Source organism: Alosa pseudoharengus, unplaced genomic scaffold, assembly GCF_046254945.1.
Source record: "Alosa pseudoharengus isolate Yale_2024_CS ecotype anadromous, Long Island Sound unplaced genomic scaffold, YU_APseudo_1.1 YU_APseudo_1.1_scf_8, whole genome shotgun sequence".
NCBI classification, from domain to species: Eukaryota; Metazoa; Chordata; class Actinopteri; order Clupeiformes; family Clupeidae; genus Alosa; species Alosa pseudoharengus.
This window is the reverse complement of record NW_027468870.1, coordinates 19,113,408-19,185,496: the sequence shown is the minus strand read 5'-3', so window position 1 is coordinate 19,185,496 and position 72,089 is coordinate 19,113,408. Positions and strand designations below refer to the sequence as shown.

General features: G+C 42.5%; 3 protein-coding genes across 5 annotated transcripts; 1 reads left to right on the top strand and 2 right to left on the bottom strand.

Annotated features, from left to right (window-relative positions):
- Window positions 1-15,769: 15,769 nt before the first annotated feature.
- Window positions 15,770-46,838, bottom strand: rps6ka3a (ribosomal protein S6 kinase a, polypeptide 3a). 2 transcript variants are annotated; one of them, XM_076273933.1, is made up of 22 exons: window positions 46,472-46,838; window positions 44,948-44,989; window positions 44,682-44,795; window positions 44,191-44,272; window positions 43,815-43,895; window positions 43,036-43,115; window positions 42,473-42,579; window positions 41,566-41,603; window positions 41,220-41,362; window positions 40,103-40,173; window positions 39,871-39,959; window positions 39,027-39,091; window positions 25,405-25,507; window positions 24,983-25,083; window positions 24,469-24,609; window positions 23,827-23,916; window positions 23,554-23,712; window positions 23,092-23,253; window positions 22,734-22,810; window positions 19,982-20,099; window positions 19,262-19,402; window positions 15,770-18,599 (listed from the first exon to the last, which is right to left on the bottom strand). In XM_076273933.1, the coding sequence occupies exons 1-22, from the start codon at window positions 46,529-46,531 to the stop codon at window positions 18,477-18,479; spliced, it is 2,187 nt and encodes a 728-aa protein (XP_076130048.1). In that variant the 5' UTR covers window positions 46,532-46,838; the 3' UTR covers window positions 15,770-18,476. The 2 variants fall into 2 exon arrangements, with proteins under 2 accessions (XP_076130048.1, XP_076130049.1); XM_076273934.1 differs by having other exon boundaries at window positions 39,027-39,085.
- Window positions 28,855-29,687, top strand: LOC143111909 (uncharacterized). The gene has a single exon (XM_076274159.1). It carries the CDS (start codon window positions 28,855-28,857, stop codon window positions 29,533-29,535), a length of 681 nt encoding a protein of 226 aa, XP_076130274.1. The 3' UTR covers window positions 29,536-29,687.
- A 345-nt stretch (window positions 46,839-47,183) lies between the features above and the next one.
- On the bottom strand, window positions 47,184-59,707 carry pdha1a (pyruvate dehydrogenase E1 subunit alpha 1a). 2 transcript variants are annotated; one of them, XM_076273935.1, is made up of 12 exons: window positions 59,602-59,707; window positions 57,486-57,506; window positions 53,683-53,751; window positions 53,182-53,355; window positions 52,838-52,964; window positions 52,393-52,484; window positions 51,340-51,432; window positions 50,864-51,019; window positions 50,471-50,542; window positions 50,029-50,096; window positions 49,546-49,654; window positions 47,184-49,279 (listed from the first exon to the last, which is right to left on the bottom strand). In XM_076273935.1, exons 1-12 carry the CDS (start codon window positions 59,656-59,658, stop codon window positions 49,115-49,117), a joined length of 1,203 nt encoding a protein of 400 aa, XP_076130050.1. In that variant the 5' UTR covers window positions 59,659-59,707; the 3' UTR covers window positions 47,184-49,114. The 2 variants fall into 2 exon arrangements, with proteins under 2 accessions (XP_076130050.1, XP_076130051.1); XM_076273936.1 differs by lacking the exon at window positions 57,486-57,506.
- Between the last annotated feature and the right edge of the window lie 12,382 nt (window positions 59,708-72,089).

The following is a 72,089-nucleotide window of genomic DNA, read 5'->3' as shown; positions in this document are numbered from 1 at the left end:
TCAGGTACTGCACTGAAATGGTTTGCCTCCTTCTTAGAGGGAAGAACCTTTTCAGTTTCTTTCAATGATACTTCATCTTCATCTGCCCCCTTATCTTATGGTGTTCCACAGGGATCAGTGCTTAGTTGTATTTTATTCTCACTGTACATGTTGCCACTCAGCCAAATTATGAAAAAGCATGGTATCCTATAATTGCTATGCGGATGATACAAAACTGTATCTCCCATTTAAATGTGGTTCCTCTGGTGCTCTAAACCCATTGCTTGATTGCCTAAATTAAACAATGGATGTCGACCAATTTTTTAAAACTGAATGAATCCAAAACAGAAATTCTATTTTTTTGGTTCACATGAAGCTGCAAATAATGCAATTAGTGAACTAGGGTCTTTTACCAGATATGTAAAACCTTATGCAAGAAATCTTGGCTTTCTACTTGACCCTGATTTTAAATTTGAGAAACAGATTAATGCTGTTGTCAAGTCATCTTTTTACCACCTTAGAATCTTAAGTAAAGCCAAAACTATGTTTTCTTTCAAATACTTTAAGATATTGATTCATGCCTTTATTTCATCCCGCCTGGACTACTGTAACTCCCTTTATTTTGGTGTCACTCGGTCCACTCTATCCCGACTTCAGATGGTGCAAAATGCAGCTGCAAGGCTGCTCACCAAGTCTAAAAAGAGACAACATATTTCTCCAGTTTCGAAATATCTGCAATGGTAACCAGTGAAATTTAGAGTAGATTACAAAATTATTCTTTTTGTCTTTAAAGCTTTAAATGGACAAGCTCCCCAATACCTAAGTGAGCTTGTACACTTTCACTGCCCTCCCAGAACTCTTAGGTCCTCAGATAAACTACTGCTCTCAGTACCTCAGAGTCGTCTAAAAAATAAAGGTTACCGTGCTTTCTCAGTATCTGGGCCCAAGTTGTGGAACAACCTGCCTTTTCACATTAGATCTACACCAACTATTGGTGCTTTTAAAGCCAAGTTAAAAGAACATATGCTATTAATGGCTTTTAAATGAATTGTGGAATGTAATTATATAGGCTATATATGTATATATATTTTTTTGTTTTATTTTCCTGTTGTGCTCTTTTTGTGTCTTTATTCATTTAGTCTTCTATTATCTTTTTTTTTGTTTTGTTTGAGCACTTTGGTCAACCACAGGTTGTTTTAAATTGTGCTATATAAATAAACTTGACTATGACTATATCCTGCCTTTTAGGATAGCATCAGTGGCAGAGAGGCATTACAGAATCAAACATTTCTATAAAATACTGCCTTCTAAGATACCTTCGTTTTGCTGAATTTGAAGGTAGCATGCATGTATACTTCGACGACACAGCTTCAACTCCACTGATTTAAGTCAGTTGTCGGTATCCTGGCAACAGTGTTTTGTGTTTCTATCTGGCTAAGCTGTCCGAAATAAAGTTCATAGCTACTACCTTGATGCCTGCTATGGCAAGTGACTCGCTAGACAGTTGAAGGCAGTGAGTTCTGAGCTAGTCTATGAGTAGCAGTACTTGTTTCTAAATCCAGAGCAGATGAACACAGGAGCCACTTACAGCTCTGTCCCTCCTGGTCTGGAGATCATGGAGGTTTCAAATCCACTCAGTGTCAAATCATCCCAGTAGCCCTGTTCCATCACAAAACCCTACACACACACACACACACACACACACACACACACACATACATACATACACACACACATACACACACACACACACACACCACTCTCTCATACACACACACACACGCACGCACGCACACACACACACACACACACACACACCACTCTCTCATAGACACACACGCACGCACACACACCACTCTCTCTATCTCACACATACACACACACACACACACACACACACACACACACACATACATACACACACACACACACACACACACACACACACACACACACACACACCACTCTCTCATACACACACACACACATGCACGCACACACACACCACTCTCTCTATCTCACACATACACACACACACACACACACACACACACACACACACACACACACACACACACACACACACCAAATGCAGCCATACACACAGTGTGTGCTGGCAGTGACCGAAATGAGAGAGAAGTTGTGTCACCGAACCAGACCCTGAGGGAAAATCACTGTTCTTTTCCAGAGAACGTCTGAGACAGAGAGAAAGAGTGAGAGGGAAGAAGGACATGGTGGAGGGGGCCTAAGGAGAGAGGGCAGGACAGATACGGGAGGAGTGGAAGATGAAGGAGACAGAGATGGAGAGAGAGAGAGAACAGTGATAGAAAGAGAGAACAGAGATAGAGAGATACAGAGAACAGAGACGGAGAAAGAGAGAACAGTGATAAAGAAAGCAAAGATAGAGAGATTCAGAGAACAGAGATGGCAAGAGAGAGAGACCAGTGATAGAGAGAGCAGAGATAGAGGTGGAGAGAGAGAGAGAACAGTGATAGAGAGAGCAGAGATAGAGGTGGAGAGAGAGAGAGAACAGTGATAGAGAGAGCAGAGGTAGAGATACAGAGATAGGGAGAACAGAGCTAGACAAAGAGAGAGAGAGAGAGCAGAGATAGAGCGATAGAGAAAACAGATAGAGATGGAGAGAGAGAGCAGTGATAGAGAGAACAGAGGTAGAGAGATAAAGAGATAGAGAAAGAGGGGTGCAGATAGAGATGACAGGGAGACTGAGAGCATGAGAGAGAGATGGAGAGAGGGAAAGATAGAAAGATAGAGAAAGAGGAAGAGAGAGAGAGTGAGGGAGGGAGACGAGAGCAAAAGAGAAACAGTCAGAGGGTGTTCTAGAGTGCAGCAGAAATTGAGGGCATTTGTAAGACGACGCCTCAAGGTGAGCGGTATCTGTCCTTTGCCAAAGTGACTCTCAAATAGTATCCTTACTCAGGCGGGTGCACATACACACACACACACACACACACACACACACACACACACACACACACACAGACTTCCTCTCACTATCCCTGATGGACAGAAATACACACAAACTCACAAACTCTTTTTCTCTCTGTCCCTGCATGGTGCAAAGATGTTCTCTTCCTGTTTAATTATCTCCCTTGCTACTAACACATGTTGTTTTTTCTACCACACCCCACCTCCACACACACACACACACACACACACACAGACAGAGCGAGAGAGAGTTTATCTCTACTTTAATTATCTCTCTTCCACACTATAAACTGCTGATTACTGTGCTGCTAAGCTTTTACAAATACACACACACACACATACACACACACATTCTCTCTTTCTCTCTCACCACACACACACAGACACACACACACACAAGAGTGAGGTTTAGGGGAGTGAGTGTAACCAGGGCTTTCAGCTCAATTGCTAACATGCTTGACTCCCATTCCGAGGTGCTGCAGTTTGCGGGTTCGAGTCTGGGCGAGTGCAGGGCTTAGCTGCACGGTCAACAACGCAGGTTATGCACACACACACACACACACACACACACACACACACACTAGTGTGGTAACCGGAGAGATATGATAGGTGGGATTGTTGTGGTATTTACATATTACCCCACCTGGCCCGGAGAACAGCATAGTGCTGAGTCCATGCAGGCGGCTACAGACATATCTATCCTTCATCTGTACCACCATAAAAAAATAATCTGAAGATGATTTCAGTTCTATTGCCTGCATTTATACATTAACATTTATTCATTGCGCAGATGTTTTTATCCAAAGCGACTTACATATGTCAATTATATACACAATGGTGGGAGCCGGGAATTGAACCCACAACTTTTCAGCCTACATAAACATGCTTAAAAAAGTGGCAAGTTGTGATCACGGTCTGTGCCAGTAATCACCCAGCAGAAGTTAATCATCTTAGCAGCCACACTGAACTTGATCTGTTGAAGCATTACATCATGCTTCACAGCTGCTGTTCCATGAGCTCGTTTGTTCTCGAGTTTCTGTGTTCCCAGGATTTATATATGCTACATAATGACAACATGTCTAAGGGTCCTGGTGTTCCCTAGATTTACATAATGAGAACATGGCTAAGGGTCATAGTGTTCCCTAGATGAGAACATGGCTAAGGGTCCTAGTGTTCCCTAGATGAGAACGTGGCTAAGGGTCCTAGTGTTCCCTAGATAAGAACATGGCTAAGGGTCCTAGTGTTCCCTAGATGAGAATATGGCTAAGGGTCCTAGTGTTGCCTAGATGAGAACATGGCTAAGGGCACTGTGTTCCCTAGATGAGAACATGGCTAAGGGCACTGTGTTCCCTAGATGAGAACATGGCTAAGGGTCCTAGTGTTCCCTAGATGAGAATATGGCTAAGGGCACTATGTTCCCTAGATGAGAACATGGCTAAGGGTCCTAGTATTCCCTAGATGAGAACATGGCTAAGGGTCCTAGTGTTCCCTAGATGAGAATATGGCTAAGGGCACTATGTTCCCTAGATGAGAACATAGCTAAGGGCACTATGTTCCCTAGATGAGAATATGGCTAAGGGCACTATGTTCCCTAGATGAGAACATGGCTAAGGGTCATAGTGTTCCCTAGATGAGAATATGGCTAAGGGCACTATGTTCCCTAGATGAGAACATGGCTAAGGGCACTATGTTCCCTAGATGAGAACATGGCTAAGGGTCATAGTGTTCCCTTAGATGAGAATATGGCTAAGGGCACTATGCTCCCTAGATTTACATACTGAGAATATGGCTAAGGGTCCTAGTGTAGGTTCCCAAGGTTCTCAGGCTCCTATGCCCAGTTCTGCATGCTGTATGTTTTCTCCCATGTTTCTATAGCACATTATGGGAACCTGAAGATGATGTTCCTCAGCAATGTATTCACTTAATATGACATGGTCTATTGTGTTTATTGATGTTTTCTAAACAAAGTTCAGGAGGAGTCTATATAATAGGGTTTATTGACAGCCATCACTCACCCCACTTCTGTTTGTAGGAGATTTAAACTCTCCTTACCTGCCCACTACATCACGCTTTGGAGTTGTAAAGCCTTCCATCTCCTCCCCTCTCTCATCCATTTCACTATTAGCTCTAAGCTCATATTACCCCTTATCCATAATGTCAGCGGGCATCACTCGTGTGTGATCTCCACTATTGGCATCTCAGGACCACGGCCAGCTACCAAGCCAAACATGCTTAAGCTATAAATCAATCCAGTGGGCGAACTAGTGGAACTGTGTAGAAGCCTTTTTCTTATAAAAACAAACCGGATAATACATTAAATCTTTTCATTTTAAATGGGTCGAATCAAACGTGATGTGTAATACCGCACTGAAGAACAGGAGGACAGAGGACCCTGGGGATGGATGGTCATTAGTTCTGCTGCCTGAGCATCAGGGTGCACTGTTGGCATGTCCGGCTTACATGGGCACACACACACACACACACAGGAGAGAACATCCCTGTACCAGAGAAGACCCTATACCAGTGTGACATGATAGCAGGGGACACTCAAAGAGCATGGCAGACTCTATGCTCAGAGCATGAGAGTGGGACAGCAACGCAGTCTACTTTTAGTTTTAGTGCAGTGCATTTCAAGGTGTTGTACAATAGATTGATTCTGTATTATGTGGTAATGTTAATAACTTTGGCTATCAATATTTAGTTTCATTATTTTGGGGAGAGAGAGACGATGAAGAAGAAGAAAAAAATCATTTGCGTGTGCGTGTGTGAGATCGACCGAGAGAAGAAATTAGTGTGCGTGAGAGAGTGACCCAAAGAGACACCGACCGAGAGAGAGAGAGAGAGAGAGAGAGAGAGAGAGAGAGAGAGAGATATCACCCGGTCAAAGATGACTCTGTAATTTTCCGAGGGCTGGATCAATAATGTCCGTAACCTGTGCCAAGCTGATGCGTAAGGGCAGCAAAGTGGAGCTAAAAATCGACGTAGCCTACCATTTTACTTAATCAACGATATGCTACCATCTAAGCTACAAACCTCTGATTAACAAAAAGTAGGGTAGTCTACAATACACTTGTTATTAATGCAGTTTAATAACTTGCTATCTAAGACAAACATGGGGGGTTGGGGGGCGACAGTATTAGGCTACAAACATTTCAGGTCAGTTTCATCCAGTATCATAACAGAGCCCTGATGACTCGGGGACACTGATGTTAGGCTGGGTTATCATTGATAATGACTACATGGGCTATGAACAATAACGGAGATGGCTAACCTTCAAGAGTAGGCTATGCTACTGCTAGACATAGCTTAGGTACATGTTTAATTTGATGAAACCAACAGAAACCTATATTGTGGATACATGCCATTAGTAGCACATAATGTAGGCTGTGATCTGCAGTGTCCTGGGCTGTAGGCTACATTGATAGCTTTAGCAGGGACATCCGAGCCATGCACATGTTTCTGCAGGATAATAGTTTTACCGGTAATACAGACAAATAATGAACAAGCTGCTATGAGCAATTCACATCATAGCCTACAACCTGAAGGGCATCAAACGATATCACGGTTAGGGTGGTACCCACGCGAAACAAATGCGTTTTCCAGCCATACCTGGGACTGCGCGGACTTCCGTGGTGTCAGTCATGCCTGCGTAGCCTATCTGGCAGATTCCCACGTCAAAAATCTCAGTTTCTGGATTAAACAAAATATATATTCTTCCTCTGTTGTTAGGACCCTAATGAAAGCAACGCATGCAAGACCCTGAAAACATATATATGATCAGCACATTAGCCGGTCGGTTTGTGTCTTGTAGCCTATTGTGGTCTCAGGCCGGTAGGACGAGCCACAGCATCATTGCAGTGATTCAGCGCTGGTCTGTTTGGATGAAAGTAAATCCCTCTGTGTGTGTGTGTGTGTATGTGTGTGTGTGTAGCGCGCCCACTAGCTGACCAATCTATTTTGCGAGGTCTTAGAAGTTTGAGGTGTAGAGACTCTGCAAAACTGAGATATAGACAGTCTATTGGATGGAGGCTAAATCTATTTTTGCGAGGTCTCAGAATCGTCGATAATAAATACAAATGTGTGGTAAGGGCAGAGACAGACGCATGCCCAATAGTCAGCTTCACCCTCTTGTGAAGAGTTAAAGCTGCATGGCCCGGGGAACAAACAAAGACCTAAATCTATTTTGCGAGGTCTCAGAATCGTCGATAATACATAAAAACGTCACCATACGCCTAGGTTACAGCCATGCAGTTGCTGTACATTGTCTGCTGTTTTCCTTTCAATTGTCATGTCGGTCAAAATGCATTAGGCCAATACAGTTGCTCTGTTGAATTGTCCCTCCCCCAAAACATTGAGGCATTAGATCATTACTTGAGTCGTCATAATATGCAAAATTGTTGAACCATTTCTGATGTGGAATCTGCCATATTTAGCCATTACACTTTATTGTAAGGAATGGTTGTAGGCCTACTGTAAAACAGTCTGATTTTGTTTTGTGACAATGAATTACATGGTCTGGCAACAAACTTCACAAACAGTAGCCTACTGTAAATATGAATCCTGTCTTATCTCCTACAATCTCTTTACTGTTGACATTGAAATAGGCCAAATAGAAAAACAGCAAACTGTTGATTATATGGCTAAGCATTTTGACCGTTTTGCTCAGTGACACAGTGAAATGATGCAGTGATATGGTAGTTTGCCATTGAGATTGTGCTAAAAGTGAACAGTGTGAAGATATAACAGCAATGGAAACCGATTAGCAATGTGTAATACTTTGTAAACAAATAGGCTACTAAAAAACAGAAATATAAAAAATGTTAGGGATAAAAAAAAAAAATTGTGTGTATAGACTAATATAGAAAGTAAAAGACAGTCTGAGTGTATGGTAAGGGCAGAGACAGATGCATGCCCAGTAGTCAGTTTCACCCCTCTACTTCTGTGAGGAGTTAAATTCATGGGTTTCCTCAGGTCCCTTTCCACAGGTGTATTAATCAAGCACCATGCAGCCTGCATTCATAAGAATGGTGCTTAATTTTATACACCTGTGGTAAGGGACCTGGTGAAACCCATGAATAGCTGCATGGCCTGGGGAATAAAGGACCTCCTCCACCTATTGAGCATGACAGTGACAGGAGTCTGCCATTGAACATACTCCTCTGTCTAGTGATAGAGCTGTGTAAAGGTGCTATATGGAACCACATACCAGTTCTAAGTCTTTAAGAGTGAGAGAAGACAGGCCATTGTAAAACAACAGGAGATATTTGGAATCCATATAGACTTTTCCAGTCCATACTCACCAAAAGCCATAAACACCAGCATATGGTATAAAAGCAAATTAATATCTTTGGAGCTATATCTATATCCTTGGGGATCAATAAAGTATCTATCTATCTATATCTATATAGTAAGTAAGTATATACTCTTTTGATCCTGTGACGGAAATTTGGTCTCTGCATTTATCCCAATTCTTGAATTAGTGAAACACAGCACACAGTGAACACACAGTGAGGTGACGCACACACTAATCCTGCAACAACAGCGGCGCTCGGGGAGCAGTGAGGGGTTAGGTGCCTTGCTCAAAGAAGGAGCTTCAGCCGTGCCTACTGGTCGGGGTTCGAACCGGCAACCCTCCGGTTACAAGTCCAAAGCGCTGACCTAGATCTAGATACATCAAGATACATCAAGTGCATGTTCAATAGGTGATTAGAGTGTTTAAAATAACGCTGCATATGTGTTGTATGATGCACAGCCTGCATAATGTTCAAGAGTTTGTGCGTAGAGACTAATATAGCCAGTATAATCCTGGTAAAACATCAACAGGAGTTTGCTGCAGATGTTAAATGACCCCAGCCTCCCCAGGAAATAGAGCCTGCTCTGCCCTTTCCTGTATAGTATATCAGTGTTTGCAGACTGGTAAAACATCAGCAGGGGTTTGCTGGAGATGTTAAAGGATCCCAGTGAGGCAGCAGAGCAGATGCCTTCCGTTTGGAATGCACCCAATGTGTATGTATTCTTATTATCTGTCTTATGTACCGTATTTTCTGGACTATAAGTCGCTCCGGAGTATAAGTCGAGTAAGTCGAGTATAAGTATTTAGAAATTTATTTCACAAAATCTAAGACCGAAAACAGACAGAGACTATGTAACTGAACACAGAGGCCAAAAAGATTGAGAATTCTACCGGGAATGCCGCGAAGGAGTGAAGGGCCCGACGGTAATTGTAAAGCAATTTACAAAAGATTCACTGAACAAAAATGCTGATGTGGTATGAAAATGTAGCTAGAAATGTGGAGAATGCTAAGCCGGCAGCAGAGCAAATTCTCAGGAGGCTACCTCCAAGAATGAGAATGTGACCAAATGTCCTGGTTTAACCGGGACAGTCCCGATTTTGAGTTGGGTGTCTCGAGTCCCGACAAAAACCTGTCGGGACGCTAAAATGTCCCGGTTTACACCAATCACTATTAAAGTGAGGTCTTATTATAGCCCGATCATTAACTAAACCCATGTAGAGAGACTATAGCCAAAGCGTCCGGTGTATTATTTCGATAATGTGTGTGCGCGTGTGTGTCAGTCAATCGTAACAGTCTGCATATTAATCTTTGCAGCCAACTTTACAGTGTATCTCTGTAAACATTATTGCAATGCCTCATTTTAACTGTTTTTAAATGTAGGCTACTGCTTTGGCCTCAGGCAAGCTCAAAAGGCGGCGGCAAGCGACTGGTAGCTTGAGACTAACGTGTTGGAGACCCATGGTGTAGGACAACGACCTTTCATTGGCAACAATATTAAACCAACCAAAAATATAAAATATTAAGAAGAGCTAAATCGAAACAATGTAGGCAATTATTACCGGCCTTTATTTGTCCGAATCTGAGGCCCGGCTATAAATAAAATCCTGGCCATAATTTGGGGATTTAGGTAGCCTATGCACGTGTGTTTCAGGCATAGTGCAAAAACTAATCTCTGAATGAAAGTGCGCAGAACTTGTGCATTTACATAACAATATTTAATACATTTTCCGGGGGGGACACCCCCAAACCCACAGAAAAAATGTCTGACTTGTCGCAAGCCAAGCTCACGATCTCATTCCACAAGCCTAGAGCACTCGTGGCTGTCGATGGTGTTTCATTTAGGGTTCATGTCAGTTAATATGAATTAACATTTAAAAACATGTTCAATTATATATATTTTCATATATAAGTCGCACCTGACTATAAGTCGTAGGGAAAAAAGCTAGACAAACTATGAAAAACAAAAAAAACTTAGAGTATAGTAGGTATTCTGAACATCACTTTGGTCAGTGTAAATGATGTTTCAAATGTCTTTTAAAAATACAATTTACCTACTTACACTTCAATTGTGTCCTGCAGTGATCTGGAATACACACTGTAAACTGTAGACAGAAATTATATAAGTAGAAAAAATATTTTTATTGACTTAATCATTGACACATATAGACACACAGCAGAAGAGACAGAAATACATTTTTTAAATGGATTTGACAATTGGTCTCGGATAAGCACTGAACTAAAATATCCCATTGTTCAAACAATCATCCCTTTATGTATGTATTTTTCTGATACAAGAAGCAAAACAGATAAGTAAGTACGATATTCTTTCTTGACAGTGTTCAGGGACAGTCAAAACACTTACACATACATACACAAACACACATGCAGAACACACAGAATCTAGCCCATAATCTGCATCTAGAGAGCCTAACCCAACTCCTGAGTCCATGCTGTAAGCTCTAAGATGGAATGGGGAGAACCTATAGGGCTCTGTGATGGAATGGGAAGAACCTATAGGGCCCTGTGATGGTATGGGGAGAACCTATAGAACTCTGTGATAGAATATAGGTTCTCCCCCTGCTATCTGCATGAAGGGTTGTGCTGCTTGCAATGATTCTGCTCTGGTTTATGTATGTAAAAAAACATTCACATTTTTTTAAATTGTTGATCATTAAAGCCATGTGACAAAGAATTATAATCATGTTAAATTGTTAAAATATAGATTATAGAAAGAAGATAAAAAAAAGTTACAGAATACATTTGGAATCCAAATATACTTTCCCATACAGTCCATACTCACCAAAAGCCATATCCCACATAAACACCAGCATATTTCCCAAAGGTATAAAAGCAAATCAATCTCTTTGAAGCTATATCTAGATATATCAAGTGCATGTTCAATAGGTGATTGGAGTGTGTAAAATAACGCTGCCTATGTGTTGTATGATGCACAGCCTCCATAATGTTCAAGAGGCCCCTGCCTTGTTGTGTCATTCACAGCGTTCCAGAAGAAAGGAGAGACGTATGAGATGGTTTGGAGCCGGAATAACCAACAAGAGCAAAGGCAACCAGTGAAGTTCACAACACATCCCACATCACTGACTTCTGCATACAGTACATGTGCTGGAGAGCGTGAAGCGAACACTCCTAAACTGTTAACATAAGTCCTGAGTAGGAGCATATGACTGCCCTTCTCCTCTCCTCACACACACATACATGCAACATCACAGGTACTGTAGAATACAAGGCTTTAGAAAGTAGCCATCTGAAATGCAGCAGAATATCCATTCCACAAGATCAGGAAACATCAGAATTGTGTCTTACAAATCCTTTTGAACACTTTATAGCATACTGAAACGTCATATTTATATTTATAAGCATGTATAATTATTTCAAGCATTTAATATCAGATAATCCCAGTCCCCAAAGCGAAGACAACTAGCCTACTGTATAGCCTGTTTGATTCGGTAAGGCTACATCCTTACATTGTCTGGTGAATAGTCCGACTTCAAATACTAGTAATTACATATGAAATCCTAAAATATTACTTAGGTTAACAGGGGTGTGTAGAATTAAATTACATATATGAAATCCTAAAATATTCCTTAAAGGGTTGTGTGTAGAAATATTCCTGAAAGGATTGTGTGTATAGAATCCTAAAATATTCCTCAAAGGAATGTGTGTATAGAATCCTAAAATATTCCTTAAAGGGGTGTGTATCTAGAATCCTAAAATATTCCTTAAAGGGGTGTGTGTAGAATTTGAGTTGCCTTGAACGCACCGTTACAGCTCCCGTGTATTGACTTTTATATATTTAATACAGTGCCTCTCAAGGTACACAGAGGTATTACAAGAGAATATAATCCTAGGCTAATTAATTAGCATGCTAACTTTAGTGGATATCTTGGCAACACAGAGCCAAAAAACATGTATACAAAAAATCCAACACATATCAATTTTCAACTTTCACTGGGTAGATTTTTGCTCCTTATGTTTGAGAAGACTGATTGTCAAGTGCAAAAAAGTTCATTGTAGACCTGGCATTGCATTAGCCCGATATAGTCCTATGGAATTCTGTCTTTACGACTTATAAATGCATTCATGGAAATGTGCAATGTGAGGAACTAACAACTTTTCAAACATTTGGAATCAATTCTACTCCTTCGCCAGTGCAGCTCTCAGACAAGGTTGCTGGAATGCATAAACAGCAGAGTCACTCTCAGGAGTGCTAGGGCTGGATGCAGACCAGGGTGTCAGGATTTGGAGGGTTAGCTTCAGCCCGTTAGCATCCCAGAGCAGGAGGTTAGCATTTACAGGGTTAGTTTCAGTAAAGTCCTTATAGGCAAGTCCCCCCACTCGGCGGCCATCTTGGTAACGCACTTTGGGCAGTTATCAGGCAGCTATTTTCCTATTCAAGTGAATGGGGAGGCATACAGGAAGGGGCGAGATATATGTATAGACTACTGCCATATTGACATTACAAACTACCCAATGCATTTCTATGGAGGATTCTTTGAGTGCTGTGTTTCCTCTCTGGTTTAGGCCAGTTAGCATCAAAGCTGGCCACCACCCTTACAAAAAATAACTGCACTAGTGCAAGTGCATGTCATGAACAAACTGTCCAAAACATGTGCTGCACTTTACTGCACAAAAGCAATATTCTGACTGTATTGTACCTGCAGAAAACCTGCAGTATAATGATCCCATCACTGCAGTTATTTTTTGTAAGAGCACCATCTTTAAAAATGGCATCCAACATGTGCTTGCTTCTGGCCCCATTTTCACTTACAAGCCAATTAGATAGATAGATAGATAGATAAATAGATACTTTATTGATCCCCAGGGGAAATTCAAGTTAGGTGACACATTTCTGATGGCCACAAAATATGTCATCCGTGTAGATTGGCTGATCCTCCCAGCAGGAAATTGCTAAACCACCAATCCATATCGATGGCAAATCGTTGTTCTCTATGTTTTCTCCATCTGTAAGGTGGCACCCAATTGACTCCAGATTGGTGCCGGAAAAACATGTGAAACGCCATTTTAGAAAAAGATGGTTGCGGTCAAGGTCAGACATGGCCTATCACGGACCATTGAAATGAATTAGGGCGGCACTTTCTTCCCCTCTCCAGTTCTATATAACACCTACTGTACATGGTGCAGACAGCAAGACCCTCCAGAGCATTGTTTTCAATTGGAATGTCAAATGTGATGCAATAGAGACATATTTAACAGATTCAGTGTAGACAGATAACATTGAATGCTACAATACAGTCAGATCCTGTTACGACACGCTGTAAGGAGACCAAAGCGGTTTTGACGTACAGACACAATTGCCGGCTTCAGACCGTTGAGCCAGGCCAGGCTAGGGTAATTTGAGGGGCTACCTGGTGATAGTAGCCCAGGCTACAAGCCTCATGACCCTGAGACATTTGTGTTCAGACTGTCAGGCCATTAGCCTCTCCGCATTACACCTCGACACACCCTCGCTTGTGAAAACGTCACCAATTTTCACATAGGATGAGCAGAAAGTCGCGTATCTCTTTCCTATAGAGTGTGCCAGTGACTTCCGTTTTACTTCCGCTACAAGGGACCTGTCTTTAAAAAAAATATGAACGGGAGTTAATGGAGAGATAACAATTATTTTTTGGTCCAGTTTGAATTGTGCCACGAATTTCACATATGATGTGTGTGAATTTAAAAGATAATTTTTCACGTCAAGAAAGTACTGTTGTTCGATAGACTTCAAAAGTTATGTTGGTTTTGTTCGAATCCGCTCAGTGGACTACATCTCTCGTCTCGAACCATAGATATATACACTAGATGTCGCCTTGACTACTGCTGTTCATTGGAACGAATGCGTCAATCGAGACGCCATCTTGCTTCAGTGATCCACTCCTCTATAATGCATTAGCGTCAATCTGGGCAAAGATCTAGCGAAAATAAAATCACCATAAATCGTCAAAATCTCAAGCAATTATCTAGTTTTTTGGGTTGTTCCAACTGACAGGCATGTATTTATGGTTGAGTCTAGAGAAAACTAAGCTTAAGACGATAATAAAGATACATTTTACCCATCTAGCCCCATAGACTCCCATTCATTCTGCACTAGCTAGCGGCGGCCCCTAGAGGAACAATGAGTAAACTGCAACCAAGTTCGATACAATGAAAGTAAACAGGCTCTTCGTAGACAGGCTCTGGTTGAGGCCACATACCCCTCGTCTCGTTTACTCATGTAAGTTGTAATCTCACCAGAAGTTGCTGTAGATCTGTAGAACATTTACCTCTGCTACTACATAGGCTACGCCAGTCGTTACTTTTATAATCATGGGTCAGTGCCATGGGCAAACGAGATGTAGCTGAATTCATAAATGACAAAGCCATGAGAAAGGTGATTTTCTTACGTTTCAACAACAAAGAAGCCGATCTGCCATCATTGTGAGAAGTATCCCAAATTTGTCGCTAATCGTTAAAAAGGTTTTCTATCGCTGGGGATGGCCAAACGTCGCTAAATAGGTAACGCTGACAATACAGGAGAACTAGTTTAGCGCTTCAGATCCCTGTACCAAGATGGCGGCGGTGTTGACGCATGCTGAGAAGCAGAAGGCGACATCTAGTGTATATATCTATGGTCTCGAACGATGTACGTCACCAACGTAATGAAACGATAAGATTAGAAGCTAGCTGATAGCTGTTATGCTAGTTAACGGTTGCATCTTGCTGCCTGCTGTCACTTAACAGTATGTAATGAACAGTTTATGGACGAATACAACTTACCTGATGTGGGGATCATATGGGTAATTCAAGGCACAAGTCAACCGGGACCAGAAAATAATTTCTTTTTCGCCATAGACTGGCGTTCAAAATTTTTTGAAAGATAGGTCCCATGGAGGCAAGTGGAAGTGGCGTCACTTGCACACTCTATAGAGTGGTGAAGTCCCGCCCCTTCCGTTTGCCTCCATGGGACCTATCTTTCAAAAAAATTTGAACGGCACTCTATGGCGAAAAATAAATAATTTTCTGGTCCCGGTAAATTGTATTCGTCCATAGACTGTACATTACATACTGTTAAGTGACATAGCAGGCAGCAAGATGCAACCGTTAACTAGCATAACAGCTCTTATCGTTTCACTACGTTGGTGACGTACATCGTTCGAGACGAGAGATGTAGTCCACTGAGCGGATTCGCACAAAACCAACATAACTTTTCTAGTCTATCGAACAACAGTACTTTCTTGACGTGAAAAATTATCTTTTAAATTCACACACAAATGTGAAATTTGTGGCACAATTCAAACTGGACCAAAAAATAATTGTTATCTCTCCATTAACTCCCGTTCATAATTTTTTGAAAGATTAGGGGTTTGCACCGACGTCACGTTCTGGCCGGTAACTATGGTAACCCAGCACGCGCGGCCATATTGGCGGTACTCAGTGAATGAAGTACAATGGAGTATTATGCACTTTGGATATCTTACGTGATTGTAGCCGTGTCTAAACAACAGAAAAGCTCATCAAAATGCGTCTAAGATGCAAAAGCATATAGGGCAGGACTTGGACCACAAGAAAAGGTGCGATATTTCGAAAAATTACGGATTATTGGCAGCGCAGATCCATATGAGTTGGGTGAGCGAGACGAAGTACCAAGTTCAACCACAAGCGCCCCCCTTCCTCTGATAACTTCTGGCATTATTGTCCCTTCTCCCTGTTTTTTTAATAACTTTTGGAAGTCGATACCTACACCCGATGTTTTTCTCAGTCTAACCTATTGGTACAACCTAAAACACGGCAATAATTAACCATTTTCCTTGACGATGTTAGGGATTTACTTCAGTGCCTAATGCTTTCTAATGAGGCGAGTATCTCCAATATGGCGATGTCCAGATCTGATGACACGCCGTGCAAACCCCTAATAGGTCCCATGGACCGGAAGTAGAAGGGGCGGGACTTCACCACTCTATACTGTGTGCTATCTAAGTCAGTCACCTATTTCTGTCCTTTTACGTGTATGTCACTTAATAGCCTATTAATTTCTATAAATGATCTCGTTGATTAGGTTCATGTCACATACAAATGGTAAGTTAAAACATCTTAACGTTAGTTACGTTACCTAACTTAATTGTATGTTAAACGAAGGCATTAGAAGAACACTTTGTTCATCTAATTGGTTGATTTGGCCTGTCGATAACCACCAAAGGTGGTGATAGAAAGATGGCTTATCCAATCAGCTAACCAGTATTTCCGCCCCTTCCCAAAAGTTCTTCAATGAAAAGTTCCCAGATGGATATGCGGAGCAAATCCATCTGGCGGAGTCAGGTTATTAAAAAACATCTTTATTTTAGAATTTCTGAACGAAAGGGGCTGAAACTGAAATTGGAGCTTTTACGATCTAAGTAGGCTACACTATTGATAGCATAAAACACACTGGCAGGAATAATTTAGTGGGACGTTTGTCTATGTTAATGAACTCATAATTCTTTTAACTCTTTTCATTTTAGCCTACTGTGCTAAATGGCGACCTCTGGATAGAGTTAGCCTACTAACAGGCAAACATCTTTAATACAGACGTAACCGCTATCTCTAAACTCGGTGTACTAGCAAATATAGCTGTGCTTTTATAATCATTCCATTCTATCATGTTTCTCGACTTTCTCACACAACAAGGGGTTGACCCTGCCTTCACCTTGACACCACCCCTAGCCCGGCTCTAGCACCAAGTAGACCAACGTTTAGGGTGGGCCAAAAATCAGGGGCCAGTAGCACCAATATAGCCCCTAAGTGTCACCAGTTAGCACCAGCACCTGAAGGTGTGAAAGCAATTAGCCCCGGCACGGCCTGGCTAGCTCGGCTTTGGCTTGACGGTCTGAAGCCGGCTAATGTCTAAAGATTCTACTAAACACAATTGCACCGGTGTAATATAACTTATGGTGGTCTTATCTGATGTTTTATATTAACATTTATATCAACACAGAATTTTTCTTGCCAGATATTATGCTAAAAAAAGGAACAGTAAGCCTACTGGGCAGTAAGATAAGGCCACCATTCTCTTTGGCATGAGGACCGCTAAATTGACCAGATTCAGGAGGGCCACAGCAAACAGCCTTGGCAATGATACACCGCTTGACACATACAGAAAAAACAGCGTTGAATTCAGGTGCAAGTTGCATTGTTCATGTTTTTGATTGGAGTAGGTAACTATGAGTGAAGGAGAACATGCGATAAGGGCTGAAAAACTGCACATTACGTACAAATTGTTTAAAACTGGGACATTTTAGTATACTGACATATCTTTTGGGACTCAGGACACGCAGCTTGAAACCGCAACTGTCACGCATGGGCTAATTTTTGGAAGGTCGCAGAGAAACATCCAGGTCATACCATTCTCTCATACAGTTTGGGTAATGTGTAGAAAAGTTGAAGACTACAGCATGAAAGTGGCTATAAACACATAAGCTGTCCTGAATAATCTTTATCCAGTTCTGGGGTCAGAGTTGGAAAGGCCACACCACAACGGAAATGTAACAATTTATAGCAGTTTATAGCATCTATCTAAGGTTATGGGTACGACTACATAATTGGTTGAGTGTCTAATTGGTTGACTCTCCTGTGTATGTTTAACATCTAAGAACGCGATTATGACAAACTAAATCAGGTCTGTGCTGTGATTTCAGGAATCAGAAAGATGAGTAAGCATGGCAATCATTAGGTACAACCAAAACTATAGCTATATTTTCACTGTTTTACAAGTCATCAGCGATATGCTATCTGAGCGGTCCATGCTAATGCTCAGTCATGTTAGTATGCTAGGTAGGCTAGCTTGAACCTTTCCCATCTGTTCACCATTTAACTTTATTAACTAACTATTAACTGACTATTAATCTTTAACTCAGCAGCTGTTAAGGTCAACTTGTGTGGGAGTGCTACTGAGGCATCGGCTGCATGATGGAAGGTGTTTAGACACAGATTCAGTGTTTGTACTTGGTGAGGGAGGCAGTATAAATTGATATAACTAGGCGGAACGTTCTACAGCATGGCAGAATGAAATAGAAATGTTCAAAAACTAAACACAGTGTATCAAAAGTCCATCTCTCGGTCATTTTCTTATTGATAGTCCTCATCTGCACACAGATCTGGTTCATACCATACTTGGTAGTGGTGGTCTGGAAGTTGTCTGAAAGTTGTCCAAAGGTTATCCAAAGGTCATCTTGAGGTCATCTGAGGGGTCATGTTGAGGTAAAGCAGAGGTGACTCTTGAGGTCAGACGGCGGTGGAGGGCAGCTTCTTCACCCCGCGGCGCTGGGCCAGTGTAGAGCGACCCACTGGCTCCAGAGCAGGGGACACATGGCGGCTCAGAGCCGAGTAGGTTGCAGCCATCGCACCCTGACAGAGATGGGGGAAGAGAAAAAAAAGGGGAGGAGATGGGGGGAGGAAGAGAAAGGAAATGGGGGATCATGGTGGAGAGAGGGAGAGGAAGAGAAAGAGGAGACGACGGAGCATGGTGGAGAGAGATAGAGAAAGAGAGAGAGAAAGAGAGAAAGAGGAAGAGAGAGAGATAGAGGAAGAGAGAGAAGGGAAGAGAAAGAGATGGGGGGGCATGGTGGAAAAAGGAAGAGAAAGAGGAGATGGTGGAGAGAGAGGGAAAGAAAGAGGAGATGGGGGGAGAGAGAGGGAGGAGGAGATGTGTAGATTGATAGGTATTAAATATTTATTTGTTGGTCCTTTTCCATTAAAAAGACACAAAATTCACTCCATACATACTGAGCCACTTCAGTGGCTCAAAAAGCGGTCTACTTTGACGCCCACCCTCTTATGATAAGTAGCAATGTAGCCACCTAGCTATTCTCACAACTACTGTAGGATGAGAGCTATCTCACAAATGTTGCTACACCAATGTTTCAACAGCACCCAGGCTGAAACATGCTGGAGCAATCCTTTAACCATGAAAACCTTAACTTCAGTCTCCATATAAAGCTAGGACAGTGTGTGTGTGAGTGTGAGAGAAAGAGAGAGAGAGCGCGAGTGTGCAAGTGCATTTGAGATACCTTGACCAGATTGGGAGCGTCTTGTCGCTGTAGTTGGAACTGAGGTAAACGGTCCTTGTGGACAATCCACGGGTGGCGCAGGACCTGAGCGGCTGTTAAGCGCTGGTGAGGGTCCACGTGCAGCATCTTAGAGACCAGGTCCTGAAGGCACCACACACAATCACACAGCAACCAAGTATTAACACCACCGGCAGTGACACGGTTAAGCATCATCACTAACATACAGGTTAAAGAGCTAACCCTTCACTTTAGTGTTAGACATTAATATAATCCATATGTGTATGCGGTAGTGCTCAATAAGGTCTGTACTAAGCATCACTACACAGCATCTTACAGAATAAGCGATTTATTCTTGGTAAATCCCTATTAACCAACTAGTTGATTTTAATCTAAGGTTATTGGTATACAGTAATTTCCTGTGTATTAGTCGCATTGTGTTAAATGTTATAACCTTCCAACATATTGTCTATGCTACTATTCTGGCACTTTAAGTCACATATTCAGACTGTGTATTAGGAGTCTGTAAACTCTTCATTCCCCCCCATACTACATACCAGTAACCTTAGATCAAGAAAGAACTAATAAAGATCTAATACATGTGCAATGATGCTTAATACAGACCTTGTTGAGCACTCAAACATACACATATTGGTGAAGTATTTATGGTTGATTACTTGTATTCCCTAAAATAAAGTTTTCCTGTTAAAGCAACACCCTCACCTTGGCCTCTGCAGAGACGGAGTTCCAGTATCCACCAGTCAGGGAGAACTTTCCGGAGCCAATACGAGTCAGAATGTCCTCTGGAGTGTCATCAGGCCCGTTAGCAAATGGAGTGAAGCTATGAGAGAAAAAGAAGAATAAAGAGACCTTATGGAGTGATATGACTCAGAAATGACATCGGGCGATGGCAGTGCGAGATGTTCAGAACGTAAGAGATAAAACTTCTACAAGCTCAATAACATCCACAGCGGAAAAAAGAAGGTAAGAAAAATAGTCTGAGGGTCTGAGGAACCTACAAACAGAATTTCAATACATTTCCTACCATGCAAAAGTATTATTAAAAATCACAAACAAGTCGTTAGTTAAGTCAGTCAATTAGGGTATTCCCCCCCCCTCCAGATAGAGGGCTCCTAAGGCATTCTACCACGGGAAATTTGTTAAAAAAATGACCCTTTAAATGATGACTTCTGTCTATCACCGCGAGTGCATTGTAAACGTTTTTCCAACTTGTGTGCCGGCGCCAGTTTGATTCTTATGTTTTGCCTGCATTGATGCGCGATTCAGTGCGCATCTAAATAATATGCAAGATGCAACAACCATTTGTAAGAGGCCTATAAAGAGCAGGGTAATTCTTGGCATTAGTACTAGCATATGAATGCGTTATTTATGTTGTAAGACATGTGAAAGAAATGAATAACACAGGCTTGCACAAATTCATCATTTAAAATAAAATATTTCACTTTCGCTATCATTGCGAGAATAGGTTACAATATGGAAAATGTTCCCTTTGAGTCTGTGCTACACCTTTCCAACAAGTTTTGTGAGAATTGTACCGGTAGCTTTTGAGATATTGTTGCCAGCCCTACCTCACCGCAGTAGGGTCAGAGAGGGTTAAAGCGGAGCTAGTAATCAAGGATCTTTGGTAGGGTGCAGTAAATGGAAGCTTTTGATAGCGCACGCCACTAACAAAAAACTAGGGTGACCAGATGTGCTCTTTTTCCAGGACATGCCCTCTTTGAGAGCATAAAAATCGTCCAGAATTTTGTTATTCTAGAGCCTCAAACGTGTTTACAGTGAATTTGCATTGCGTTTCTCTCTGTCGTTCACAAATTAGTTCAAAATAGCCTTTTGAGGCAGTGTTTTCTCATATGTCCTCTTTTTCACAAACCAAAAAGAGGATACATAAGGTCACCCTAGAAAAATGGAAAACCACCAGGTCAAACCACTTAGGGGTGTAGGCTACTCTGGAACCATCACTAGGTCACTAATTTGTGCGTTATTTACGTTTAATTACATTTCAGATGGTGGTGCTTGTTGGTTTCCTGTAGCGTTATTTTCTTTCTTTATTTTTCTATGTCCGTATATTGGGGGGGACATTTTGGTCATATTTAAATATTGGGGGGGAGACACGTCCCCCTCAATGTCTATGGTGACTACGGCCCTGCCTGCTGGTATAAAATGAATTGCGCTGTCTGTCTGAAAAAGACGCGCTCTCTTCCCATGCAGTCAAAATGAATGGGAGTCTTCAGAACAGGCTTGTCATAGTGTCACCCTGACATGACGTAAAGTAGCCTATAATGTGAATGACTTGTTATTTTATCAAGGATTTCTTTCTTTTTGCAAAAAATAAAGTACAATAGGCATTAATTAGTAGGCCAGATAGCAGCATGTTGAAATGATGTGCCAAATTCCGTTTTTTATTACAATGATAAAATTGTAGGCAACAGGCCGATGTACGTTTTATTTGGAGACTGTTTTGCGAGACAGAGACTGAGTTTGCTGCTGATATTCTGGGGATAGGCTACAACATAGCCAATGTAGGACTTTAGCCTTTTAATATATTTGCTGCATTGGATCAGTCTTTCTAGAACAGGCAAGAGCTTTCTAGCCTCATGTCAGCAGCGCCGCATCACCCATATACATTAAAACAACCAGCGGATGGCGGGCGGGTGCGGTTTTGAAAATTGGTCAAAAAACTTTGGTGCGGATGGATGGCGGATGGATGATAAGTTTGCTATGCAGTTACGGTTGAAATAATAGCCCATCCGCGCATCTCTAGTGTGTGTGCCTCTCTCTCTCTCGCTCAGAGGGGAGGGGGAGGCTGAGGGGTCGATCAAGCATGGATTCTAAACTCTGTGGTGAATAGGATCTACAATTAGGTGTTAATTAATATTACTACGCTAGGTCGAAGTACTCCCAAGTGCTATTGCGCCACACATTGTAGTTCTCCTGTTTATTCGCTTGGAAAAAACGCTTCATGTTGTGTGACCTTACACATTTTTATCAACTACTCGTGCAACTGTATTTAAGTAGGGAAAACTCGTGAAAGTTAAGGTAAGAACATATATTAATACTGACATTGGGTGGCGTGTTCCTTTAAGGGGGAGAGACGGATATAGATGAGAGGGAGAGATGGAGAGACAGAGTAGAACGAGAGATGGAGAGACAGTGAGGGGGAAAGATGGAGAGGCAGTGAGGGGGAGAGATGGAGAGATAGAGGAGACGGAGAGATGGAGAGACAGATTAGAGGGAGAAACAGAGAGACAGTGAGAAGGAGAGAGAGAGAGATAGAGGAGACGGAGAGATGGAGAGACAGATTAGAGGGAGAAACAGAGACAGTGAGAAGGAGAGAGAGAGAGAGAGAGAGAAAGTGAGAGGGAAAGATGAAGGGACAGTGATAGGGAGGATGAAGGAGAGGGAGATAGAGAGAGTAAGAGGGAGAGAGAGAGACAAAGGGAAAATGATAGCATACCCTGTCAGCATGGTGTAGAGGAGAACACCCAGACTCCAGATATCACACGCAGCATCATAGCCCTGTTTCTTCAGAACCTACACACACACACACACACAAACACACACACACACACACATATAAGTAGCCATCAGACAAATACACTCAGGAAGCAAATAGCAGACAGACACACACAATGAACACACACCTAACTGGTCTGTCTGACAGAGACAACAAGAGATGTACTGTATGCACAGTGATGGAGACAGAGATAAAGAGAGACGGAGATGAAGATAGACAAAGATGGAGTGAGAGATGGAAAGAAAGATGGACAGAGATGGAGAGAGTGATCAAGTGAGAGATGGAGAGAGAGAGGGACCTCGGGAGCAACGAAGTTGGCGGTGTAGCAGGGTGTCATGAGAAGGCCGTTATCGGCCCGCAGCTGCTTGGCGAAGCCAAAGTCACACAGGCGAACGGAGGAGGGATCACCAGAGGAGTCCACGTACAGGAGATTGGAGGGCTTCAGGTCCCTGTGGACCACCTGCATGCGCACACACACACACATACACGCACGCACACACACACACACACATGCACCACACACACACACACACACACACAAGGTTTAGAATTGCTGCTGTCTGTGCAGTCTCCCTGAAGAAATCAGATTGGGCACTGTGGACAGGGGTGGCTTGTATTGGCTGGGGCCACCCTTCTGTATTTAAACTGCCCCTTTACCAAGATCTCCGTCTCTTACCCCCTATGTATGCAGAAACTGCGGTTCTAGCATTAACTCACCCCCTATGTAAGCAGATACTCTCCGGTTCTAATGATTACTTACCCCCTGTGAGTGCAGGTAGTCCACAGTTTTAGTGATGGTGTGTAGCACAGCGCTTGCCTCACGCTCACTGAAGAACTTCTGACGCAAGATCTTATCCAGCAGCTCCCCCCCTTTCATCAGTTCAGTGACCAGGTAGACTGACCGCCCATCATCATACACCTACACACACACACACACACACACACACACACACTCAGTGACCAGATAGAGTAAGCGTAAAGCTGCCAGACTCTGTTTTTGAGCATGACAATGGTGTACTGAGGTCCCACGTACGTCTTTGAGTGTGAGGATGTTGGGGTGCTGGCCGTAGCGAAGCAGAATGTCCACCTCCTCAGCTGGGTCTCTCTTGGACTTGTTGATGATCTGTAAACAAATAGTCACAGGGAGTTTGTTTCCTGACTGCTAATGCAGTGTATTATCAGTTTGTAAATGTTAGGCGAAGTAGGAAGTAGCATTAGAAATCCTGATGAATGTAATTGGTTAGGCTGGACCAATGATTTCAAAGTCAATGCCCCGAAACGTTTGCCAATCGTGAGAGGCCAGACTCTCTTCACTAAGTTAAACAAAGTAGTGGCTCTGGAAACCAGGCTAGCAGACCATTGCCCATGTCAAATAATATCAACCACAGTAAAACCAAATTCTGTCATCTGCATTCTGATCTGACTTCCGTGACTTGTAATCGTCCCTGCTGTACAGATTATAGGATTATGGTTGAGTTTCGTCCAAAGACCCGGAAGACGTATTGTTAGGGTTAGAGTGAGGTCTGTGTAATCATAAAATTATCAACGTTAAAATACAGAGACCTGGACAGCATATTGGGCTAACGTGCCGCGACCTAGATGGCAAAGTGTTTGCCGTTGCATGTTAATGTAAATGTAATGCAATGTTGTGATTATGATGGGATGCACAGGTAACCTTGACGGCGTATTCGGCTCCAGTGCTGCGCTGTATGCAGCGCTTACAGACGGAGTAGGATCCCTCTCCGATGTCCTCCTTCAACTCGTACATATCAGAGAACTGACGTGCATTACGCGCATTACTCAGAGGGGGGCAATGCTGTAAACAAACACACAAACACACACACACACACACACACACACACACACACACACACACACACACATACACACACATAGCAAAAGAAAGGGAGATAATATGTGTCTACATCCATGCACATTTTACATTCAATTGAACAGAGACTTATTAATATAAGCAATAATGATTAATTGCTACTGTAACACCATAATTAACGCTTTGGGATGAATAAAGTCATCTGTCTGTCTGTCTATCTATCTATCTATGGTGTGTATGAGTGTTTGTCTGTGTGTGTGTGTGTGTGTACTAATCTGTGTGATGGGGGGCTGATATTCCTCCTCTTCAGAAATGTGTATGAGTTTGTGTGTATGTGTGTGTGTGTGTTTGTGCTAACCTGTGTGGTGGGGGGCTGACATTCCTCTTCAGAAATGGCCACAAAACTGAAACCCCTAAAGAGCTGGTGAGCATTTGCACTGGGGGGTACACCAGGAGAGTCTGGGAACACACACACACACACACATTACAAAAGACACAGACACACACACACACAACCGTTAAAAACATATTCATACACACACACATGCAGATGCACATGCACACACACACACACACACACAGATTACACATGCACACATACATACATACATACACACACACCTATTATACACATGCACGTGCATGTGCACACACACAGACACACAGTATAGCACATACGTGCGAGCATGCACACACCCAGGCACCACATACACATAAAGAGATAAAAATCACATACAGGTGATATACACACACAGATGGTAGACACACACACACACTGACCACGTGGGGTCCTGGCGGTGTACTCCTTGTCGAAGTAAAAAGTGTCGTCTCTTCTTCCAGTGGCCGGCTTGAAGGGAGGTGGGATTTCCCTACGGAGCAGTTTCTGCACGCACACACACACACACAGGATTAACATTTCTGTGTGAATTTTGAACTACCATGAAAGTTATTTGTGTAGGTAGTGCCTACATGTCCCACTCTAGAGCAACAGCAGTGAGGAATATAATGGCCACTTATATTTGGCCACTAGAGGGTGCACCACCACCCACACTGTGACAGATCTGGGAGTGATTGTGAGTGTGAATGAGTATGCATATTCGAGTGTGAGTGTGTGTGTGTCTGTATGCATGTGTGTGAGTGTGTGTGCGTGTATGCCTACAGTATGTGTGTATGAGAGTGTGTATGAGTGCATGTGTGAATACATTACTCATAAACTACCACCCCAGTGTTGATGATTGTTGGGGATAAAGGCGTCTCCACAGTTGAAGTTTCACTTTGGCTAACTGTGTGATCTGACACGGCATTTGGCCTTGACGGGGAAAGTTTTGGGCCCACTGAACGCTCTTCTAGTTTGGTGTTGTGCACATTGGTTGAGAGCATGTGATCTCACACCTATCTGTGTCCTGGGTCAAGCTAGGATCTGTGTTCTGGGTCAAGCTAGGTAGGTGAGGGCTGTCCGACCAGCTGACCGCCTCATGAAGCCCTTTCCCTCCCTCAGTGCAAATGGAGCAAATCATTGCGTCCACTCCATCGCAGGTTTCTTATTTAAAGGAGAGTTTTCACATAGATCTCCGTGGGACTTGCTTCCAGGGGCGGACTGGCAATCTGTGCGTTCTGGAAAAGTCCAGAACGGCCGTCGACTGCCTGGCTCAGTGCCACATCAGCCAAGTACAACTGTCTAGCTCTCCACATAAATATACGTCACTCAGGCTTAATCAAAGCTATCAGCAGGGTTGCCAGATTGGGCGGTTTCCCGCCCAATTGGGCGGTTTTGCCGTCTATTTTGCGGGCAAAAATGGGTTTGGGCGGGTGTATAAAAATTGGGCTGGTTTCGGATCAGTTCGGCGGGTTTTTGTAGCCTTAACAGAGGCACTTCAGACCCTTCTTCCAGCGACCGTTTCTGGTCAGCAGGCAGCAGTCTCTCACTCAGTCACTCACACACCCTCTGGCTGACGTGCCCCCTAAACTCACGACACTCTCAGCTCACGTCACCTTATGCATTCTAGCTATATAAATGGCATAGTGCATGGTATTTCCATAACCGCGAGATATGCGCTTCACAATGACGGCAATTAGTTGTTAGATATTCACAGCAGACAGTAAAGCCCAGCAGTAATTTATCCAAATTAACACATATGTCAAGTACCATTCATGATGTTGTCAAATATTGAAGTTGTGGGAAGTTTAAGCTGTATGTTTCTTTCGTCCCCCATGTCGTTTCATTTATCCCGGCCAGGAGGGACGAATGAAACAAAACGCACGTTCGATTTCTCCTTAAATAACTCCTGAATGGTTTTGTTCAGAGCTGAAAATGCAACGGTATTTGACAGAGGACAGATGTAGGTTGCTTGTGACAAAATATTAGCTTTCAGTGTTTTACGATGTCTTTGTAAATTACGTTTAATTAAAAAGTGTTTGAGTCCAGTTCTCCCCTATCCGGCGCAGACCGCCCTTCAAACACACAGCTCGCGGGGTTTTCAAACTTAGCTAGCTGACAATGTCAATATGCCAAAGTGGGCAAAGAGCATTTTCTCATTACAGTCAATCTCTTCATGAGTGTGCACACTGCTGAAAGATTACCTACGAGACAGGATGGACTTACCCCTTCTTTCAGGGTTGATGGATGTGCGCAGGTCTTGCGCGAATGGCTTGACATAGGACTACGGCCCACGTTCCGTCCAGCCCGACAGTTGTTGAGGAAGTTTGACAAAGCCTACTAGAACTTTTTTATTATTTTTAGGCCTAATAACAATTGCTCAAAGCGATTTTCACGAAGGGCCTAGGGCCATAGGCCTATGTTTTTTGTGGAGATGGCCCGCCATGTATGAACGTTCTGCTTCTGCAAAGAGCGCACTGACACCCCTGTTCGTTCAACGCGACTTTCATGAAAACTCTAGGTTTAACTGCCTGTCAGGTAGGCCTACTAATTGTTCTAAATTACAGGTGTCAAACTCAAGTTTGCCTTTAGCCTATATCTGGCGTATGAAAATATTTTTTGCGTGTATAGAGTTGCCATGCATGAACGCACTGCTTCTGCAAAGAGCGCACTGACACTGTCCTAAATAGCCTATTCAGCGCGATTTTCATGAAAACTCTAGGCCTAACTGCCTGTCTCAGGGAATAGATAGCGCCTAGGTATTAATTAATTGTTCTAAATCACAGGTGTCAGACTCAAGTTTAACTCAAGCCTTTAGCCTACATTTGGGGTAGGCCTATGAAAATATTTTTTGTGTAGCCTAGAGTTGGCCCACCAGTTATGAACGCACTGCCTCTGCAAAGAGTCGACACCCCTGTTCTATAATCAATGCGATTTTCATCTAATGTTATACATGAATATGCATGTGTCATGTTGCTATTATAAATAATTGAAATGTTGTGCGTTAGGCTATTTTGTATGTTCATATAGCCTACTGAATGCTTTTGTTTGAAGCGTCTATTGACACAAACACTCATTGATAGTCTACGTTTAGCCTATTGCATTATTTTCCGTAACATAAGCTTATAGAAGAATAGTCTGACGTCCGTGTAGCCTACTTTTGCGTTCATTTGATTGAATATTGTTTCTGAAATTGGATAGGCTAAGTCGAAAAATGGGTAATTTTAAAGCTTGTTAATGATTTCAATGTGTTCAAATGAGAAACAAGCAAAAGCAAATTTGGGCGGTTTTTTGTGCATTCTCGCGGTTTTTGACGAGGTTTTGGGCTGGAAAACCTTGCTGGCATCTGGCAACACTGGCTATCAGTTCGCGATCAGTTGTCATTGTCATCCAAAAAAGTAAACATTTGCACGTCTTCAGTGTCAGAGTGGCTGCTCTCACGCTAGCTTGCTCCTGTTTTCTTTCCACGTAATCCACTTAAATTAGACTACACCTAGGTTTTATTTACGTAAAAACTCCACTCTTAACCACTCGTGTAGCCAATTCACTTGTCTAATATAATTCACTTGTCTAATCTATCTTAAGGACGATGGCAGGGTCCTCTAGGTGCTGCCCCTGCCTCTCCTATTTCCGATTCTCTCCGTTGCCCGGCGTGTCACATGCTAGCTAACTCTTCAGCCTCCTTTAGTGGACATGCTACTTGTAAAAAATGCAGACTAATAGCTAACTTGGAGGCGAGGATAGGTGAACTAGAGAATCGTATCCACACACTGGATCAGATTAGCAAACAGCTAGTGGCAGAACCTTTGGTAAATTGTGTGGATGCACCAGCCGACTGCACAGTTAGCGCAACCATGACAGCCCCCTCGCAGCAAGGGGATAGTTCTTGGGTGACTGTTAGGGGAGCCAGACCCAAGCGAAAGCAGCCCGTTGGGCCTGTTTCGCCTGGATCTAAATCCAAACGAAGGAAGCCCACTGCTAACCACCAACCTATTCATGTTTCTAATAGATTCTCCCCCTTAGCTAGAGAAACCGAGAAACCTGCTACTCTGGTCATTGGCGCTTCTACTATACGAAACGTGATGCTAGCGACTCCATCGGCCATAGTAAAATCGATATCTGGGGCCAGAGCTAACGACATCGAATCAAATTTGAAAGTGCTGGCTAAAGCTAATCGTAAATACTCGAAAATAGTTATCCACACTGGCACTAATGACGTCCGATTGCGTCAATCGGAGATCACCATACAAAACTTTATCTCCGTGTGCAGGTTCGCGCAACAGATGTCTGACTCTGTAACTTTCTCTGGACCCATACCCATTAAAAGAGGTGATGAAATGCTCAGCAGAATTTCGGACCTCAACCGATGGCTGTCAAAGTGGTGTGCCAATAACAATGTGGGCTTCATAGATAACTTTAGCTCCTTCTGGGGGAAACCTGGACTGTTGAAAAGAGACGGTATCCATCCCACATGGGAGGGTACTGCCCTCCTTTCAAGGAACATAGACCGTCACTTAACCGAGGCTAGTTCCTGACGAACCAGAGATCCAGGAAGCAGAGATAAGGTCTTACACAGATCTCTGCCGTCCTAACAGTCACCCAGGTATACAGGGCACACAAGGCCAAATAGAGAGCGTGTCTGTACCAAGACTGTCAACTCTTACTCGACCCACTAGGGGAATTATTCGTAGCAGTCTTATTACGATAAAAACTTCTTCGGTGAAGCAAATTCCTCCAAAAACGCAACTTGCTTTACTTAATATTCGATCACTGTCAAGTAAAACCGCCTTGGTTAATGAAATTATTACTGACAATCATATAGATGTTATGTGTCTTACTGAAACCTGGCTTAAACCAGATGAATACCTTCCATTAAATGAGTCTACACCTCCCTCCCATTTGAATTATCATGTACCACGCCACACTGGCAGGGGAGGTGGAGTAGCTACAATCTATCTATCTAGTCTTCTCACATCTCCCAAGCTCACACACAAGTTTAAATCTTTTGAAGTTCTAGTCCTCAATTTTTTACCGCCAGACTGGAAAACTGATCAGCCTGTAACTGTGGTCACATTGTACAGACCCCCTGGCCCCTACACTGATTTCTTAGAGGTATTTTCTGATTTCCTTTCTACTTTAACTATCCAAACAGAAAAAATACTTATAATGGGTGATTTTAATATTCATATGGATAATGTGCACGATTGTCTCACAATTGCATTTCAATCCCTAATTGACCATGTCGGGTTCTGCCAAAATGTTAATTCGCCCACGCACCGACATAACCATACTATTGATCTAGTCTTATCATACGGCATAAACATAGAGCAGTTAACAATCTTGCCACAACACCCGACCTTAACTGACCACCATCTAATTACTTTTACAATGACATTACAACATGCAGTACCCAATTTAGCTGAATACTACAGCCGCGGCTTATCTGAAAAAACTAATGCAGACTTTCTAGAAAAAATTTCGCTTACGCTTGCCCCATTCCGGACTCATGTGGTAGGCCTATCAGAAGGCCCATTCCTTAATCCTGCCGAGGTCGACTTGTTAACTGATAATGTGATGAACTCATTACGCTCAACCCTTGATTCAGTAGCACCACTCAAAAAGAGAATGAGAAAACAAGTAAGGCGTGCTCCATGGTATACCACACAGACAAAAACACTCAAACGAACAGCGCGTAAACTTGAACAAAAATGGCGTACCACTAAATTGGAAGTTTTTCGCCAAGCATGGAAAGATAGCCTTATCACCTACAAAAAAGCACTCAACGAAGCCAAGTCAACTTACTACTCCTCGCTGATCGAAGAAAACAAAAACAATACAAAATTTCTCTTTACCACAATCTCCCGCCTGACGAAGAACCACACCGAAGTAACCGAATCTATCCCTATTTGCCTAAACAGTAATGACTTCATGAACTTTTTCAATGACAAAATTGAAACAATTAGAGATAAGATTAATATCCAGTCAGTCTCACCAAATATTTATACTCCATTGCTGAATGGTAGCGAAAACATAATTGAATCACAGATGAGACGAACAACGTTGAATTCATTTACACCTATTGACATATTAGACCTCACTTCCACAATCTCTTCATCAAAATCTACAACTAGTCTACTAGATCCTATTCCTACTCATCTTCTGAAGACTGTTCTTCCTTTGTTGGATAATGCTTTGCTCCAGATTATAAATAACTCACTGCTATCAGGCCATGTACCACAGTCGTTTAAGTTATCTGTCATTAAGCCATCCCTCAAAAAGCCTACCCTTGACCCTAACAACCTGGCCAACTATAGGCCTATATCTAATCTCCCTTTTTTGTCAAAAATACTAGAAAAAATAGTGTCGAAACAAATTGGTACCTTCTTGCATATGAATAAAATCCAAGAATTATATCAGTCTGGTTTCAGAGCTCACCACAGTACTGAATCAGCCTTAGTTAAAGTTTTTAATGACCTCCTCATCGCTGCCGATAATGGACATATATCAATATTGGTCCTCCTGGACCTCAGTGCTGCCTTTGACACCATAGACCACAACATACTACTCCACAGGCTTGAACATTCGATAGGCATTAAAGACTCAGCACTCGCTTGGTTTAGATCATACCTTTCCAACCGCAGACAATTTGTACAGGTTCACAATGAACCATCTACCCAGACTATGGTAAAATATGGGGTGCCTCAAGGCTCAGTACTAGGGCCCCTGTTATTTTCTCTCTATATGCTTCCTCTAGGCTCAGAAATTAGGAAACATGGCATTAAATTTCATTCTTATGCAGACGATACACAACTATACCTTTCCATAAAACCTGACGAATTGACTCCGTTAGCCAAACTTGACACATGTATACGAGACATAAAGACATGGATGACAAACAATTTCCTGCTTTTGAACTCCGATAAAACAGAAGTCATGGTTTTAGGTCCTAAAAAGATGAGGGATATCCTATCCTCATCACAGGCTACATTTACTGATCGATCTCCGACTATCCTCATCCACATGTGTTAAAAATCTAGGAGTTACAATTGACCAAGACCTATCACTAAGTAATCACATAAAACAGATTACCAAAGTTTCATTCTATCATTTAAGGAACATTTCAAAGATAAGGAAGTCTTTATCCCTACCAGACGCTGAGAAATTAATCCATGCTTTTGTCACCTCAAGGATTGATTATTGCAATGCTCTATACGCTGGCTGCAATAACACCTGTCTAAAGAGCTTACAGCTTATACAAAATGCAGCTGCTCGCACACTCACTAGAACTAAAAAATATGAACATATTTCCCCTATCCTGTGATAGCAATAAAATGTATGGTTAAAATGGATAATAATTTAACTTCAAGACTACTTTTAGTTAGCCATGTAACCCATCTTGGTTTTAAACAAAGACACTATCCCCTCCCCCAATGGAATGCTAATGTGCTGGTTTAAGGCCTATCACTTACACAAGACAAAGGATGCTTCCTTGATATAATGTATCCATGTATCATGAAATGTAAATGTATTCATGTCTGGTATCATTTTGATAGTCTCATTACAAGGATTGTAATGATGTGATTGTGAGAATGTTTGGAACATTCTATAAGTGATATTTCTGATATATAAGATATCTCTCCTCATGCTATTCATATAGGTGTGAAGTGGGTGTGAGTAGGTGTGTCTGATACCAAGTGAAGAGCCAACCAAGTGGGATTGTTCTTGGCGCCATTTTGTTCTTTGTTTAAAACATTTAAAAGTAACTAAACTGCAATGTTTGTCAGATCAGATTTTGGATTGTCAGACTAAGGATGTAGAGCGGAAGAGGATCTAGGCCAACCTAGGACTTTTAGGCCTGGGCTAGGCCTACATAGACCTTTTTTTTGTACCCTCTTTGCCTGTAATAGAATAAACTTGATTCCTGAGTTTTTCCTGAAGTTCGCCAGTCTAAGATTAATTTTAAGTAATTATTCACCTACAATTACTTTCATGGAGGTTCCAACCGCAGAGATAATATACTTTTGTCGCTGATTCTAAGACGCCGCAGTTTTTTTTTTTTTTCTTTTTCTCATCGCTCTGGTGACAGCTCCCAAGTTAAGGACGCTTTTTATCTGCATTTCTTCTTTGGTGATGAACGAAGGTGGATCTGTAAATCCGGGCGGTTCCTACTAACCACAGTTTGGAATGGGCGGTAAGATATCGGAAAAGGCATTCTGAGTGAGTAGACATTTTGGCAAAACCGTAACTTAATAGTGGACACAAAATTGTGCTTCCCCGATTTTGGCAATATTTTGGCAAAACCGTAATTTAATAGTGGACATAAATTTGTGCTTCCCCGATTTTGGCAAAACGTCGCACAAGACGAATTAATCCATATTTTGTAAAGCGTCTATATATGTGTTGGATTGAAGTCCAATGGTGCCTCTTTATTGGATATAAGGAGTAAATAGATTAGCGAGTGTGCTAGGCAGCTCAGTATTAAACACGGTGGTTCGTGTGCAATCTATTTTTCGCGGGTTTTAGGGACATCATGTCCTAACAAGCTACGTAGCTTATGCCCCTCTTTGTTTACAGAACATTTTTATTCCTTCACTACCAAAACAGAATATTAGACAGAACTTGGTGCTGCTGTTTTTGTTTTTATCACCAAGAGCGTATGAGCGGCTAGAATCCAAAGTGTTAAGCTAACACTAGTCTTGTTTTGTTTTTGAGTAGATGTGGTGTTTTGTTTTAGGCTACATCTACACTCAGATGATGAATCCAGGATTCATGTCGTAATCTTTTTCAAGTGTGAAAACCGCATAAGCTCAAACAGCATAGGCCTAAGCTCAAGAGAGCATGGTTAGGCCTCTTTTAAGTACGCCTGAGCTAACTAGCTGCCGCTAGGGGCGTCTAGATGTCTTTGTGAGCTAATATGAGCTAACTGAAAAGGCTTGACTAAACTTCTTTTGTTCTTTTAAGCAGGAAATTCTTCCTGCAGCCCGTTTAAAGTTGTCCTCCAGCTCCATGGAGCTGTGTGTGTCTGTGTGTCCAGTATGAATGAATGAGCGTGTGGGCCGGCCCTGTGTGTGTGAAATTTGTTTATTCCTTTATATGTGTTTGTTTCCATTTTTTGTTTCAAGTCCTTCTTTGTTTTCTTGGGTCAAAAGTTTTCCCACCTTTTGCTATCTTATCTCACTGCCTTTGTTCTAGCAGCACTGTATTCTATAACCAACCCCCCAGCTTCTCCCCCATGGACACAAAAGGAACTTCACTGGGGAGATATGAACCTAAGAGGAGTGATAATGGGAAACCATTGTTGATTTCAACCATTTTCTTTCTTTCATTTGAGGGACATCTTTTGGGTTTAACATGTTAAGACATATTTTTTTTTATTTTTGCTTGTATGCCAATGGGAAATGTTTGCTACATGTTTACGCCTTGTTTGATGTGGGCAAATGTTCAATTGAATGGATTCATACCCACAACTTGAGTTTCTTTATGTTTGAAATTACTTTTTATTTGTTTTTAGTGGTGTATTTTCTTTTCTTCATTCATATTGGGATCACAATCTGTTATAGTTAAGAAACTATAAAAAGGGGGAGATAGATGGTATTGACTTGAAATACCATCTAAGTTTACTGGTTTTATTGCTCAAATGGTCATTTTTTTAAATGCCTACTGTTTTGTTTTACTGTCCCTCACTTCTAATGCAAAATCTCTTTAAAAGACATGCAGGGGTACCCTACCCACGTGAGTCTGTGGATTATTTTTCTTTTAAACATCTAAACTTAACCAAAGTTTATTTATTTTCTTTATATTGGCCTTTTGCCAATAGATGCAAATGTGTAGTCTCTGTTTGGAGATAAATAGCCCTGCTATGTTAGAAGACCCATGCTGTAGGTGTGACTGTCTCCAATTGAGAAACTGAATACATTAGCATACTGTTGTTGACTTGTGAATCTGCATTCACGAGACACTGTTTGACTCTGTTTACACTCATGCTAATGTCTCTCAAAGTTGTTGTGAATCCACTCTCCAGAATCTCTTTCATGCCAGAAGGGACAAAGGGAGGTGTGACATGCCTTTGTCTTCGACTACCACTACGCAAACATCTCAAGAAGATCCTTTCAAGATGGCGAATGGCTCCACCAACCAGGCTCAGCTACCACGCCAGAGCAGCAGCCGTGGAGACCAGGCCATGCCACTGGACGAGATTGATGGACCAGACAACTCTGCCCTGGGCTCAGGTACAGCCAGCAGCAGCGGTCGGGGCCAGGCCAGTCATGAGACGAAACTGGACGAGGCTCAGGAACCACAGGTCCAACGGAACCTGTGGCAGAACCAACTGCCATGACTCTGGAAGCAACAAAACTGGACTGACTGAAAGCAACGAAAGGGGGTGCCGAAAGCAGCCTCGCACTCCGCATCATCAAAGACACTCATGGCCCATTGTTCATGGACTGTTTGGACTGACACAAGGGTGCACGCCGAACGCGGCCTGCATGCACACCCTTTGCACTCGCATACACTTACACTGAAACAATGCAGACACATTCAAGTTTCATAAGAGGACCCTTCTTCAACGGAAGAGAAACGCAAGAAGGGATGTATGCTGAACGCTGCTTTCCTTGCTCACGCACACACTTACATTGATTATGGACTGATTATGGACTTTATAAAAAAAAAAAAAAAAAAATTGTAAAATTGTTCAAGAAGGCTCATGTTATGGAATCTTATTTTAAACTTCAAGTCATTCAGACTTGAAAAGGGGGAATTGATAGCAATAAAATGTATGGTTAAAATGGATAATAATTTAACTTCAAGACTACTTTTAGTTAGCCATGTAACCCATCTTGGTTTTAAACAAAGACACTATCCCCTCCCCCAATGGAATGCTAATGTGCTGGTTTAAGGCCTATCACTTACACAAGACAAAGGATGCTTCCTTGATATAATGTATCCATGTATCATGAAATGTAAATGTATTCATGTCTGGTATCATTTTGATAGTCTCATTACAAGGATTGTAATGATGTGATTGTGAGAATGTTTGGAACATTCTATAAGTGATATTTCTGATATATAAGATATCTCTCCTCATGCTATTCATATAGGTGTGAAGTGGGTGTGAGTAGGTGTGTCTGATACCAAGTGAAGAGCCAACCAAGTGGGATTGTTCTTGGCGCCATTTTGTTCTTTGTTTAAAACATTTAAAAGTAACTAAACTGCAATGTTTGTCAGATCAGATTTTGGATTGTCAGACTAAGGATGTAGAGCAGAAGAGAGTAGTTGGCTCTAGGCCAACCTAGGCCTTTTAGGCCTGGGCTAGGCCTACATAGACCTTTTTTTTGTACCCTCTTTGCCTGTAATAGAATAAACTTGATTCCTGAGTTTTTCCTGAAGTTCGCCAGTCTAAGATTAATTTTAAGTAATTATTCACCTACAATTACTTTCACCTGGCATCTCTACACTGGCTGCCTGTTAGAAGTCGCATTGACTTCAAAATATTACTTCTAACATACAAAGCCATTAATGGCCAGGCACCAGAATATATTAAAGATCTCCTAGTTCCATATAACCCACCCAGACCGCTACGATCACAGAATACTGGCCTTCTTGTAATTCCAAGAATCTCAAAAACTACAGTAGGAGGCAGAGCTTTCAGCTATCGCGCACCCCTCCTCTGGAATAATCTTCCTACCTCAATTCGACTAGCAGACACCCTCCCTATTTTTAAGTCTAGACTTAAAACATACCTCTTTACTGCCTCCCATAGTTAGGTATGGTGCGTGGAAATTCACCCACCTCAGGGTTTTTTGGAATGGACCACCCTGCTGAGTCCTCGTGTGACTGGCACCCCAGTCGCACAAGCGATGGTGGTCACTGACCATACCTGCGCTGGTGTCGACTACCCCTCACCATGCCTTAGTTATGCTGCTATAGCATAGTGCTGTCATGGACTTTTCATGTGTCACGCCGTACAACCCCCCCCCTCTCCTCTCCCCCCTTCTCTCTCTCTCTCTCTCTCAACTCTCCCTCTCTTGCCTATTCCCACCATGGTATACTGTAACAATATATAGTACTACTGATTACTTATTGACATTAACCATTTTGATTTTCAGTAATACTAACCCACTCTACATCTCTCTTTCTTCCCCCTTACTGTACCTCACTTGTGAGGTATATCATCACCAGTCATCAACCATCCGTGTGTTGGCCCTCCTCTCACCCATCTCACCTGAAGTCCCATCCTCGACTGCCCTATTACTGCCCCCTATCTGGACTCCTGGCCCGTACAGCCTAGCGACCCACCACCAGCCTATGACAACTCTGCCCGGATTACTGGCCCATCCGCCAACCCACCACATGCCCCTCAAAAACTCCCTTCCCCTGGACAATCCCAACGCTGGACTATTGAACTTTCTGTCACTAAATCAGGAATAACGAATTACCATAACGGATACGTAATCATCCCACCTCTTGTAACTTTCAGCTCAAGTGCTTAACACCATGTCTTATTCTCTACACCCGACTATCATATGCATTTGTCATGTATACAGACCTTACTGTCACGTACTGACCCTAGGCAGATGGGTCAGGCCCTTGAGTCGTGGATCTGCTCGATGTTTCTTCCTATATATATCTCCAATTCTAGGGAGTTTTTCCTCGCCCCTGTTACCCATGGGCCTCTCTCTTGCTTTCCTTTTCTTCCTTTCTTTCCTTCTTTCTCTGATTGCCTACATTCTGTAAAGCGCCATGATACATGTGTTATGTTTTGGCGCTCCATAAGCACAATAAATTAAATTGAATTCAATGAATGACACTAGGCAAGATGATGCAGCCTTTATATATCGCCCCTTTCTATGGTTCAGTCTTGCTCATAGCCTTGCGCTTCAAAAACGCGCTAGAATTGAATTCCCTGCGTGCAGAACAGGTGGTGAATGTCAGTTAGAGCCAGTCGTCATGGAAGAACTTAGGCCAATAAAAAACGAAAAACAAGGCAACATAAAACGGAGTGGGAGAACAGCGACATTTAACCAGTTTTCCAACAAAGGTAGGCTATGGTCCTGTCCCAATATTTAGACTATTGACAAACTTTACCCCTCGAATCATTTAGTATAAGTATAAGTATATTTACTCTTTTGATCCCGTGAGGGAAATTTGGTCTCTGCATTTATCCCAATCCGTGAATTAGTGAAACACACACAGCACACAGTGTACACACAGTGAGGTGAAGCACACACTAATCCCGGCGCAGTAAGCTGCCTGCATCAACAGCGGCGCTCGGGGAGCAGTGAGGGGTTAGTTGCCTTGCTCAAGGGCACTTCAGGTGCTTCGGGGTTCGAACCGGCAACCCTCCGGTTACAGGTCCGAAGTGCTAACCAGTAGGCCACGGCTGCCCCAATTATTTTGCCCCTCATTTATCGTAGGCCTAGCCTATCTTGTCAATCGTCAATCTCTTTAATCTTATCAATTAGTTTTCACAAAATTCACCAGAAGTCATCATTTAAGGGGTTATTTTTCAAATTCTCCAGCAGCAAATAATTAGCATTTTTGTACATTGTGACCACCTATTTCATTTTTGAATCACAAAGGGACAAAGGTGTGTGTGCGCATGTACTATGTATGATAGTGCCCTATTCGGAAGAAAGTCCAGGGCCTTTAAGAGCTCTGTAGGCTGTAGCTGCCTGGAAGTTTTAGCTGCTAGACCTAGCAACTCGAGCTAGATAAAAAACGATTATTTTCGAGGAGGGGTGACCTCAAAAAATGGAGATCTATGTGAAAACTCTAGTTTAATGAGGCTACACCTTGTCTGCCGGCTTCCTGTTATCTTTGAAGAAAAACATTTCACCATAACTTCCTGTGTGCTATGAATGCACAAAGGAAACTAATGAAATGCTTGCAAAGATGCATAGCAGCCTCAGCAGCAAGTGGTGTGAACTAAAAGAGCACAAAACAGTGTGTGTGTGTGTGTGTGTGTGTGTGTTTGAGTTTGTGACTGTGACTGTGTGTCTATGTGAGAGTGTGTGTGGGCTGTACGTACGTTCCAGTCAATAGTTGAGAAGAATGCGTGTCTCTTAATTTCCTCAACACCGTCGGGCCCTGCTCCTAAACAAACACAAACACGTTACACAAACAAACACACGCACACACACACATTACAATCATGCACACTCACATACACACATATTACACTCAGGCAAACACAAGTCTGTTTCCACAGAGGCATACCTGACGCGGGTACCTGTGGATAAGGCTACCTGCTGCAGCCTACCTCCTACAGCCTGACCATAAGGTTACCTGCGGATAAGGCTACCTGCTACAGCCCAAAAGAACAATAGCTATTACTAAAGGCAACTTGTCTTGCAGGCAAATCATCACAGGGTTAGGGTCAGGGGTCACAGTTCTTCTCTTGTCCCACACACTACTGGTTTAACTCTAACCCTAACCAATGCATGACTGGTTTAACTCTGACTCTAACCAATGCATGACTGGTTTAACTCTAACCATAACCAACACATGACTGGTTTAACTCTAACCCTAACAAGCGCATGACTGGTTTAACTCTAACCCTAACAAGCGCAGGACTGGTTTAACTCTAACCCTAACAAACGCATGACTGGTTTAACTCTAACCATAACCAACACATGACTGGTTTAACTCTAACCCTAACAAGCGCATGACTGGTTTAACTCTAACCCTAACAAGCGCAGGACTGGTTTAACTCTAACCCTAACAAACGCATGACTGGTTTAACTCTAACCCTAACAAGCGCATGACTGGTTTAACTCTAACCCTAACAAGCGCAGGACTGGTTTAACTCTAACCATAACCAATGCATGACTGGTTTAACTCTTACTCTAACATCTGAAATGAAAAGCACTCACCTAAGCGGTTGCCAGGGTTGCGCTTGAAGAGATTCCGCAGCAACGACTGGGCCTCAGCGCTCAGGAACTGTGGCATGCCGAGCTTGGCCCTGTGACCAACGTAAACACACACACACACACACACAGTTAATGTTGTCTTTGTGTAAAAAATTGTTATTTATCTAATTCTTTGAGAGAGAGAGAGAGAGAGAGAGATTGAGTTTCTAAGGGGGGCGGGGGTGGTTTGACTGACTTGAGAATCATGGTCATCGTCTCTTTCCGGTCTTTTCCCTGGAAGGGCAACGTCCCCGTCAGCATCTCAAACTAGAGTAGAGGACCAATCAGAATGTCAGAAACGAAATGACAAGAACGTCAGAAGCACATGAATGTAACATGTGCTGATAGATATGGATGCACATATGTAACAGGTCATGTCAGACTTTGGGTTAAAGGGGCAAACCACAGAAATATTTACATGTTTTTTGTTCAAATTAAATTTGAATGTCAGGAAACACAACACCAGCTTTTGTGTATGGTAAATGGCAGTACTAACAGGCTTTACTCACTGATCTGGAGATATTTATTAAACAGGAAAAATATTGACTACTTCCGCTTTTGAGAATATTGAATTCAAATCTGACTAAATACAATAGAGTACTGAAGCCATGACGTAGCGTTGTCAAGGCAGCAATTTCACTGGATCTAAACAAACCAATCTATCCATAGGTCACCATAGTGGTGGCTTTCTTAATCTATTTAAATATTTTTACATTTAAAAGTTTTTAAGACGTTAGTACATTTCTATTACACTGTAGGAATCACATACTACAACACATATTCATACAAACACGATCAAACTTATGACTACAGAGTTTTGTTTTAGCATGGGCTTCCTCCGTAAAAGAGACTAACATTTAACTTCACAGCCTGCGGTTAAAATCGTTAATTTCACGGACGTGTCTTGGCTTTATTTTTGAGGCAAAAATCGTCATGCTTAACAGCCACCAGTCTTTGATAAGATGTGAAATATCCACTGGAAATTTGATTCTTTCTATTACACCTGCCACCTGTGTTATGTGGCTATGCTGCTGCCTAGCAGGTAAAACATGTTTAAATGGCTACAGCCTACATTTAAAACAATTTATTAGCTAGAAATGATGCCACATGTCTGAAGCCACTTTGAAAGTTTGTTTAGATCCAGTGACACTGCCCTCATGGAAACGGAATGTCACACTTCGGTACTCTATGGTCAATGCAGTGGATTATCCCACTGATCTATGAGGACCACCAATTAGCTGTGTGGGTATGGCCACTCACCATGAAGACCACATGAGGACCACCAATCAGCCCATGTGGGTGTGGTCACTTACCATGAGGACCCCATAGGACCACCAATCAGCTGTGTGGGTGTGGCCTCTGCGGTTCACCACCTCTGGGGCCATGTACTCCACCGTCCCACAGAAAGAGTAGGCCTTATTTTCATGGTCCACCGACTCCTTACTCAGGCCAAAATCTACACACAGAGACAGAGAGACACAGAGAGAGAGAAAGAGAGAGAAAGAGAGAGAGAGAGAGAGAGAGAGAAAGAGAATAGGCCTTACTCTCAATGGTCCAAAAACTGAAGTCAAAATCTACACACACACACATGCACACACAGAGCGAGAGAGAGGGGTTCTTATCCTACAAATGCGGAAGAAATGTGTACATACTACTCACCTGTCAATTTGATATGACCCTCTTCATCCAAAAGAATACTGTGGAGACAAACATGCACGCACGTGCACGGGCAAACATGCACACACATTATTAAATATGCCTTGTTGCCATGGAATTCAGTAATGTGAAATGGCTATTGCCTTGTGTGTAAAGCCCACCTGGCTAAACCCAATTCAGTTAATGGGCAGGTTAATGTAAGTGGGTGTGTCTGCTGGTAACCTGTGTAGTTTGGGTGTCTGATCATAAATGTGTAACTAATGGTGGACTGTGTCATTTTAGGGTTAGTTAGTTTATTGGTGTTTATTGATCATAAATGTGTGTCCACTTCATTTGAAAAGTAGCCTCCATCTGTTTTAAGCCTCATTTCACCAGTGATGTCATTTAATAGCAAATGTAAAATTCATGGTCTAAAACCCGCCGCACAAGCTGCTTCTTCAAGACGACCACTTTAAATTACACACACTGAACACAGCCCTGTATGTATTTCTGTATGTGTGTGTGTGTGTGACTACTCGTATTCATATTTGGTAGCCTAGGACACGTACACAGGTTGGTAGTAAGAGTGCTGCAACAACTTGGGATGGCCAAAGGGAGGGCTAAACAGCTTACAAAGTACTGTGCCATCTCTGCTATTATTGGCAGCCGCCACATATGGTGGAGACGTTGCTACTTATACCCTTAAGAACTGAGTATTGTGCTTGTTAAGTTATATATCACTTAAGTTAAGTGATATTGTGAAGACCTGGTGCATGCTACTGGTCCATGGGTCTGCATATGTATTGTACTGCATTCTTAATATTTGTGTCCCTGTACCATTTTCTTCATGTGGACATAAATAAATGGTTAAAATGTGTGTGTGTGTGTGTCTGTGTGTGTGTGTGTGGTTGTGTGTAACATGTGTATGTACTTCTCTGGTTTGAGGTCCCTGTAGATGATCCCGAGAGTGTGAAGGTGATTAAGCGCCAAGGCCAGCTCAGCCAGGTAGAACTTAACATCCTCCTCAGTAAACATGACCTGTGACACACACACACTCAAAGTCAGCCACAACATTGCAAAGGCACACAAAGGAAAGAAAAAATTCTACAATGTTCCTGTGTGTGTCCTGGGCTCAAAGCCAACCAAATCGGTTGCCACTTGTAACAATTTGGTAGCCAAGGGCAACCGGGCAACCATTAATGTCGAGCCCAGCCTTAAATATCTACATGCATGAGTGAATGTGCATGAGTGTATGAAAATGTGCTTTTCACCTTGTTACATGTGCCTCCAAGTATAAGGGTGAATGTAAGTGTGTTAGGGTAGGTGTATGAGTGTGTTGGCGTGTGTAGTGTATAGTGTGTATAAGTGTAGTGTGTAAGTGTAAGACAGTGTAAGTTACTGTGTGTATGAGTGTGTAAGTAAGTGTACGAGAGTGTAAGTATGAGTGTAAGTAAGTGTTTGAGTGTGTGTGTTTGAGCAAGTGAGTACTGATACCTCTTTGGACAACCGGGTAAACAAGTCACCTCCTCGCAAGAAGTCAAGGATCAGATAAAGCTTCCCTTCTGTCTGGAAGGCTACACACACACATACACACACAGTTGACAGTCAGTCACAGAATGCCTTCTGCTTGACCATCGCCATCGCCATATCAGTGTAAAATACCAGCCCTGCGTTACAAAAACGTTGTTTTATTCCAGACACAGTACCACTTAAGTTCTGGAAGTGAATATGTAGAGCACATGGGAACAGAATTGAATGTCACTCTCCATAGTGACTCACTCATTGTAGTAAAGTTTGACCTCTACAACTCACTGTACTGAAGTTTGACCTCTACAACTCACTGTGCTGAAGTTTGACCTCTACAAATCACCATAGTAACGTTTGACCTCTGACTCAACATAGTGAAGTTTGACCTCTACAACTCACTGTAGTGAAGTTTGACCTCTACAAATCACCATAGTAAAGATGGACCTCTGACTCAACATAGTAAAGTTTGACCTCTACAACTCACTGTAGTGAAGTTTGACCTCTGACTCAACATAGTGAAGTTTGACCTCTACAACTCACCATAGTGAAGTTTGACCTCTACAACTCATTGTAGTGAAGTTTCACCTCTGACTCAACATAGTGAAGTTTGACCTCTATAACTCACTATAGTGAAGTTTGACCTCTATAACTCACCATAGTGAAGTTTGACCTCTATAACTCACTATAGTGAAGTTTGACCTCTATAACTCACTGTAGTCAAGTTTGCCCTCTGACCGTTAACTCACCGTAGTGAAGTTTGACAATGAAGGGGTGGTTGACATCCACCAGGATATCCCTCTCCATCTTGGTCCGCACACGATCCCTCACTGCGATGATGCAGAAAATACAAAACAAACACACACAGGGATTAAAGTTCTCCATCATTACAACGGATATCTGTCAACTGATTTCTGTAGAGGCCATTATCTGACTGTGTGTTTTGCTGAAAAGAACAGTAGAGTTGAGAAAGGGCCTGTTGTTCCTCAGGTGTTTAATAGTTAATTACAGGGTTAGGGGTCAGGTTAGCCAACTAGGCTGACTCCCTGTGTGTCCAGTGTCCATGATTTTGTGTGTGTGTGTGTGTGTGTGTGCACGCACCCTCTTACAAACACACATGCTCACCTTTAAGCGTGGCCTTCTTTAGCACTTTCATGGCATAGAGCTGGCCTGCATCTGGGCCTGTAATTTTCTTCACCAGAAACACCTAAAACACACACACACACACACACACACACAGACAGACACACACAGATTATTGTGCACAACTTTTGACCACTCCTGACTGGGCTTTAGTTCTTTAGATCTGTGTACTGTCATCTCCCACTGATTGAATGTTAGATGGACTGAATTACAACAGTACACACACTTTGGCATTCATGTTGGTAGTCACACTACACACTGACGATGGCTTAGGCCGAAACGCGTCTGTGGACATGGCATTAATAAATAAGTAAAGAGAATGTACTTGAGAGTGCGGTTTTTCTATTCTAAACAGTACACACACTAACACACACACACACAAATCACATGACCATTCACGCAATTGTCATTCTGTTTCAGGAGCTCGAAAACGCCAGAGTAATGTGGACGCCAGAGTAATGTAGAATACCCACCTTGCCAAAGGAGCCCTGTCCTAGAACTTTGAGGAGGTCAAAGTGTGACGGGTCAGCCTTCTCTGAGCCTTCTTTAACCACATTGGTGATGTTGATCTCTACAGCAGAGTCCTCCTGCAACATGCACACAGTCACACGTGCATGCACACGCACACACATACACACATACAAGCGCCTTGTTAACACACACCCCAACAGCCAACGTCTTTTAAGAGTACTCACTCAACTATACACACACTCACATCCTTAACAGCACACACACTTACACTTTCAACAGGGTCCTCTTCCCCCATGGCATCATCAGTGACCTGACAGGTTTAAATGAGACATATTTAACACATCAAAAGACACACACAGCAGACATGTCCAAGAGAAGACTAAATTTACGCAGCTGCAGTGTGGCCATCTAGTGGCCAGTAAGAGACTACACTGCAGCCTGTCACAGCTCAACCTTGTGCATGGGCAGAGTGAATGTGTGAAAATCGCATGTCACTTTATTTTCGATTGCACTGCTTTTGAGTACTGGAGAGATGTTTTTTGACACACGTTGCTTATTTGTGTGGGATTTTTTGAATGCCTCAACAACGTCTCCAAGCATGCCACAGGCCAGTTTAATGAACCGCAGGAGGGGAAATATTTTTGCCTATTCAGTCAAATTAGGGCTTTCAATTGATTAAAAAATGTAATATAATTAATTACATACTCTGTGATTAATTAATCTAAATGAATCGCATATAGTTTTTGCTGTGAAAGTATTTTAAATATTTAAATTCAAATGAATCATTGAATAATCAACATAAGTGACATTAAAGTTCAAAAACTCTTTTATTATTATTTTCACTGTTCAAATAATGGCCATAATAATCTATGATATGACCTAATATGCTGAGGAAATAAATTCAAAAGTGCTTCAGGAAGAAGTTTTTTTTTCACATAAAAGGCATTTCAGGCCACAGATATAACCTAGGGGACACAATGAAAATAACACTTAAATTAACACAAATTCCTTGCTGCAGACATTGCAGAGGACTTTATGTTATTCAACACTTTATTTTTATCAACACCATCAGGCCGTTTTTTTAAAAGTAAATGTTCCAATCAATGATCTAGGCAGCACATGTTCTTCTCTCTCCTTCATTTTACAATCTAATACTGACTACGGCTCGGGGTCAAAGGTCATACGGAATCGATTAATCTGGGCTATTTTTTTCAATCAGTTATTTTTTTCTCAAATTAATCAGTTTTTGACAGCCCTAAGTCAAATATGTATCTGTCTATTAAAAAAAACGTGGTAGAGTAAAAATTATACAAAATTATATAAAGTGTTTTACATTTGTGAGTTCAAACTGTTAGGTAGATATACCACTAGGGCAAGCCTGGTCAAGCCAACTATTCAGCCGACTTCCACCCGTCCCCATAGGACAGTCACAAGACAACAGATAGAAGTCAACAGAAACATAGATTGATCGGAAATGACAGCTAATTCATTAAGTACTTGCACACGTTAATCAGATAATTGTTGTTACACACGAATCTACACACAACAGCAGTTTTGAAGTTGATAACACTTGCAAACCAGCTACCGTGCGTTACCACAACTAGTTAGTTAGTTTTCTCTGACTTCATAAAGACGCAGAATGTATAGTGTCAAGTTGTTGTCATTGTTGAATAAAATGTTATCGATTATTTGCAGTGAACTGAAAAAAAAAGATAGGCTATAGCCTATTCGTTGTAACACGACTTCAACATGATCAACGTTGCTACTTATTTGAAGTGCAATAATCACTTACCTCTGTGTAATTGCTTAAGGGTAACTTCTGAAACGGATCTGGAAACTGTGCCAATGGCATGTTACTGTTCTAAGGGACTTTATGAAGTGCCAGACCTGATATAGTCGAGTTAATGAGTTTGATCTCAACTCTAAGTTTGCCACAACTAAAAAAAAGCCACGATGTAACAACGATAGTCAGGGGGCAAAGTTTGCGAGAAGTAATATATGCATACAAAACGTCCTTCCGAACACAAACCCGTGGCGACTAAACACATAAAGTTACGTTCCACGTAAAGTCGGTATATTATATATTATAAATATGAACGCATTTAACTATGATTACTTTTCTTAGGTCGATTTGTCTGCTGCAATCACGGGCTTCCGGTATTCATGTCAAATTTGCGTCGTGACGTACAGAAATGTTTACCCGTGCGTCATGCCGTTCGATATCCTCTAGATGGCGACATCTTCGATCGAACAAACCTACTACCAGAGAATGTCTAATAATAAACGGGCTCTGCTACTACGGTCTATGGATCGAACTGACAGACCTACAGTAGACCTACTTCCCAATTCGGAGGGTGACATGATTACTGCTACTACCAATAAGAGCCCATTTAAATGTACTTATCTGGGATGTATATAACATTTACAGTGGCCAGTCGTTAATACCATTCCTCCTAAATTAAATCACAGTGTTGAACATAAAAATACAGGCTTAAAGACAGTAGGGTATTTCATCTCTTTTAATGTAACAAAGAAAAACAATCTCCCAATAAATACAACACAGACAGTGACTGCTGAACATGAGAGGTAGAGAGACTTTGAGAAGACAGCAGAAAAGCAAGACTTTAAGTTTGTGCGTTCTGAAAAAACGGCAACTAAAATGAAAAAAAAATAATAATAATAATTATAAGGTCTTTTGTAGGTGTTGTGTAGCATTTAATCTGTTTTATGGTTGTATCTGGTGCTTTACCTAAATCTGTACTTTCTCCATAAAACAGAAAAAATGTTTGGCAGAGGAGTGACACAAAGGTCTCATACTCAAGTTCCGCTGTGGATTTCTTTACTGCATCATCAATATTGCTACGATCACTAATATCGCCACATAAGGCCCTGCTGTTGCAGCCAGAGCGTGACCAGTAGTAGTTCTGCTGCAGTACAGAGGTGAGCATGTTACCCTGCACTACAAACCTGTCTGGTCTCTACAGACCACCCAGCAGAGTTGCCCTGACAGCCCCACCCCCCCAGGGTCCCTCGGGGCCATTTACGCCTCCGTTTCCGTGATCGAGGTCGGCGGCTTCAGACTGGGAAGCCCATCCACCACACAGGCTCTGGGCTCCTGGTCCTGAACAGGCCCTAACTACAGCAGCAGCAGCAGCAGCTGGTGTGGAGATGAGACGGCCTCGGCTTCAGGAACTGCACACAACGTGCCGATATGAATACAAGCAACTGCGTAATTAACGGTGTTAAAAGTTTGGCAAGATGAAATGCTCTTTCCAGAAAGGTTAACATTCTTTTCCTTTTTCCCTTTCCACCATTCCTAACTGAGGTCTTATAGCTGATAGTCTCTGATCAACAGTGATGCAGAAATCCCTTTTTTGTCACTGACTGAAAGGTGGCGGTTTCTGGGAAGGACCATCGTCACTCATGAGTTTCCGACAGAAAGTAAAAGGTGTGTACCACATCTGAAGACGACAGTAACGCATCAAAGTACTTTCGATGGAGTGCAATAATTCAAGAGTGTTTTTGTGAGAGAAGGCTAAAGTGTAAGAATCAGGCTCTGTGTGTCTGTGTGTGTGTGTGCATGCATGCATGGGCACCCAAACACACACCCACAAAGACAGTTGGCATCGGAGGAGTGCGACTAAGAGCACAGAAATGTTACAAAAAGACCAAAGTGTTGTAGGAGCCACCAGAAGTACCAGAAGGTTTTGTGCGTTATTTTGTTTTTTAAAAGAGGTCTTTCACGAATGTCTGTATAGCGTCGGACAAGCCTTCGGCGAAATTCGATGTTAACACAAGGCCCCCGTCTCACGCTGTCGAGTGTAGAGACCCCAAGGGCCCCGCCCCCACATGCCTCTGAGCGCTTCTGAGTGGTTCTCAGCTAACATTAGGCCTCTGAAAGAGATCAAGGTTAATAACGTTCCAGTTTTTAATAGCAATGATTATATTTGACCTAAGCAACAATATTAAGAAAAGGCAGAGATCTGTTTCCTTTCCTCTCCTGCCTTCCTCGGAAAGCTGCATGAAAGAAGGCTTGATGAAAGATTAAACTGGTTAAAAGAAAAGGCAAAGTGTTCTTCCCTCTCTGTGAGTGTATGCTGATATGACTTCCCTCTCTACCTCCCCTGACAAGCAGACGTCTCTCCATTCCCCCTCCACCCCTCTCTATCTCTCTCTCTCTGTCCCTGGAGCTGAGGAAGTTTGTTCAGACTTGTAACCCAGAAAAATAAGATGTATTTATTTAGACTCTGGAGCCCAGCTAACGAAACTGGGCTTTTAAAGTTAAAGAAACTGGGCTTTTAAAAAGGTTAAACTTCTGATGAGTTTGTCTTCCCCACTCTCATCCCCCTTCCCTCTCTCCTCTCGTCTCCCCTCCCCCTTCTCTTCTGTTCACATGTACGCCCCCCCCCCCCCCCACTCCTCCTCTTCCTCCTGTTTAGCTGTGGGACTTCAGCTTGCTCCACGGGTTGGTGCCGCGCACATCGATGGGCGGCTCGCTGGAGTAGATGTGGTTGCAGAGGTCCTCCAGTGGGGGCTCGGGGTCAGTGGTGGCGAACTGAGCTGCATCCTCAATCTCCTTACGCACCTCCACGTCAATCTCCTGCAGAGCAACACACACACACACACAGACACAGACACACAGACACACACACACACACACACACACACACACACACACACACACACACACACACACACAGACACACAGACACACAGACAGACACACACACAGACAGACACACACACAGCGTAACAATGTTACTCGCGATTACAATACAGGGTTACAATGTTAGTACAGAAGTGTACTATATGTGTGTGTGAGATGGTGTGTGTGCGTGAGAGAGAGAGACAGAGCGTGTGTTTTACCTTGAGCTCCTCCACACTGGCCATGTTGTTCTGAAGCATGCGATCCTTCAGCAGGGAGATAGGGTCACTCTTACTACGCACCTCCTGGATTTCCTCTCGTGTCCGGTAGCTGAGCACACACACACACACACACACACACACACAAAATAACTTCAATATTTTCTCTCAGTATTACTATGCATCAACCACTGCATCTGTTCAAATCTAATCTTACTCATGTCGATAAAAATCAGGAGATCAACAAAAAAAAAAACAGCCAAAATATTGATTTCTACATTCTACATTTCAAAATAATTCTCATCCATCTCCCTCTAATATGGGATAAGCATAAAGAAACCTGATCTATCAAGCTGTGTTGTGATCATGATGAAATCTGATCTATCGATCTGTGACATGACCATGATGAAATCTGATCTATTGATCTGTGATATGCTGAAATCTGCCTATCGCCACCTCTGCTACGTAATCACCATGGACACTCACCTGACTCCAGGGTCACTCATACTGTGTCCATGGTAACGGTATGTCTGCAGTTCCATCAGCATAGGACCCTGGTTTTCAAATTACAAAACAATTTCAATGCACTTAAACACACAAGGTGAAAACATGTACTGTTTCTCAAAAAAAAAAAAAATATATATATATATATATATATATTACACTATTATATACACTATTTGTCTATTTAACTATGCACAAAATGCATAAATAGCATTCAAACACAGTGTGTTGAAAAACACAACACAAAAATCAAAAACTCATAAAAACCTAGACATAGAATCTGACATAGATACTATTAATATGTAAACAAATAATGTGTACGTACACATTGAAGACATAGATATACTATTAATACATAAACACATAATGTGCTCAAGACACATACAAGACAAACACAGACACACACACGCATAATCGCACAAACCTTTCCAGAGCGGCAATAATCAGCTGCGAACTTGGTAGCCTCCCTCACACACAGGACATCCATCCCATCCACCTATATGCGTACACACACAGGGTAACAATGTTACTACATGATTACACTACAGGGTTACAATGTTACTACGCGATTACACTACAGGGTCACAATTTTACTACACAAGTGTACTATATGTGTGTGTGAGATGGTGTGTGTGTGAGAGAGAGACCATCGTCACTCATGAGTTTCCGACAGAAACTGTGTGTGTGTGTGTGTGTGTGTGTATGTATGTATGTATGTATGGTATCTATCTATCTATCTATCTATCTATCTATATATATATATGTGTGTGTGTGTGTGTGTGTGTGTGTGTGTGTGTGTGTGTGTGTGTGTGTGTACCCGTATGCCTGGGATGAAGTCTCCTCTCTTGTAGTAGTCGGTGCTGGCAGCGGCGCGCTCCACTGCAGTGCCCATGCCGTACTTGTTGTTCTCGCAGATGAAGATGCAGGGCAGCTTCCACAGGGCCGCCATGTTGTACGTCTCAAAGATCTGCCCCTGGAGCGGTCAGCAGATAGAGTGTGTTAGGATACAGTGTTAACATTTGTGAGTACACCTCTATATAAACAGTCTATTATAAACACCTCATATAAACGCCTCAGTTTATCAGTCTACAACCATTCATCTATCAGAACTAGAAGCTAGCAAAGGAAGCTCTGTAAGGCTAGTAAAGAGAGCTAGCATAGGAGGCTCTGAAAGACTTCATGTGTATGATATGACATGTATTTAATCAAAGCATATCTTTAATGAGAAAACTGGCTGGCAAATTTGACCTTGACCTAAGTATTCAAAGGTCACCTTCAACCTGAAACCCTCACCTGATTTGCAGCTCCGTCACCATAGAGACTGACGCAAACTTCGTTCTTGTCCAGGTATTTACAGGCCAAGGCAACACCTGCACCTAGAGGGACCTGTACCACACACACAAAACACACAGAGGAGAGAGAGAGAGAGAGAGACGCAAACACAGGCCTAGATTAAAACACACAGTAACAGATTGATAACCCTAGCTTTGATAGCAATAAAATGTATGGTTAAAATGGATAATAATTTAACTTCAAGACTACTTTTAGTTAGCCATGTAACCCATCTTGGTTTTAAACAAAGACACTATCCCCTCCCCCAATGGAATGCTAATGTGCTGGTTTAAGGCCTATCACTTACACAAGACAAAGGATGCTTCCTTGATATAATGTATCCATGTATCATGAAATGTAAATGTATTCATGTCTGGTATCATTTTGATAGTCTCATTACAAGGATTGTAATGATGTGATTGTGAGAATGTTTGGAACATTCTATAAGTGATATTTCTGATATATAAGATATCTCTCCTCATGCTATTCTGACAAGAATTCATAGGTGTGAAGTGGGTGTGAGTAGGTGTGTCTGATACCAACTGTAGAACCAATCAAGTGGGCTTGTTCTTGGCGCTATTTTGTTCTTTGTTTAAACCATTTAAAAGTAACTAAACTGCAATGTTTGTCAGATCAGATTTTCTAGACTTGGACTAAGGATGTAGCGGAAGAGAGGAGTTGGCTACAGGCCAACCTAGGCCTTTCAGGCCTGGGCTAGGCCTACATATAGACCTTTTTTTGTACCCTCTCTGCTTGTAATAGAATAAACTTGATTCCTGAGTTTTTCCTGAAGTTCGCCAGTCTAAGATTAATATTAAGTAATTAGTCACCTACAATTACTTTCAGCTTAGAGCCTAAACCTGCCACCCACAGTTCTTATGTATTCCTTTTTATACATATATTTATAAAAAGGTGAAATATCTGGTGATATTTTCTTTATTCTCATAACGGGTATTTTTTTAGCAAGCAAACAGAACCGCGGAGAGCTGAGCTGGATGAGGTCACATGACTCACCTGAGCTCCCACGATTCCATTTCCCCCGTAGAAGTGCTTAGTGTACATGTGCATGGACCCGCCCTTTCCTTTTTGGATTCCTCCCCGACGACCTGTACACACACACACACAAACACTCAACTACTGCATAAGTACACACACAGTCACCATAAGTACACACACACACACACACACACACACACACACACACACACACACACACACACACACACACACACACACACACACACACACACACACACACACACTACTGCTGCTTAAGAATACACGTACACACACACACTACATCCTTTTCCTTAGCACTTCTTACCTAACATCCTGGACTACTACATCAGTACACACATACACACCCCCCCCAAACATACACACACACTCTCAGCGATTTCTCTACAGTGTCCCGGAATCCAGCCCCCCCACCCCCCCCCCCATTCCCAGCATTTCTCACCAGTCAGCTCGGCCAGGATTTCTCTGACGGTGCCGCCACGTGTCATTGTGTATCCGTGGGCACGGTAGGCAGTGATGAGGTGGTCCGACAGTGTGATGCCCCCTTCAATGCCAACTGCACAGGCCTCCTACACACCATATTACACAAGTCAGTGCATGAACATAGGTATACGAGCATGCATATACATGGTGGAACGTGGAAATGCATCCATAAGTATGTGTTATGTGTGTGTGTGTGTTCATACAGAGATCAACCCCCGTGAAAGGTCTATGTGTGCATATGGGTGGTGTGTGTGTGTGTGTGTGTATGTGTGTGTGTGTGTGTGTGTGTGTGTGTATACGTGCCTGTCCATCATAGAGATGGCAGAAGCCGCGGATGATCTTCTGCTTGTAGAGCTGGTCAGCCTTGAGCTCCATGCGCCGCATCGTCTGCATGGTCCTGTAGTACTGCAGACCCTCCTCCCTCGTCAGCACTGCCACCGTGGGCGGGCCTTCCTCCAGCTTATGCAGGTCACACTTCTACAAATAACAACAACAACAATCAGCACAGAGCAGGGCTGTACGTTAACTCTTTTTGTTCATAGCACAGGCGCTACAGAGGTTGATAGTTTTGTAGCACAATCCACAAAAACTCTAGCATCTGTATGTAAGTTATAAACACGTCATGTGTAGGCTTATCTCTAGAAAGCATTTTAAATAAGGTGTCACTGGTGCTAAGCTGGTAAAGCATCCATAACACAGACTGATTTTTGTAGCATGTACTACATATACAGTATGTAGCACTGTAAAAGCGTGAGTCTCACACAGGTCACACGTCCGACAGACTGACGAACAGGTGTCACTCACCTTGATGTCGAAGGATGCCTGCGGGGTGAAGTCTGCGTAGCCCCTAGAGGAGAGCACCACCCGAGCGCCCTGCAAAAGAACACCAACAGACATCAGTTCACCTTCCTACACACTAATACACACACACACACACACACACCAGTTTACCTCCCAATGCACTCGTACACACACGTACACACACACACACACACACACACACACACACACACACATCAGTTCACCTCCCAATACACTCGTACACAAACTCGCATACACACATACATCAGTTCTCCTTCCTATATAATCGCATACACGCACACACACACACCACTCAAACACCTCTCTAACACCCCCTACGCCCACAGCACAGCACACAGGGCCCGCTCAGCTCAGTAGATTGTGGGAATGTTCTTTGGCAAACTACACATAATCAAAAGCTTAATCACAATTCCATAACCATTATACTAATTATAACTTATCTACTGATTATTATACATTAATTAGCAATTGTTAGCATATCACTGTGTTACTCTCCATTTTCATTGCCGTTTGTGTTCTGAAGAGCAAGGCAGATGCAACAGCGACAAACCTAAGTCCTCTCTGTGGTAGCATTAGGACAATCTAAAAACCAAAGTCCTCTGTATGGTAGCATTGGCAAATCTAAAAAATGGGATGTATTTGCATGCATATGTGGGTGAGGCCATTTCCTGTCCGTTCTTTCTGAACCAGCAGGCAGGCAGTCTCTGCCTCCTACCCACCACTTCCACCCTAACCAATCCCAGAACTCAACCAGACCAGTGACATTACATGGAGCAGGAGATCATTGGGGACTCACTCAGGGACTTCCCTTTCTTATAATCAGCACATTCACCATCTCATCCCTGGGAAAAAGTTTACACTCCACGACTATCACATCCCTACCAACGTCCGTACATTGTCTGCCAGGAAAAACTAGACAGCCTTGGTCCTTCCGGGTTTTTTTTTTTATTATGCCCCCAGAGTGTAACACTGTAGCTGTCTAGCAGCTCTAGCTGTTGTTTTTTCCATGCCAACAGTACTTGGTGACCTCAAGAAATCTATGTGAGATCTATGTGAAATATTGCCAGAGTTTTCCTCAAACATCTGCTGCTGGTGCACAATTACAGGTAGTTAACACTAGCTACTGGCTAACACATGCTGCTGGACCAGCTGCAAGAATAGCACCACTCTGGGATAGTGTGTCGAGGGACTACCAGGGTTCATTGGCATAGTGCCCAAAGTTTAAGGTTGGTGCGTGTCAAAGTTTAAGGTTGGTTCATGTGTGAGCCGTTATGCAGAGTTTGAGATGAGTTTGTGTGAGAGCTGGTTAGCACAGCAGGCAAGACAGAAGAGAGTGCAGGTACTCACAGCAAGCTGTGGTCCTAGAGTCTCTTCGGTGCTGCCACCAGGACTGGTGCCTGGGTTCTGGTGTGGCTGCAGGTCGGCAGAGTCAGAGTGTGCAGGTATGGGGGCAGGGGGCGCTGCTGAGTCAGAGTGTGCAGGTATGGGGGCAGAGGGCGCTGCTGACTCAGAGTACTCAGGTGTGGGGATAGGGGGCGCTGCTGAGTCAGAGTACTCAGGTGTGGGGATAGGGGGCGCTGCTGAGTGAGAGTGTGCAGGTATGGGGGCAGAGGGCACTGTAGAGGGCGGGAGGAGAGAGTGTGAGGGGGAGGGCACTTCCTGTGAAAGTTTGGGGAAGGTTAGGTCTGCGGATGTTTCGAGTTGGGATGGGGTTGGGTTTAAGGCGAGGTTAGGATTTCTGGCTTCGGGCACTTGTTCATTGTGACTCATACCTAAACTCAATTCTGTTTGTGTGCATTTGGTAGAGTCTGCTTGAGGTAAAATTAGCTCCAAGTCTGCTTCTGTTGTTTTACTGAGATGGCGGTCCACTTCTTCCTCTGTTAGTGTGGGCATTGTTACAGTCGAGTTTTCCTCTACAGATGTCTGAAGTGAGGCTAGATCCAACCCTACTTCAGGTGAAGCCTGTTCTTTTATAATATCATGTACATTTGTTTGTAGATCTGTTCGCTTAGTTAGACTAAGCTCAGGTTCCGTGCATGACTGAATGAGGGATTGGTCATACTCTAGCTGGTCTGGTGATACCAGATCAGGCTTGGAGGCTGTTTGTAGTGTCTTTGAACGTTCAGCGGCAAATTCTACAGGAACTGGGAAAGGACCTGAGCAGACAGCAGGAGGGGCTGGTGAGGTTTGGGCACCTGCAGAAGGTTCCTGGGTGATAGACTCTGAGGAAAGGGGGCCAAGAGGGACACCCTCGGTTTCAAAGCTGGGTTCAGCAGAGGGTGCATCATTTAGCCTGACTTCATCAGCCCCACGGAGAATGGGTATGTAACCAGGGGAGGAGGGCAAGGAATGCTCTCGAGGGCAAGGCTGGAGTCGGTCACCTCCCCGGAGGGAGTCAGGATGCAAAGAGGTAAGGCGAGCATCGGCAGGTGTGGAGGAGTGTGTGTGGGAATGTGTGTTGTGTTCAGGGTGTGACTGGACTTTGCACTGGACGGGCTCTGGTGGGGGGGAAGTGATGTCAGCAAGTTCGCCCTGATTGGCCAGCAGCTGTAGGATGGCTCTCCGAGTGGAGTACTAGACGAAGGGGAAAAGATTGAAAAGTGATATATCACTGAAAGTTCAGGAAGTAACTCCAACATGGTATCCAAACGACAGAACCGTACAGTCCCGACTGACTCAATGAAGGAGGAAAAAGAACCTCAAACCCGTGGGCTTGAACCACCACTAACGAGACTCCAGGTGGCACTGTACTAACTAGGGGTGTGCACACAGACAACTTGAAATATCTGAACGGCCGACAGTGTTAACCAACGTTTTATAAGTACGCCAACTCTGATTTTATGGGTGCATCATCAAGAGCTATATCTATAGCATCATACCGCACCGTACAGCACAATACTGCACCGTACACCAAACTGCACCCTACATCACCATACTGTACTGTACTGTACCGTACCATACCATGCAGCACCTTACCGCACCCTCCCTCACCGTATTGCACCATACTGCACCATACCGTACCATGCGCCACCATACTGCACCATACCGTACCACGCGCCACCATACTACACCTTACCGCAACATACCGTATCATGCCTTCAATGAACTGAATACAGTAACGTCTACACAGGGGCGTTTTTTCCCATAACTGAACCAGACCGTGACTTTAAAACCAAGACATGTACAAAACTGTGGTGTCCCAACATTTTCCTTTGAGCTGCAAGCCATTAGCAAATTAGCAATATGCCATGTTAAGCATAGCTCAAGGCGAATGGAATCTGTCAAAACTGTACGGTCTAATGAAAATACTTTTTGCTTGATTTCCTTTTTTTTTTTGTTGCTTTTGCTGTAGTGAGCTTTTAGCAAAATTTGACGGCCACAAAGTGGTGTGAACCGTATTGTGACTTCTATATAAAATTACATCCCTGGTAGTTACCTAAGAAAATATAAAAGTAGAGCCAGAGAAGGAGAGCAAAGGCCAGATGATGAAGGACAAGGGGTGGTGACGGTAAAGTTAAAAAAATAAATAAAAAAAATCAATAAAAAATGGGTGTAGATGAGACCATGAAAATTGTGTGAATAAGAAAACAATGCGTGAAAGAGCAGAAGTACAGGTTTAAGATAAAGAAATGTTACACTTTGCTGTGATGCATGAGAGCTTCAGTCACTTAACCTCCTCAAAGCGAGATTAGCCTTAGCAGCTTAGCCTTAGCAGTACACCCCAAACAGCACTAGAGTGCCTCAGCTGATGGCCAAGCTAGCTGACTAGCTAAGTAGCTCCTTACCTCTGAGGCCACCTCGGCTCCCTTTTAGTAGGCAGCCAAAAAAGACAGAGGGAAAGAAAGGAGATGTGAGAGATGGGAAACCGTTCAATACGCGTACAATGGTTAGCAATTAGCAAGCCTGCCAACCTAGATTAAAAATATATTTAAAAAAAAATCACAGTAGTTCCCAATTTTCATTGCAATATCACAAGGAATAGTACAATGTCGTATAACACCAGTGATTAATTTAGGCTAAAATCGAGTATGGGAGATCAATTTGACCTTAAATTAGCTTGACAAGGTTTAATGACCATAGCTACCACAGCATTCTTTATTATTTCAGTTGTAATTAAAGTCACAGCTTATCGGTAAAACTAAGTCAATTATGTATTAAGTATTTCGAAATAAAACACAGTATAGCCTCATTAAATAGTGCCGCAACAAATTGCAGTCAAACTGACTAGTATTAGAATGAATATGGCAATATTGTGTGATATACAGTAGGTTTTTTTGGGGGGCCACAAATCACATTTTCTGATAGTGGTTATTGAAATCAGCTGTGTCAGCATTCAGGCTAAATAAAATGAGCACCTTTAAGTATTTTTATGACATGATCAATTGAATTTTCTGCACTGTGTGGATTAATGGCCTAAAAAAATGGGAATGTATCCAGAAAACAAACAAGTTTATCTTTTCACCGTATAGTTACACAATAAACTAGCCTCTCGCTGTGCATTTTGAAGCTTGTTTGTAAAAAAAGATTAAATTCACAAATGCAGAGACAAACTCCATGCTATGAGCAGGATAGTTCAGGTGTGCCATGAACACAGTGTCTACACAATGTCCTGCCCTCTTCTCTTTGTTGACACCAGGCAGGCAGCGCTCACACAACACTAATGCCGGTTACTGCCCATTACTGTTACCAAACTGTTGTTTTCTGTAAACCACACAGACAAGAAGCAACAGCTGAGCTCAATGTCACATATTAATAACAAAAACTGGTTCTAAAACAGCATGTTCCCACAGAACAGCTAAGTGGGTATCTGAACTGACCTAATTGCATGTGCTACTACAACTAAGTTCTGAACCATCAGATGCACAGCCATTACATTACATGACCAGAACTTGTTAATTTGCAACCTGTCTTAATGCAAGAATATCTGGACTTAGGGAATTTAGTGCTTATGAAGAACTTCAGCCGATTTCTGTGTACATGGGACTGTGACATTTTTTTAACGTTGGCGTCATTTTGATACGAAACCTTCAAATACATACCCATTTTTTTGCAAAATATTTTTATACGGTTAGATGAGCTCTGAGAAAAACCTTTACCTTTGATGTTACATGGCCTGCACCACGGACAGACTTGCAAGCTAATATTCATCAACATGCTTTACAGTAAGATGAAAAATAAGAAGTCTAATAGATCAAGGATACTTTTAAGTTAGGCCCTAGATCTAGACCACAACATAATTCGTTATACTATACTACAGACCATTAGATATAAGCTACAGACACTGTAGGCAATAACGTTACAGTTCAAGCTAGGTCACGCTAGCCTAGAATGGTGTGCTACTGGACGTTGTGAAATTAGCTCACCACTTAAGCATATTAAGTACATTCGTTTTAATTCAGATTAAAACGTCGACATTGGGCAGTGTCAAACATCTATGATTAAGTTAGCTAACGTTAATCGTTCAACAGTCTATGAGCCGTAGCCTGAAGTTAGCTGCTATGCTAGTCTAAGCTCAGGCTAAGATGCCTTTCCTGTGACACTTCACAGGACGACCATGAAAGTGATACAGGACGTTAGCATGACCATAGATACAGGGTATCTCCCAGGCCAAAGCATATATAACAACAACAGCCCAGTTTATACCAATTCTATTCGAATTCAACACCAAAGCAATACCCACAGCATGCCAACAGGCTACCTATTTTAGTAAAACGTTAAGATCCTTGAAAAGTAGCGCTAGCCAAAGCATTAGCTAACTAGCTTGCTAGCTGACAAGGTCAGTGGCTGTTGATATGTTTAGCTCTTCTACAAATTGTCAAAACATTCATTTTACACATAGGGTTAAAGTGGAGGCTACTGTTGCATCTGACAAAAATAACCATAAACACAAGGAAAACGTACATTCTTGCTGGCGGTTCCCCGCAAAACGTTGGATATGATGGACAGCATCTTCTGCATACTACAGTTCCCTTACTAGCTGCCTCCAGATGGGACGGTCGCACCGTTCCCAAAAAAGTGACGTCAGAGTTTATGTGACTGCTGTTTTTACGTCATCTGGTGGCGCCACCAATTTTTTATTTTTTTATTTTTTTATTTTTTTTATTTATAACAAAAAACATGCCACTTTTAGTCCATGGGCCAGAGCAGAAGTTGGTATCACTAAAGGTGGCAATATCTAGCAATGATTTTCATAATCCTCTATGTTAGTCCGGTGGACAGCCCATAGAGCCCCATTGTGGACCCGGAAATGTTGAGTACACCAAAGTTTTATAATGGAAGGCATGCAGAAACTGCCGGATGCTAATTTGCATATGTTGGGCAATTTGTGTAATTGAGCTAATTAGCATACATTAGCATAATCACCTATATTAATCATATTATATAAGAGCTGCTTGGCCAAAATGGAAAATGTTAGTATGTTTTTAGGGGTTACTGGAGATGCTGAGTCCATATCAGATATTTTCAAGATTCAAAATCACTATTTAAACATGGTTTGGTCACGTTTTTACTCTCATTAAGCTGATTTTACTGAGTTTTTTGGTCCAATTTAGACAGTTTTTGGAGGATAGGGCTGTAGCGATATACAGTAGGGCTGTAACGAGACACCAACCTAACAATTCAATTCGTATCGCGATTTTTGACCCACGGTTTGATACGAACCTCGATTTTTCTTTTTTTTTGAGGGGGGGGGGGGACTAGACATTTCAATAGCCTACCTTAGAACACTAGAGGATTACAATGTAATATATCTGTATTATTTTATATCCTGAATACTGAATGTCTGATATTTATGACAGCACACTTTATGCAGATTAGCCTATAGCTTAGGCCTACTATTTCTATTACAACTCTACCACATTCAGCTGTCTAGTTGAAGCCTGGAAATATTGTAAACAAAGTAGCATAGTTGGCTAGCTTATCATAGTCTACTTAATAGTGTAATGATTGATGAGACAGCGTTGTCTAATCAAAAGCTTTATTAGAGGTCGGGAGCAGGGACATAGGCACAAAACATAGCACACGCTAGGGAAGTCAAGAACACTCGCACCTAACACACATAGGGTTGGACGCAGCCACACCATACAGGCACACACAATAACAACCCCAAAGTTCTCCCAGAATCCCCAGCGCGAAACATCGTGGGAATCTCAAGCACAGTCCAGCATGCTGACGTTACACAGCTCCCCCAACAAGCCATTGCCGTCCTCGGCGCGGGCATTCCCACATTCAGTCCAGCAAAGTCTCTGACACTGCCACACAGCAGGTGGGGTGCACACACCGCAAGAGCCCTACTCACCCCGGGGAACCACAACCACCAGTGGCCCAATGCGGGCGTGCTGGCAGTGACCTGGCCGTCGCCGCTCGTCCCCAGCTCCCTTCAGCGAACGCCCTCAGGTTGCACTTTCGCAGTGTGCACCACCACAACGTTCCTCCAACACCTGGCGGGGCCTAGCCTCCACTGCCACAGACTCCCCGGCACTGAGCACTGTAACTGGCACCGCACCTCCAACGCTCTGTCGTCTCGCCAGTCGGGGCAGCAGACTCCAGCTCCATCGCAGCCGGCCCACGCTGCGCAATCAGGCTACAGCTAACGTCGCAGAGCTGTCCTCTGCTCCCGGCCGCTCCACTCCACCACAGTCGCGCCAAGGCCTAGACCTTCTCTCTGGCTCGTGCCATCGGATTTCACACAACAAACTTTTTTTTTCCCTTATTTTTTTAAAGAGCGCCGGCGAACAGGCCAACTCGAACAGGCGCCCGCACAGCATGGTGCCTCCCACACGCACCCAAAGGCTTAGAGTTCAGTTTTTCAGAGGGCCCTTCCACCGAAGCTGCCCAACTGTCGTGCCTCAAACGGCTCCGCCAACCGTCCGTCCTCAAGGCACCACCTCCTTGCCGCTCCGCAGCCAGGGCCACTGCCAGCTCCAGCCTAAAGCCGCCCTGCGGGGGCAGGGGCTCCAGGTCTTCTCGTGGTGAAGTCAGCGTCCAGGCCGGCGTCACCACCTCATCTTCCAAGGCCGCTTCCTCAGGCTGCTCTCCCGCTCGCGTGAAGTCCTTCTCCGCCGTGGCCACTGCATCGAGACCCTCTTCAGGCAAGCACTCCTCCCGTAGCCAGGCCCAGGCGACGGCTGGTCTCCTACCGTGACTTCTACTGAAGACCTCTGTAAGCTTTTTAGTACCCCTTACAAGGGCTCTCTTCGGATCCTCTTGCTTAGGCCTTCACCTAGCGATGAGCATGGACGGATTATGAACTTTCGGGCCCCTGGGCCCAGATGTATTAAGGGCCCCCCACTAATTTTCACATATGTGGAAGGGGGGTTTGGGGGTCCTCCCTCAGAAATGTTTTAATTTTTTTGATGTGATTTCCTGTATTCTGGTGCATTTTGGGGATGGCCAATACTAAATTCAATCAGATTCATAGCCTACATCCTGATGTGTTGATATTGAGGCAATGGTTTCAAAGGCTTGGGCTTAAGGGGCCCTGGGCCTGGTAGGCCCATGCAGTAATCCATCCCTGGCAGTGAGGTCTCCCACTCCAGCACTGAAGACACTGTCTCCTACAGAACGGAACTTGCCCCTCCATGGAAAACGTGCCCATCTACAGGTGCTGCTTTGGAAAGCAGCAGACTGTCCTGATCCACCGGCTGTGGATATCACTGCGTTTGGATGGAGTAAGAAGACAGGTATGAAGAAAGGAGAGGAACTCGACCACCCTCGATTCAAGTCCTGTTGCTCTTCCTGATTTGTTAGATGTTATCAGCTGTAACTGCAAAGCTGGGTTAAAACTGTGTATACATGTATCTGGAAAGTGCAGCTGTGTAGCTGCAGGCCTGGCCTGTACTAATTATTGTTGCTGCAAAGGCAGTGATGTTACATGTTGCAATATATTTACACAGCAAAAAGAGCAGAAGGACAGGGATGAAGAGTCTGGAGAAGATGACGACAGGACAACAGATGAGGACAGTGAGGAGTAGTAGAGGCTAGTTCTTCCCTTTGTTACTCAATTGTTAGTTACAGCAGAGGGCCAGTGAATAGCTTTTTCCAAAATGATTGTGGAATTTAAAAATAACTTGAGGATCCAAATTATTCCTGAACACTTTTATCCTCCAAAAATCTGTCTAAATCGCCCCCAAAAACTCAGAAACTGAGAGTAAGAATGTGACCAAACCATGTTTAAATAGTGATTTTGAATCTTGAAAATGTCAGATATGGACTCAGCATCTCCAGGAACCCCTAAGAACATACTAACATTGTCCATTTTGGCCAAGCAGCTCCTATAATATGATCAATATAGGTGATTATGCTAATTAGCTGAATTACACAAATTGCCCAACATATGCAAATTAGCATCCGGCAGTTTCTGCATGCTGGGGACCCATACTATATATTTCCATCATAAAACTTTGGTGTACTCAACATTTCCGGGTTCACCTTTCTGTCAACTGGACTATGTCTGAGAGATATGTTTTGGTATGATAACCTTTTCTAAGTGGTAGCTTAGTTGTATTTTTACTGGCTTTTATACCAAAGTCCCTCCACTCGGCGGTCATTTGACAACGCTTGCTCGTCGGGCATCCATTTCGGCAGAAATTGCGCGTGCGCAAGGCTTCACGACACCAATCTTGCTCCAGCGGCGAGATCACAACAGATGATTGGCACGATGTCTTCACAACACACTATGATTGGCTCAATGTATTCACATCACACCACATGATTGGCTCAATGTATTCACATGTCGACGTTTTGCCGAGGAAGGGGTGGGATATGTGTAGACAACGGCTATATTGACGTGACAAACTAGCCCCATGCATTTCTATGGAGTATTTTTTGAGTGCTGTGTCTCCACATTAGAAAGTCTCTGTTTATACCCATACCCAGTACAATTCACAATACATGCCTATGTGTAGGTATAGGTGTATGCAAGTGTGTGGGATGATACAATATGTCTTAATCTATGTTATATCATATGTAGATGATAGGCTAAGCATAGGCTTTTAGAAAATATACAGTTTAGATGGATAATTTAGCTTTCCATGAATTACATAGGCTAAAATGTATCAGTCATACACTTTTTCACCTATATAATATAGGATTATTAGATAGAGGCTAAAGACTAAAAGTGGGTGGGTCAAATCCAAACTCTTGCTATATCACATCTAGAGAGCAGGGTTGCCAACTCTCACGCATCCGGCGTGACACTCACGCTTTCAGCACCAATCTCACGCTCTCACGCACACTCAAGAAATGTCACACCAAATCCATTCTTTTTTTTTTGCAATCCGTTCATTTTTTGTTGATGACTAGACTAGACCACAGCATTGTTTCTAAATGACAGGATACAAGTTTAAGGCATACATATGTCTAGACCAACAGCAGGTAGGTCTAATATCCGCCTACAACGTTCTCAGCGCAGTTTTCTCTGATTGTTGATTCGCTGACTAGGCTATTTTAATCCGGTCCGCGGCACCTTCATGGAACACGCTGCTTTAGACATGAGGCAGACCGACATAAAGTGTGGCCGCCCATTCTTCTCTAGGAACTACTCGCGAAGTAGCCTCACAGACATCACATGAAATAACTTTTTCTCATCTTTTATAAGGTGCTATAGCCGCTATTTGCTGCGATAAACGGTTCGCGAGAAAAATAAATGAACTTTCAAGAAATTCATATTAGGCTACTATAGCTCTGCGCTCATTTCAATTCCTATAGGAGGAATATCTCACAAACTTTTCGAACCACACATGACAAAACGTAAACCAGAATAAACAGCAGACCTTACCGAACACAAAGGTGTAATGTAATCCCCTGTACAATAAGCCGTTCCAGAGTAGGCTAATCCGGTTTTGAAATGGTAGCAAATTTCTATGGTCTCCAATTTTGGGCTTTAAGTGTCTTAAAACTGAGCTGTGCTTAAATACCTACATATGTGTAAATATTAAAATCAGAGGATATATAGCTCATGGCTAAGAGTTTGTCGATGTAGCCATAATGATTTGTTTTCACAAAATGCTAAGCATGCATGTATTTAAGTGTCTTAAAAAGTTTGCTTATATTGGTCAATGCATAATTTCATAACAGGCCAAATAGAAAATAAATGTTAAATGTTGAATATACTGTAGCCTAGACATAATATTAAAATCAGATGATGTAGGATAGTATAGAGTTAGATAAAGTTGGATGGCTCCAGAACTCACACCAGTGGATTGGGTCTTAAAGGAGCCACACCACTTTTATGACACTATAGCTGTTCTGTTGACCTTTAGATTTGTTGCTACTGGGCATGAAGGGCAGGCCAATTATGAGTTCTGTCCAACATTGATGGTAGGTTTAGAAGAAAAGTCACCACATTTTAATCATATTGCAATACCAATAACCGTGATAATTTTGGTCATGATTTTTCATCAAATGTTCATACTGTATCTCTAGTGGCTGGTAGACTTTGGAATCCACCAGCCACAATGGTAGGTGGAAAAAAATATTTTAGGCTATTTCCATCCCTGATACATACGTACACTCATACACACATTCATAAGTCTCAATCTGTCCATTTCTTTCCACAAAACTCACCAGAAGTCATCATTTAAGGGGTTATTTTTCATTTTTTTCTACTGAGCTACTACCTTTTTCAGGTGGGCAGGGGGGCCCTTTTCATGTCTGTGCCCAGGGGCCCAGTGGCTCATAATCCTTCCATGCCACAGGGTTAAAACACTGGTCTTGTTTTCAAGTGCAATCAATAATTGTACATTTTGAAGAAACTTAAATCATGGATTATACTGTACATAGCAAAAAAGTCTGGGGACAGACATTTTTAAAATTAGGTTTAGGGAAAAATTTAACGCACACGCACTATGACTTCACAAAATCTCACTCCAGCCAAACACCCAAAGTTGGCAACCCTGCTAGAGAGTATGGGCTTTTAGAAAATATATGGGTTAGATAGGTGAGTACACTTTACACAGCTATTTTAGACCCATAACTAATAGCTGTCCATGGAAAATACATTACAGAACTAAGGTATAGTGGTATGGAGGAAGTTGGGAGATGTCTCAATGCACATTATATCACATCTAGAATATATAGACTTAAAATATATTTTAGGGTAATTAATCTGTTTTCCTTAATGATACCAGAACTATAATGATCGGACATGCCATGATATTTAAATTTTAAAGAGAATGCATGTAGATCTTGCATAACTATTAGGCCTAAATTCTGTTTTTTCAATTTGTCTGGAACTAGGTCCTAGATTTGTTTTCTGAACATTCTACAGTACAAATATAAACTGCCAACTTTAGAGTGTGTTTGTCAGTGTTGCCAGGTTGGGCAGGTCCCCGCCCAATTGGGCTTCTTTTGACTTCGTTAGGCGGGGGAAAATAAGCTTTAGGCGGGCAAATAAAATTTTGAGTTGAATGGTTCTCTATAACAAAATCGTTGTTGGGGCGTTTTTTTGCTGAAGAGGGCGGGTTTTTGAGCGTGATTGGGCAGAAATCACTCAACCCAATCTGGCAATACTGGTGTTGGTGTTTGCTGGGTCACAGGGCCAGTATGTTAGCCTGACGTAGTCATACTCAATTCTAGTCAGAATATGAGTCTGATACTGCTCCATTGGGACATAATTATGGGGCGTGTTTCAACCGATACAGGGGGGGAATGCCTCTGCACTCAATTGGATAGATCTAACCAATCAGAGCAACGAAATAGCTTACCGTGAGGTGTAGGAAGAAAACACACGAACCATCCTTCTTCTCCACAAATGCCTCTTTTGTAAAAGTTAGTGCCGTCAATAACTCCTAGCCTACAACACTCATTAGCGAAATCTAAGGGCCCGTCCCAATACCTCCCCTTCCCCTAGATTTTTGCCCTAACCCTCGTTTTTGCGCGTGCACATGTAGGGCTAGGGTGTCCCATTACTTTAGGGAGCAAGGGGAAGTGCTATTTTCCCCTTAAAATCAACCCTCAAAATATAGCCAGGACCGATGCAGGCTTAAAACGAAGTGGGAGATGAAATTACCCAGGATACCGTGCGAGCTCACCCAGCCGGACACAGTTTTCATATATTTTCGCAAATAAGCATATTAAAATTTCGAACTTTGTTGGAATATGTTAGTTTGATGCACATCTGATGGACTGTTGAGTTTTGAACACTAATGTTAGAAAATATCTCACGAAGCTATCTGACGATGTTCATGATATCAGCTGAGTGCTTTGAGAGAGTCTGCCCATCAAATAACGTTATATATCTGATCTGGGTAGTTTCGTCAATATTTAAGGTGTATGTTCTGGCATTCACATAAACACATATATCTTTGTTGATTAACCAGACGTAGATAAACCAGCACAGCCCACACAACGATGACCGCTGGAACGGGCATGTTCCTGAATTAAAATAGTAGCAGGCTACTACCGGTAGACACGTCGGCGCTGTGCGTGACATAGGTGAGTACGTTCGCTACGCTACTTTGCATATAGTGGTGTCCCAATTCATAGGGAAAGATCTTCACCTCCACTTCCCTTGTCGAGGGGGCTTTAATGTTGAGGGCAATCAAAACCAAGTGAAAGTTTTAAGGGGGGAGAAATGGGACGGACCCTAAGAGATACGTAGTAGGGTAGGCTATTAGGAAAAAACTGATAGCCTATATCCCCTCCGTTTTTAAAAATAATTTTGTTGAACACTGATTTGCTACAAACAAAGGCTGTCGCAAATCCCTCGAACAGGTGGTCAGGTGGACAATCAAAAAATCCAGTGGAAACTAGATGGCAGAAGTGTGTAGGCCAATCGGCCCACCAGCTTTTTCTACTTTGTCACCTAGAGTTTGACAGCTCCGATCTTTCGAAACGCCATGTTATTTCCCATAGACATTTGACGACCGGAAGTTGGATGGATACGGAAGTTACGGAGGCGGGACTTATTCTGGAGAGGTCTATGCAACAGCGCTGTTTTCCCTTGATGAAAGTGAAACCACGAGTTTTCCCACATCTCAACTTTGGCCAAAGTTTTCAGAAATAATCATTTTCAGTGATAAAACCTCATTAAATAACATGCATTTTCCATATGGGGTCTTAAAAGCCATGTATCCTTCTAGCCACAGCGTTTTTGTTACAAACATAAGCCTAATCTAAGCATGCTCAGATGACGTGATAGACCAGGCGCTGTTGCTCACCTGTCCATCATCGTAAAGCCCGATTTGATTGGTCCGCCCGATCTAGGGCGAGCATACTTGCTCCACAATGGAGCAATGCCAGACCGAACTTCCCGACCTCAAATGTTGTGGGCGGGACTAAGTTCGGTATGGCACCCAGGCTACCAGTATGTGGATGGAAGCAGTTTAGTTAGGCTACAGAACAACAATGGTTGTAGTGTCAAAAACAGATTACAAGGTGAGTCCTGTTTATTTTTATTTGTGTATTTACTTTTGATGTGTGAGAATATATGACCAATGGCTAGGCTACTTGTGAAAGACTAGATATAATAACCCTACCGGCCCAAGTAAGGTACTTACATCATTATCAAGCATTGATGTCTGCTGTAAACCGTAGACTTCCCCAATTTGTGTGTGAACAAAAGAAAGGACAAAAATAATATACAGAGATGTAGCCTATGTGTGAGAGAGCAGTTTCAGTTGGTAGGCTTACTGATTTTACTGTATTTGAATGTGGAATTTTGAGTGGCAGAATACTGATAATGCAGTCAAGCCACAACACTCTCACTCTCTTCCTCACATACACACACACATACTTCACATACACAAACATGTTCTCTCCCTCACATACACACACACTCTCTCACACACTTCATATATTCCCTCTGTCTCTCACTCTCACACACACAGTCACACACACTGTTGCTGAGTAGGAAAAGGCCTCATTTTAGCACATCATTGATTTATCTCTGTTTCTTTCAAATTGTTGTACATCCCAGAATAGAGAAGCATGGCAGAAGGAAGTAGTGGTATTCAGGGGGAGTGTTTAATACATTGTTCAGATGATAAACCTTGTGGCACCTACATAAAGTCATGGAACACACTACTGGGAGCAGCTGAAATAAGAGCCTATTGCCCAATCCTTGATCTTGCTAAATGTCTCCCTGAGGGTAGAATACCATCCATATTGTATCACAGAAAATGCTGTAGCATCTTTACTATGAAGAAACTGCTTGACAAGATCCTTGCAAAAGACCTAATAAAATCTGCAAGGGAAGGTCCAACGACTTTATTTTATGAGGCCAAATGTATACAGGTGTTGATCATATAATTAGAATATCATCAAAAAGTTCAATCATGTCAGTAATTCCAAATGGCCAACTGAAAAATATGAACATGAAAAGTATGAGCATACAGCACTCAATACATTTTGCCTGAATTACAATGCGGCGTGGCATGGAGTCGATCAGTCTGTGGCACTGCTCAGGTGTTATGAAAGCCCAGGTTGCTCTGATAGTGGCCTTCAGCTCTTCTGCATTGTTGGGTATGGTGTATCACATCTTCCTCTTCACAATACCCCATAGATTTTCTATGGGGTTAAGGTCAGACGAGTTTGCTGGACAATTAAGAATAGGGATACCATGGTCCTTAAACCAGGTACTGGTAGCTTTGGCACTGTGTGCAGGTGCCAAGTCCTGTTGGAAAATGAAATCTGCATCTCCAAAAAGCTGGTCAGCATGAAGCAAGCATGAAGTGCTCGAAAAATTCCTGGTAGACGGCTGCGTTGACCTTGGACATCAGAAAACACAATGGACCAACACCAGCAGATGACATGGCACCCCAAACCATCAATGACTGTGGAAACTTTACACTAGACTTCAAGCAACATGGATTCTGTGCCTCTCCCCTCTTCCTCCAGACTCTGGGACCTTGATTTCCAAATCAGAGAACCTAACTTTGGACCACTCAGCAGCAGTCCAGTCCTTTTTGTCTTTAGCCCAGACGAGACGCTTCTGATGCTGTCTCTTGTTCAAAAGTGGCTTGACACAAGGAAGTCTTTTGGACAACAGTCAAGTCCGCAGTCTTTCCCATGATTGTGTAGCCTACCTACAGAACTAGACTGAGAGACCATTTAAATGCCTTTGCAGGTGTTTTGAGTTAATTAGCTGATTAGAGTGTGGCACCAGGTGTCTTCAATATTGAACCTTTTCACAATATTAGATACTGAATTTGGGGTAGTTGCAGCAGGAGTATCAATCCCAAAAACTAAGCCTAAGACGTTAACTAAAATAGTGCCATGGTGGTCTACAGAATGTAAGGAAGCAATTAAAGGTAGAAATAGAGCGTTTAAAAAGTTAAAAAGAACACATAATTTTCAGAATTTAGTTCAATATAAAAGATCTCAGGCAATAGTTAGGAAAACAATAAGACAAGCTAAAAAAGATCATTGGAAAAAGTTCTGTGACTCTATTGGTCGAACTACTCCAGTGGAGAGAGTTTGGAATATGATTAAAAAAATGAAAGGGAATGGAAGGGAATATGGATACCCAGTGTTGGTTGAGGGGCAAAGAACGATCACCAATAATAAGGAAAAAGCAGAGGTTATGGCTAAAACATTAGCCAAGGTGCACAGCTCAGGGAATTTAAATCAAGAAGAAAAAAGAGGTAGAGAAGTTACAATTGAAAAATATCGCAATGTGTTTGACATTGAGGATAGCGAAGAAGGGGTATTGGATGTGTTATTTACAAAATCTGAACTCAATAAGGCATTAAGTAAATTAGGTAAGTCATCTCCAGGGATGGATAAAATCTGCTATTCCATGTTGGAGAACTTAAGTGATAAGGGGAAGGAAGTTTTGTTAAGTCTATATAATAAAGTATGGATAGATGGCTGTATTCCTAGAACATGGAAGGAGTCTATAATTATTCCTATTAGGAAACCTGGGAAAGATCCTAAAATAGCAATTAACTATAGACCTATTGCATTAACATCCCAGATGGGAAAAACTATGGAAAGGATGATTAATGACAGGCTTACATATTGGGTTGAAACGAAAGGATTAATGAGTCATTATCAAAGTGGATTCAGGAAAGGTAGAGGCACCATGGATCCCATTGTATGCCTTGAAGATACAATAAGGAAGGCTCAAGTGAACAAAGAAAATGTAGTGGCAGTGTTTTTTGACATTGAGAAGGCATATGATATGTTGTGGAAAGAAGGTATACTGATAAAGGTTAAAATATTGGGAATAAAGGGACGGATGTTCCAATGGATTAAAGGGTTTTTGTCTAATAGAACAATTCAAATTAAAATAAATGGAGAATTAAGTGAGCAATACAGTGTGGAAAATGGTGTCCCACAAGGAAGTATTGTTAGTCCACTATTATTTTCAATAATGATTGATGGTATTTTTAAAGACATACAAAATTCAGTTGGGGTGGCATTGTTTGCAGATGATGGAGCAATGTGGAAAAAAGGAAGAAATATAGATTTTGTGGTGGGTAAGATGCAACAGGCAGTGAACAGAGTCCAAGAATGGGCCCTTCAATGGGGGTTTAGGATCTCAATAGATAAAACAAAGACTTTATTCTTCTCTAGGAAGAAAATAAATGTAGATGTTAAAATCAAATTATCTGGGGCAGATTTAGAAAGAGTGGAATTCTTCAAATATTTAGGAATGTGGTTTGACAAACGATTAACTTGGACAATGCATATAAAAAAAAATATTGAGAAATGCAAGAAAGTGTTGAATGTGATGAGGTGTCTGCGTGGAGTTGAATGGGGAGCAAGTAGACCTGCTTTAAAAGCCATTTATACAGGGCTGATGAGATCTGTATTTGACTATGGGTGTGTAGTGTATGGGTCTGCTGCTAAAACATCACTTAAGAAACTAGATGTAATTCAGAACCAAGGTTTGAAGCTATGCTGTGGGGCAATTAAGACCACGCCAGTGGCAGCAGTCCAGGTAGAGATGGGAGAGATGCCTCTCTATCTTAGAAGAGACCAGCTGTCTCTTGTGTATTGGACAAATCTAAGGGGTCATAGTGAAAAACACATGAGTCAATCAGTCTTATGGCAGTGTCAAGAGAGAGAGAGTTACCTTATTAAAAGTTTTGGTTGGACAATAAAACAAAAGGTAATAAATATGGGAATCAGTGCTCTTGAAATAAGCCCTACAGTGGCATATCCTGTTGTTCCTCCTTGGCTGATGTCAGAGGTTCCAGTAGACTTGGGCTTATTAGAGGAAAAGAAGGATGTTGAAGTGGATCATTACAGGGTCCAGAGTTACATTGCGAGCAAATATAAAGAAGCAGTCATTTTATATACTGATGCATCTAAGCAGACTGATAAGAAAATGGGAGTTGCTTATGTTATCCCTCAATTAAACATTGAATCTGGAAAGAGAGTCAATGATGATTTAGCTGTATACACAGCAGAAATTATAGGAATATGGATGGCCTTATTGTGGG

What these genes read in the sequence shown, in the direction of transcription:
- LOC143111909 (XM_076274159.1), top strand. Translation starts at nt 28,855, where the DNA reads ATGACAGCCCCCTCGCAGCAAGGGGATAGTTCTTGGGTGACTGTTAGG.
- pdha1a (XM_076273935.1), bottom strand. Translation starts at nt 59,658, where the DNA reads ATGCAGAAGATGCTGTCCATCATATCCAACGTTTTGCGGGGAACCGCC. An exon ending in GCCATCTCTATGATGGACAG is followed by an intron (nt 52,965 to 53,181) that starts GCACGTATACAC and finishes TATGGTGTGTAG; the next exon opens with GAGGCCTGTGCAGTTGGCAT. An exon ending in ACTTCATCCCAGGCATACGG is followed by an intron (nt 50,543 to 50,863) that starts GTACACACACAC and finishes GTACGCATATAG; the next exon opens with GTGGATGGGATGGATGTCCT.
- rps6ka3a (XM_076273933.1), bottom strand. Translation starts at nt 46,531, where the DNA reads ATGCCATTGGCACAGTTTCCAGATCCGTTTCAGAAGTTACCCTTAAGC. An exon ending in CAACCCTGGCAACCGCTTAG is followed by an intron (nt 39,092 to 39,870) that starts GTGAGTGCTTTT and finishes GTGTTTGTTTAG; the next exon opens with GAGCAGGGCCCGACGGTGTT. An exon ending in ACGCTCCCAATCTGGTCAAG is followed by an intron (nt 18,600 to 19,261) that starts GTATCTCAAATG and finishes CATCTCTGTCAG; the next exon opens with GGTGCGATGGCTGCAACCTA.